Source organism: Vombatus ursinus, unplaced genomic scaffold (genome assembly GCF_900497805.2).
Source record: "Vombatus ursinus unplaced genomic scaffold, bare-nosed wombat genome assembly UNPS02015406.1, whole genome shotgun sequence".
Lineage (NCBI taxonomy): Eukaryota > Metazoa > Chordata > Mammalia > Diprotodontia > Vombatidae > Vombatus > Vombatus ursinus.
The window spans coordinates 228,022-300,110 of NW_020955184.1; the positions used below are offsets into that span (position 1 = coordinate 228,022).

The 72,089-nt window shown below is 37.4% G+C and overlaps 2 protein-coding genes across 2 annotated transcripts in view; both read right to left on the minus strand.

Moving 5' to 3' along the window:
- Positions 1-25,255: 25,255 nt before the first annotated feature.
- Positions 25,256-26,677, minus strand: SSTR1 (somatostatin receptor 1). The gene has a single exon (XM_027847454.1). It carries the CDS (start codon positions 26,423-26,425, stop codon positions 25,262-25,264), a length of 1,164 nt encoding a protein of 387 aa, XP_027703255.1. The 5' UTR covers positions 26,426-26,677; the 3' UTR covers positions 25,256-25,261.
- A 24,013-nt stretch (positions 26,678-50,690) lies between these two features.
- TTC6 (tetratricopeptide repeat domain 6) overlaps positions 50,691-72,089 on the minus strand; it is a 329,783-nt gene continuing 308,384 nt past the window's right edge. The window contains exons 22-26 of the mRNA XM_027847447.1: positions 68,901-69,111; positions 66,700-66,852; positions 59,437-59,607; positions 54,716-54,941; positions 50,691-52,606 (exon numbers count right to left, since the gene is read on the minus strand). Of these exons, the coding sequence (XP_027703248.1) occupies positions 52,473-52,606; positions 54,716-54,941; positions 59,437-59,607; positions 66,700-66,852; positions 68,901-69,111 (895 nt within the window). The 3' untranslated portion in view covers positions 50,691-52,472. The remainder of the gene's footprint in view (positions 52,607-54,715; positions 54,942-59,436; positions 59,608-66,699; positions 66,853-68,900; positions 69,112-72,089) is intronic.

Sequence of the window (72,089 nt, forward strand, 5' to 3'; positions counted from 1 at the left end):
ATGTTCTTTCTAGATCCAGACCACTGGGTCACAGCTGTCATGATTTCCCAGAAATTGGTGTAGATGAAGATCTTCTCTGCCCTTTTCCTCAAGGTTCCCTCACATGACAGCCATGCAGCCTAAATAAAGGTCAGCCCAATGGAAGAACTTGTCAGGACCTCCATTCCGTAGAGTATATCTTCTGTCACCAGATTAGTGTCGTCTAAACTCTAATTATGAAATCTCTCTTGTCATAGATGGAGGCATTGGTAAGACGGGCAAAACAGCCTTCCTCAGGAGCTAGGTTCTTACAGGTGAGGACCATTAGGTTAACAGATGAGGTAGGGTTCTAGGGCATAGACTAGAAGCCTCAGTCTCTTGCATAGTAGCCACCTGTTTGTGAAGGGCATTAGCATCAGAGGCATTCTGTGCCCTGCCAATTTTCTTAGGGAGACAGTTTGCATCATTCAATTCATAACAAGTAACTGAATGAAGGGTGATTGTATGACTCCATGCCACTTGTTCAATAGCAACCAAGATCTAGTAGCAGATGAGCAGTTGCTCTTCAAAAGTGGTATATAGTGAGTGACTGCTTTTGGGGGGAGCTTCCAGGTCAGTTAGCTTAGAGGTCAGTGATTCTGGCTATTTCTTGGTACCTCCAAAATCTCCATTCAGCCTGGTCTTTATGGATATAGTTAACATTTATCTAGTGCCTATGTGCTAAGTACTTTATAAATATTATGTCATTTGAGCTTTACAACAACCCTAGGAAGCAGGTTTTAGGATTATCCCCATTTTATAGATGAGGAAACTGAAGCAAACCAAAGTTAAGTGACTTGTCCAGGGTCACACAGTTCGTAAGTGTCTGAGATGGGATTTGAACCCAAATCTTCCTGACTTCATGACCACCACTCTATCCACTGCACCACTTTGTTGCTCCTCTAGAAATATGGGTCCTGCAGGATCATATGTGATCTAGGGAAGAGATTACTAGACAGTCTTTTTTAGATTTTCCTGTTCTGGACCTCACTGAAAGAGTAGACTTGGTAAATGGGGGTCATTGGAAACACTCAAAGGGGCAATGTGAATTCTCCAAAACTCAGAGTCCAATAAGGCTCTGCATCTAGATCCTAGGGAAGTGAGTGTTAATGGCTTATTTTGGATTATACTCAGAATCCTCTGTGTTTTCTCCACCCACAGTATTCTTTAAAATTTGACTGAGAAGGCTGGGCCATGGATTTTCTTAGGGTTGATTTTCTATCCCTTGTCTACCATCTGATGTATGGCTTCAGTCACTGTGGCCTCATCCAGGGTAGTCAACATTATATCCGCAATGAAGTAGAGTGCATCAATGCCCTCCAGAAGGGGAAAATGTAGCAGTCTGAGGAAGCATTCAGGTATTTCAAGGCAAAGATGACAAAAGCATATAGAACTCCTTCCTAGGTGAAGGAAAACTGCTCCTAATTCATCTCAGCCACAGGAATAGAGAAACAAGTGCTGGGAAGGGTACTGAGCGGGAGTCAATACTCTTGCACCACTTGACCTGGCCCTGGGCTTGCCTGGTCTACAATTTTGATGAGGTCAGAAACGCAGTAGTGATGGGCATGATGACTTTGTTCAGCTCCTGTAGTCCTCTGTAAGCTGCCAGGTGCCATCCTCCTTCCCTAGAGACCACTCAGTCTTGTTGTAAGAGTAGCTGGTATAATAAAGTACCCCAATTCCATCACTAGAGAAGAAATATCTTTTAACTCCCTTAGAACCTGATGTCATACAGTGTTAAACACATGGGATGACTTGGTCAAGGTTTTCCATTTGACTTTATTCACAATAACATGTGTAGAGGTTGATGAAAGGGATTCTATACATACTGACTCCCAAGAGCTAATGGTATCCCTTTCCTCTATGGTCTGTTCTCTATAATTTTTCCAGATGAACTAAATGAGGTCAAGGGTTTAGGCTTGGTGGTGCTGGGCCCCTATTGTCCTGGTATTGAATTTCCCTGTACAGTTTTACTAGTACTCCCATAGGTTGGCCATCAATTGCTTTCTTTCTTTTATGTAATCAATTTCATGTATTAGGAGCCACACCCAATGTTCCCTCAAGGAGAAGGTGTCATCACCTGTGGTGGCAGGCTCTGTGCTTCCTCATCCCATTCTCAGAGTACCTATTCACACTGACCAGGAACCATTCTCCTATTCAAATTTCACCAGTTCATTAGGGTCCCAGCCTGCATCAGACCCACCCCTAACATTTTGCATTGGGACAAAATGGCATTGTGGCTCATATTGTAGCTGAAGCGGGGGAAGGATGCTGCGGATATGTCCATGAGGTAATCTACTGAGTTTGAAAGATCTGGAGATTCAAGAGTATGGTGGTAGTAGTATCCATTAGAGCAATGGTTTGAGACAATTGCAGAGGCAGAAACAGTTGACCATGGAAATGGTTGAGTGTAAGGTTCAGAGAGGTTCCAGATGAGAGGGAAGTAACAATGCAGAGCCTACTCAGCAATCCCATAAAGTACTTTTTATTCAGATGAACAATGCTCTTAGCAGATTATACCAGTAATTATGTTGAGTTAACGAATCCTACTAATTTTTGCTTGTGAGTTCTTTCTGTTTAGCTTTTCCTGTGTGAGTAAGAAAAAATTACTTATACTCAATTTATATAATTCACTGAATTTCCTTTTTGCTTTCTCCCATTTTGGGGAACTCCTAGACTTGTGAGTCAAACCAGGAAGCTATAATAGGAAACTTAATAAGCCAATTAGTGTGAAAAAAGGAGGCCCCTCGTTGGAGGAAGGCCCTTTGGGATTGAACCTGGTCTTCACTGAATGCTTGGGTACAGAGAAGGAAGGTGGTGCAGTACTCCAGTCCTGGTGGGTCCCATCAGGTTAGACTATGAACAGGCAGGGGGGCATGAGATGGAATGCAGAGCTCTGGGAAGAGCAAGTAGACCAATTTGAATGGGATGGATAATATGTGAAGGGTCGTAATGTAAAATAATGCTGGAGAAGGTGACTGAAGTCAGAGAATGATAGACACACTCTCTTCTATGCTCAGATCTCCAGCTTTTTTTGTCCTGTCACTGATCATCTCTTGCCAAGCCCCAATCTTGGATGATATCCACCACCTTCCTGTTGAACACAGCAGCAGGAATTACAAAACTGTGCTGACTGGGTCCATTACAAATTTATTTTACAAGTCAATCCTTTTATACTTCCCTAATTCATTCATTATCCCACTTATCATAGTGATGATTCCAAACCTTTTCATCCCTTCCGAAGCCTCCTGTGGCACCCCTTTCCACACACACACACACACACACACACACTCTCCCACTCTCTCAGGTAAACTGACACCATTCACTCTGAGAGCTCCCTCTTAATCCCTTCCTGCCCATCTCATATCACTTAGATTATCTTCCTCCATGATTTTATCCCTCATACCTGTCTCACTTTAAGAGGTGGCATTTTTCCTTGTCAATGAAAATCTTACTATGTGCACAAATGATCCCATTTCATCCTGTCTTCTCCCACAGATTGCTCTCATTATCAACCCCATTCACTTGTGAATCTCTAATCTCTCCCTGTCTACTTGTTGCCTCTCTGCTGCCTACAAAACAGCCCATCTCCCCCCATCCTTAAACAAACAAACAAACCCTCACTTGATACCACCACTGCTGCTAGCTATTATCATATATTTCTCTCGTCCTTGGCTAAGCTTGAGAAAGCTGCTAATGATCAGTGCTTCCACTTTCTCTCTTCTCACTTGATTTGTCTGTCTCCCAACCTTATCATTCAGCTGAAAGTGTTCTTATCAAAGTTACCAGTGATCCTTTAATTGCTAAATTTAATGACCTGTTTATGTCCTCATCTTCATATTGACCTCTCTGTAGTTTTTGACACTATTAATCACCCTCTTCTCTAGGTTTTTGTGACACTGATCCCTCCACTTGTGTGACCACTCCTTCTCAGTATCCTTTGTAGGATCTTCCTCGAGGTCATTCACACTAACTTAATATCCCTCAAGGCTCTCTCCTTTGCCCTCTTCTCTTTACCATCTATTCTATTTCTCTTAGTGACCTCATCAGTTTCCATGGTTCTAATTATCAGATGATTCCCAGACCTATAGATCTACCACTACTTTTTCTCCTGTGCTGTAATCTTGTATCACCTTTTGGATATTTAGGACTGGATGTCTCAAAGATGTGTTAAACCCAACACGTCCAAAGCTGAACTCATTATCTTCTGCCTCCCCGCCAAAAAAAACCCTCTGCCCTCTTCTGAACTTTCCTATTACTGTTGAGGACACCACTATCCATCTAGTCACTCAGTCTTACAATTTGACTCCTCCCTCTCACTCACCTTGACTTTGTTGTCAAGTCTTGTAATTCCTACCTTTACAACATCTTACGTAGCCTTTTGTCTTCACTCACACAGCTGCTATCCTAGAGCAGACTTTCCTCATTTCTCACTTGCACTAATTAAATAGCCTTCTGGTTGGTTTTCCTGTCTCAACTCTCCCTATTCTCATCCATCCACTGATTGTATTGAGATATTAGGAGACACCCTGTTTTCCAGAGCTAAGACCCAGAAGCAAGTGGTGCCCTAAGCTTGGCATAGCAACAATCCTTTGCATTCACCCTCTGCATGATCTCACCCTCTGGCAAAATCATATAATTATTGTACTGCTTTGACCAGCACCAGGTATTCTCTGAGCTTGGACAAGCACTGGACAAATTTGGATAAATACCCACATTCTGGTCATGAAGCCCTTACGTTTTGTTTCAGGTTTTTAAAAAAATGTTGTTTGTGTTATTATTGTATTTCTAGATTCTCTAATATTGTGAAATTTAAGACTATTGTAATCAAAATTCTGTTAGACAAAACAACTTTTTAATCTGGATGCTGTTATACATGAATTCGGCTTTTAAAAGGATGTGATAAAAACAGATTTTTGAAAACTATTAAATATTTAGTGAGGTATATTTTGTTACAAAGCAGATAACAATATATAATAGTGAATTTTCATTTGAAATTTTTGGCTATTATGAAAAATGTATAGGATGAAGTTAAAGCTGTGGCTTCAACATATTGATTATGAGTAAACTATCAGGTATTTGCTATATGTCTGAATATATGATTAGTTTTAGAATATGATTAGTTTTAATTTATAAGTAAAGGGTTAATGAAATTTTAACTGTTAGGGAAACATCAGGAAAGCTATTCAAGCCCTAAGTTGTGGTTAATGAAATTTTGCTGTTTAAGGTAAAAATTCCTGGGATTGTAGTTTACTGTTGTTTTGAGCTTTGGTTACAGGGATAGTTGTCCGAATTGTCACAGAGCCAATAGTAGAAAGTGGTATGTGCTGTAGTCTGGCAACTGCTAAAGGTGGATATCTGTGCCTAAGAAAAGTTTTGGGGATGATCTTGGGATGGCCTAGGTAGGATCCTCCTGACTCTGTTTCCCCATTGTGCTATTTCATTTCTGAAAAGGAAATGTCCCCACCTGGTTAATTTTGAGCCTTGCTTTTGATAGACTGTCACTATATGATTGGCTATCAGATATGACTTATGCCTAGAATCAAACAAAGCTAAGGGATTTCCCCCTCTGTTATTATATGTGACATTGTTATAACTATTTCCCTCTTTTTCTTTTTATAGTATATTTCTGTAATCAAGAGGTTTTGTAAGTACAATACTAAATTTATTAAGTAATAAATTGAACCTGGAATATCTCTGAGTTACTATAATAGGATGCAAGTATGAATATCTTACAATTTTAACCTATATTTGTGATCAAATTATAATATAGGGATGATATCTTCCTAAGGGGGAAATGACTAGATAAGAATAAGACAAAGATGTAATGTAAAATATTTCTAAATAAATGGAATAGCAAATTTTGAGAAAGCAACAGGATTCTATGATTGGCTTCCAAATTTATTTTTGAGTATGTTATAGTATTTAGTAATAAATTCTCAAAATTAAGGATTTATTAATTAAGGATTAAGGAAGTTACACATAAATTATGTTGATAATGGTAAAGAGAGTGAAATAATTTTCCCATTATTAAAGTATCTGCTGATAATTTTAAGAGGCAGAAGAGCTCATTTTATGGTTGGACCTTCATAAATTTTTTAAAGATTCTTATGTCAGGTACAGGATTTAGGTAAGGATAGAAATAGCAAATGGCATATAAAATGAAATTCTCCGAAGTTTTAAGATTGGAGAACCAAATTTACTAAATTATATTAAATGATATTACTAGTGGAATTATCTAGGAACCTCTAGATTTGAAACCAGAGAAGCAGAGCCCCTTTCAGAGCTATCCTGAGAATAATCTTATTGTCCAAGAAAAAAAATCTAGGAACCATATGACTACATGAGACATCTGGGACTCAAAATGTGCTGGTTAAATAGATTTTGAGAAGGAAACTTGATTTTAGTTATGTTTAAGTTTTCTTGGTTACCTTAGTGACATGTAAATCTCCTTTCTCAGAACTAGTCCATTGCAAGCTCTCTAAGTAGTCTGATCTGTACCTGATTTAATGTAACTATGTAATTATGGGAATTGTGAGGAAGAAATTTATTGCATTGTTTGAATCTAGCCCTGTGTGACTGGAAAGTGGATCATCCCTTTGTGTTGTTTAAAGACTCTTAAATAAGGACCTGTGTTATGCTGACCAGAAACTCAGATCCAAAGATTGATACAAGGAGTTTTCTCACAATTGTCAACCAATATGTCTTCTAAGGGCTCCTACCGGGTCTTTCTGACTACCTCCCATAGCTGTCAACGTTGTGGATGTGGACTCCTGCATCATCTGAAGAAAGTCTCTGCTTTTGAGTGGATTGTAGAAACCTCCAGGGACCTAAAGGTCCATCTAGTATGGGCCAAGAAGCAGCTGACATCCAGATGAGATAGCTGTCCCAAGATTCTGGACATCACTACCAAGTATATACTCCAAGGGAAAGTACCCAAGTGTGTAAAAATATTTATAGTAACACTTTTTGGTGTGGCAAAGAATTGGAAATGGAGCGAATGCTAGAAATGACTGAACAAATGATGGTATATAAATGTAATGGAATATTATGGTCCCATAAAAAATGACTAAAAGGATGGATTCAGAGAAGCCTTGGAGACCTTGTATGAACTTACGAATAATGAAGGAAGCAGAACCAGGAGAACGATTTACAGAATGACTATAGTAATGTGAAGGAAAACAACTTGGAAAGTCTTAGGAACTCTGATCAATGCAATGACCAATCATGACTTCAGAAAGCTAATGAGGCATACTTCTATTCCTTGGCAGAGGAATGATGAATCAGAGGTGCAGGATGAGACATACATTTCCAGATATGGCCAATATGTGACTTCATTTTGCTTGAGTATACTTATTTGATACAGGAAAAGATTTTTTGCCAAGGGTAGGTGGGCAAAGAGATAGAGTTGTGGAGGAGAGTGGGTGGGTAGTGATAGTGAAACCAAAAAAAGCAGAGAAGAAAGAAAAGAGAGCTAATGAAACATTAAAAAATGCAAAGAGAGCAGAAGGAAATTCAGAAAGGAACACAGAGAAGCAGGAGAATTTTGTCATCACATTAAGCTTATTATACACTTATAAAACAAACCGTGCAACAGACTTACACAATTCCATATGTAATCCTCTTTTTCTATTCTTTTTTGTATATTGAAATGTTTGTGTTTTTTGACGTTTATAAAGTTCATAATACAAATGAATTTTTTTTAAAGAAATTTTCAGTAGCTATGTTTCCTAGGATAAGATATAAATTCCTCAGCTTGGCATTTAAAGTCCTTCACAGTCTGAATCCTGCCCACCTTTTTAGGCTTATTTCACACTTCTCCCCCTCAAGTACTCTATGTTCTAACCGAACTGGCCAATACAAAGTTTCCAGAACTTGGAATTCCATCTCCTGCTTCTCAGCCTTTGTTCAGGTTGGTCTCCCACCCCTGGAATGTAACTGCCTCAGCTGTACCTCTCTGAATTAACCCATCTTCTTTCAAGATAGCTTGAGTGACTGATCTTGCTAGAAGCCTTTCTAATCCCCCTACTTGTTAGTGCTGTGTTCCCCTCCTCAAACAATCATGTATGTACTTATCTCATTTCAAGTTATATCCCCCCAGTAGTCCTTGAGGACTTTTTATCCCCCGCACCTAACTTAGTGCTTTGCTCATTGTAAACTCTTAGTAAAGAACTCTTGTTGTTTTAGACTGTAAGTCCTCAGATGATTTGCAGGATTGAGCTCCTTGCACTTTCGACATTTGCCCTAGTGTCCTGGGGTCTCTCTCAACCCCTATCCCTTACACAACTGAAAGCAACTTTTCTGACCCTTGGCCCAGGTGCAAAAAAAAATCCTAGTTATAGTTTTGATAATAATTTTTAAACTTCAATTTCATACATAATTAGAGCCCTTTGTAAATATAGTGGTGGCACAATGAATAGAATACTGGGCCTGGAGTCAGGAAGACTCATCTTCTTGAGTTCAAATCTGGCCTCAGACACTGCTAGCTGTGTGACCCTGGGCAAGTCACTTAACCCTGTTTGCCTCAGTTTCCCCATGTGTAAAATAAGCTGGAGAAGAAAGGCAAAGCACTCCAGTATCTTTGCCAAGAAAACCTTAAATAGGATCACGAAAAGTCAGACACAACTGAAATAATCAAACAACAACAACAAGCAGATATAGTAGATGAGTCTTGTCTTTATTATAGAAAATCAAATATATTTGAGGAAATTTTATGTGTATAGATTCATACGTTTTTGACTGACACATTAAAATGTACAGTATTTGAGACTTACTAAATAATTATTCCTTAACATTTTTTTAATTGAATAAAGAGAATTAGTGACTGGCCTATGCTAGACAGCAAGGCAGCCCAAACTAGACCCTTCTAAGTCAGTTTTAACTAACTTCTTGTTTGGAATGTTTTTATTAGGCTACTATATGTTGCTTTGTCTGGGGCAGGCCTGCACAACCTGCAGCTTGGGGGCCATTTATGGCTGGTGGGCTGCTTATGGCACACCTCTACATACAAAGGATGTTTTCCTCTACATTTTTCTCAGGCCTCCTGAAATCCTTTGGTGTGCCACAAGTGGCCCGTGGGCCGAAGGTTTTGCAGGTCAGATCTAGGGCTTTCTCTTTTTGATTACAAACTATGAACTCCATGCACTTGATAATACAATACTCTATTACCTGATACCAAGTTAGTTCTCTCTTTTACATACTGTATTAATATTGCATGGTTCTGTGACAAATGTTCTTATGGGTGTTGTCAGTATCTACTCCTAGAGAATAACTTTGGGACAAAGATAAAGCATGGGAGAGGTTGGGAGACAACGTGAAATCTTGAGTGAAGGCAAAGGGAACATGGTCCTTCTTCCTTGTGGTTGTACATGAGTTTGAACTAAGGAGAAACTGCTGGTCCCCCATTCCATTTTTTCCATGAAGCGTAGAATAGAAAAGGGGAGAAGAGAGTTCTGGTCGCCACAGATGTCACTTGCATCTTGTGGGTGCAGAGGCTCTGAATGGGGAAAGTAAAGTGGGACAGATAACTAAGGAGCTATTGTTGTCCAAATCAGAAGACCTGGGCTGGAGATGAAAACAAAGTATTGTGGAGGCAAGACAAATCAGCACATAGAAGTTAGAGATGGAGCAGGACTAGAAAGACCTTTGCTGTGAAGCCTTAACCACTGGTGAGGTTAGGCTGTGAGACCCAATCACCCTTCTCCTTTCCCATATGCTACCAGTTGGGAGGAGATTTGGTTGGAGATGAGCAGGCTTGACAGTTCCTTTATAATTTTTTTTTGCGAGGCAATGGGGTGAAATGACTTGCCCAGGGTCACACAGCTAGTAAGTGTCAAGTGTCTGAGGCCAGATTTGAACTCTGGTCTTCCTGAATCTGGTACCAGTGCTCTATCGGCTGCACCATCTAGCTGCCCCCTCCTTTATCATTTTTAACCTGACTGTGTCTTAATAACTTAATAATAACTGTGTGACCACTAAGGACACTGTGAGTCTTCTGAATGAAGTCGATCAATAGAGGCAGGAAACTTCTTAGATAATCAGGGTGGTTGGGATGAGCGAAATGGAGATTTCCATAATTGTCATAATTCATGGCGATAAAGGGTAGTAGTCAAGGAGCTTGAGGATGAGCATCCCTCAGTGAGCAATGGGCATACTAGAAACCTTGGGAAAGTCAGCTCCGACACAACAGATAGAGCCACTCTAAGGCAGCTACTTGGCTCAATGGTAGCACCACCTGCTGGCCAAATTATGTACTACACCTTCCAGGTGGTTAATTCACTAATTCATCAACTGCTTCATTAAAATGAAAGCTTGTGTTTCTGTAGCCTTACTGAAGGCAGGACACAAACTTGTAATGGGTTGCTATTGTTAATGCATCACCTCCGGTGTCATCTGGAACACCCACCAAGTTCATAGGCTGCAGGGTGCTACCACCATACATTGGGTTTGTCATTTGAAATATTTTGGATTATGTATTTTTTTTCTCTAACTTTTCTGTTGTTGTTTCCTGTTTAGCAGGACTTATCTTGGTGACATAGGAGTCATGATTGAGGAAGCTCACCCTGGGATTTTTTTTTATGATTGTGAATTTTGAGCACAATTTTATTATGTATACCTGTTATATATATGTATTTCTATCTCTATTGCTATCTCTAACTCCCTTTTTCTCTTTCTTCCTCTCTCTCCCTTTCTCTTTTCCTCTCTATCTCTATCTCTAGCAGGCCTCAGGGAAAGGAGTAGGAACTGTGCAGGCCTCTGAACTGATGTGGGATGTAGCAAAGCCAAGCCCTTTGCGTAGTGTAATCTGGAACTAATGGATTTCCATCCATTCTAATGCCAGTATGATATCCAGAGGTCATAATCTAGCTATTTTCTAGGGAAAAAATTGGAGGACCAAAGGGTAGTATAGTTGGAAAGTAGCTTCCTTTTTGGCTAGAAGGACTCTACAATTTGCTAGGAGCAACATCCTAAGGTACTACTTTGGGTTTGACAATTTTTCCTTAAAGGTATCGAAATCATCTTCAAGGTTTAATTGGCTCAAGGGACTAAGGTTCTAGCTATTGATGTATCTACCTAGTGGCTAGGTACAAAAAAGCCAAGATGGGAGGAATTAGCAGCTCCTCACTCAGGCTTTAAACTAGAAGACAAAGGCAGGGAGTTGTGCCCAAATGAATCAATGCTGTATTGACTATCCATTTCCTCCTCTGAACATCCTTTACCTGCTCTGGCTAAATAATCCTTCTTTTGATAACTGTTAGATGGATTATAACTGTTTCAATATCAAATGTGAACTTCCAAATTGGCTTGAGTCAGACCTGGCCCATTACAAAGAAAAACTACCTCTTACTTGGGATGGCTATAAGAAAAAAAAAAAAAGATTTGTTTCTTTGTTGGATTGGTTTGATTGAATGTGACAACACTCTAAACCAGTAGAGTTAAAGTCATATTGAAAGGGATCCCTGAGGCCTGCATATTGCCTTGAAATACCAAAAATCAACATTATCTGTGTTGTACTATATTTTTATTTATTTTGATAAACATTTCTCTATTACATACTTGGTGGCTGCCAAAGGAGTTTTATAGGCTACAAACAACCAGGACATGCATTTGACACCTTTACTTTAAACAGTAGGTTCAGTGGAATATATTTTTTGTTTTAACAGAAAGAAAACATATGGATTCCTAAACTGGTGTTATTGTGGCAATTTTTAAATAGTTTATTTTGAATTGATATTTGCTAGTAAATAACCTTTTTAACTGTAGGGTTTTATTTTACCCTTATTCCTGTTAAAAATGGTTATACACAATACACTTTGAGGTTTTTTTTTACATAATTTAGGAAACAAGGAATTGGAAAGATGCATTTTTGTGGTCCAAAAAATGGAGTAGCCAAGATTTTTGTTTTTGTAATTACTACTTTAGTGATACCAGTTAAAGAGATCAGCCTTTATTATTTAGTTAATGCAAATAAGATTGCTTTGGGAATAGTAAAGGGGATTACACTGTTTTGAAAAATCCAGCAAATTGCAGTTATCTACATGGGCATATTAGATGATTTGTGAATATACTGAAGAACAAACCTGTGTGTTGTTTTGTTTTTACACTTACAATTAAGTAATACAATATGCCTTTTCTATGAAAGATTGCATTCTCCTGATATTTTACCAATAGAGTGTTTAATTTTGCCTTTATAGGGTAGCAAGGGATAACAGATGGATAGCATGTATGCTCCTTTGGTATCCATCCAAGAGATATAGAGGAAGTCACTGAGCATGTTGTGAGGATCCCCTGAGAAAGATTTATGGGAAGGCATGGATTAGACTGCAAACAACAAGAGTGTAGAGAGAGTACCCACTCTGATAAGATTACAGATCTGTTAACGTATCAGACTATTAAAGAAATATAGATACAAACTGAAACTATAGTGATTGTTTCTGTTCACTGGTGACTTACGCAAAAATAAAATGACTTCCAAAGTTTTTATAATTGATGTTCATGTGGTGCATTAAGTATGGCGTAGTAGAAAGCACACTGGAGCAGGTTATGGCTGAATCCCAGCTCTGTCACTATCTTACTCACTATCCTTTGACAATTGACTTTATATCCCTGGCTTCCATTTCTTCATCTATAAAATGGAGAGTACATTCATCCTATTTCCCTTACAGGGTTGTATGGATCTAAAGATAGATATAGCATTTCTTAAGTACTTGTTATGTGCCAGGCATTGTACTAAGATAGGAAAGTGTTTTGAAAAGCATAAACCACCACAGAAATGTAAGTTTCACATTGCTGACAAAAAAGGAGTGATTTCAATATGAGTGATTTAAGGGTTCAATAAAAGCAATTTTTAATAATGAGAAGTGTCAAAAAATGTCTACCTTATGAAATACTGTTTCCCACAAAGGGAACAAGTGTTCACTTGGAATGTTCAAAGAGAGGTTATATAAACATTTCTCAGGGGTGCCCCTTATTCATGAATGAGGTAATTCAAAAATTCTATATATAATCCTTCTTTATATAATTGTTCTATAATCCTGGACCAAAGTTCCTTTAATATTTGTGTAGCACCCCCTCTAGGCTCACTTTCCCAACACCCACTCTCGCTGGCAAGTCGGGTCTGCAGAGAGCAGTTACCTACTTCTCCCTTCAAGGTTTTAGGTGTAACACTAGAGGAATGACATATTCCAATGCTACCATTCATGAGCCCCCATCTGATATGTCTCCAATATCAATTGACTGTGTTTTTGCTCAGTTTTTTTTTTAAGTCACGTTCAACTCTTCGTAACTCCATTTTGGGGTATTCTTGGCAAAGCTACTGGAATTGTTTGCCATTTTCCTTCTCTAGCTCATTTTACAGATGAGGAACTGAAACAAACAGGGTTAAATGACTTGCCCAGGGTCCCATAGCTAGTAAGTGTTTGAGGCCAGATGTCTTCCTGACTCCAGGCCTAACACTCTATCTGCTGTGCTACCTACATCAATTAGCCCTTACAAAGGGATGTTAACTGAGAAAGTATAGTAAGGACTGAAGTACAAAAACACTCCCCCAAATCAAGAGAGGGCATACTTCGTGAAAGCAGGCTAAAACCTAAAGTAGTTGGTATAAAACATTCTCATCCGCTTTCCCCTCCTTTCCATCTACGGACACACTCTCCCTTCTGAACACAGCCCCTGTGGAGAGTGGGCTGGGACTTGAAGCACAAAAGTACTGAAACACACTTGTAGGGAAACCATGGTGCCAAGGCAGACCTTAAGACTCCTGACCACAGGAGTCCTTTTCTATCTTCAAGGAGTCCCTACTAAGTTCTCTTCAGGCTGAGACACTTCCTGAGCTGGGCTGGCTCCTTCTATGTTGCAGTGTCTTGCTTAATGGCCAATCCACTTCTAGGATGGTGTGCTAAGTAACTAGGCTGCTGCAGAGGCTCCTCACCCAACTCAACTGCTATAATTACTAGCAGATTCTGCTATTGAGTACAGCAATTGGACATCTCATTGCTCTTCTGATTGAAGCTCAAAAGATTACAGCCTAGTTAATTCCATCTCCAAATATCTAACCACCTAAAATTAGGAAAGAATAAGTACAAGAGAGAAAAGAAGATGGTGGGTCCTCTACCCTGTAGATCACAGCAAGTAGTCTTCCTTACTCAAGAGCTTCTAGGGAAGAAAGCAAGAGATCTTCTGCTAGAACCTTTTATATGCACACTCAGTTTTAGCTCAGCCTCTACTGAGTCATTAGTGCCTTCATCTATTTAGCTAAATAGAAAATTTATCAAAAATCACAAAATCACTCACAGTCAATCAGCCACTTGGGGCTAGGAACTGTCACCCCAGAATTTGAGGTATTGGATTGACAGCTGGCAGAAAATACTGGACATGCCCTGTATAACGGGAAGAACAAATACCCACATGCTCTGAGAACTAAGCCAATATCAGCTAGTTACCCATTACATTTATAAATTATTTTCAGTTTTTAAAATGAAAATGCAATGTTAGTTTTCATTATTATAAAAAATTCCATTTGTATGGAAAAGTAATTTCAAAAGACTAATTCCATTATTTTCTTAGAGATAAACCATATATGAAAGTGAACTGAGATTTGAGACAAAATCTTTGTAATTCAAACAAAACATTTGGCTTATTAGGTAGGTTTTTTTTTTAAACACTTGAATTTTCTTCTAATTCAGCAAACATTTATTGCCTCAGTTCTCATTTCACTTTGCTGGCATAGACACAGAGACAACTCTTAGGAATGACTTTTAGGGCAAAAGTCTCCACACTTTTTGATCACCTCCCTTTTCACCAAAAAGTTTTTGAGCCCATACCCTCAATATATAAATATATTTATCTATTAACTATATGATATACTACTGTATGTGATTCTACGGTTGTTTATTTCAATATTTGGTTTAATAGCTAACAGAGCTTAAAATATGTCTCACATGACTACATAGATCCAAATGGAAGAAGTGCTTCATTGGCTGCATTTACTAAATTCTAACACTTATTTTTTAATTCAATTTTATTTTTAGTTCTGAATTCTCTCTTTTCTTCCTCCCTCTCCCACCCTTGAAGAAAAACAAAGAAAACAAGAAAAACAAAACTCATTACAAATATCATGCAAAAGCAAATTCTCATATTATTCTCACAGAAATTCTCATGCAATGCTATGTCCAAAAAATATAAATGTTTCAATCTGCTCTCTGAGTCTATCATCTCTCTATCCAGAGGTAGAAAGCATGTTTCATCATGATTCCTCTGAAACTGACGACACTTATTTTTCAATCTCAGACAGCAAGTATGCAAAGCTTTGATTGAAATTTGGCTCCCATATTTTCATCTTCGCTGATGACAATCAGCTGTTCTTACAAACTAATCAGAAGGTGTTTTTTTTTATGTGTTTAATGTATCAGTTCAAAACCTACTGAAATTCTTTATTAGAAGATTTTTAAACAGGTTGAAACATTCTACTTCCAAGTTTTTAAAGTATTACAGACATGAAAATCTTTACAGGTTACACAAATATAATTTTTGGCAACAAAATCAAATACTGATGCAACCATTTCCAAATATCCCTTTTCATTTCTTCAAAGCATATATTTCTTTTAATAAACAGTTACTTTCTCATCCATTGAAAAAAGGCACTTTAACCTTGAAAGGAGAGATTGTGTGTTTATTTTTTTAAATATCAAGTTAAAATTAAATTAAAAATATCACAGCAATGTAAAGGAAGGTGGATGAGCAATACCAGATCTCAAACTGTATTACAAAGTAGTAATCATCAAAACAATCTCACACTGGCTAAGAAATAGAATGGTAGATTAGTGAAATAGATTAGATACACAATATAGTAAATGACCACAGTAATATAATGTTCGATGAACCCCAAAATCCAAGGTTTTACAGAAAAAACTCACCATCTGACAAAAATTTCTGAGAAAATTGGAAAAAAATCTGGCAGAAACTAGGTATAGACATCTCACACTGCATGCCAAGACAAGATCAAAATGGGTAGATGATTTAGACATAAGGGGTGATATAAGTAAGTTAGGGGAGAGGGGACAACTGTCAAAGCTATGGATAAGGGAAGAGTTTATGGCCAAAGAAGAGCTAGTGAGGATCATAGGAGGTAAAATGGATAATGCTGATTACATGAAATTAAAAAGTTTTGCACAAACAAAATCAGTGTAGTCAAAATTAGAAGGAAAGCAAGAAATTGGTTAAGAAAATTTACAGTAAATTTCTCTGATACAGGTCTAATTTCCCAAATAGATAGGAAACTCAGCCAAATTTACAAAAATAAGAGCCATTCTCTAACTGATAAATGCTCAAAGGATATGAACAGGGAGTTTTCAGAAGAATTAATCAAAGTTATCAATAGTCATATAAAATTATCTAAATCACTAATAATTAGAGAAATGCAAATTAAAGCAACTCTGAAGTACTATTTCATACCTATCAGATTGGCTAATCTGATAGAAAAAAAATGCTGGAGGGAATGTGGAAAAATAGGTATACTGTTCTACAACAACACATTGTTGATGGAGTTGTGAACTAATCTAACCATTCTGGAGAATGATTTGGAACTATGCTGTAAAACTAAGGCTATACAACTGTGTATACCCTTTGATCCAGCAATACCAGAACTAGATCTGTATCCTCAGGATATCAAAGAAAAATTAAAAGGACCTATATATACAAAAATATTTACAGCAGCTTTTTTTGTGATGGCAGAGAATTGGAAATTGAGGGGATGTCCATCAGTTGGGGAATGGCTCAATAAAGTGTGGTATATGATTGTGATGGAATACTCTTATGCTATAAGAAATGATGAGGGGAATGGTTTCAGAAGAAACTGGGAAGACATATGTATTGATGCAAAGTGAAACAAATAGGAACAGAAGAATATTGTACACAGTAAAAATATATAGTGTAAAGATGATTAACAGTGAAAGATTTAACTACTCTGATAAATGTAATGATCCAAGACAATTCCAAAGGATTCATGATGAAAAATGCTATCTTATCTCCAGAGAGAGAACTGATGAACTCCAAGAGCAAATTGAAGCATATTGTTTTTTCCACTTTATTTTTATTGCCTTTTTATTTTTGGCAACATGGCTAATATGGAAATATGTTTTTCAAGACTTCACAATGTATAGTGGGTAACATATTGCTTCCTTTCTCAATGGATAGGGCAGGGGCTGGAAGAAGGGATAAAAATTGTAACTCAAAATTTAAAAAAAATTAATACAAAATACACATATAAATTTTAAAAGTTCCTTGAAGGTAAGGATTGTCCTTTTTCTTATTTGTGTCTCCAGCACTTAGCACAATATCTGGTACCTAATAGATACTTAATAAATGTTTATCATATAGTAGCGGAGAGAAAAGAAATGAGATAATAAATGTTTTTTGAATTACTTGATAACTCATGTATTGAGTTTTGTCTTTTTTTTTTTTAGACAGCACCATTAGCAATAATTACCTGACATACCACATAAATGTAAAGGGTTTTGCTTGAATTACAAAGATTTTGTTTCTAATCTTTACTTTGAGTATACATTTATCACTAAAAATTAATAAAAATTAGTCTTTGAAAGTCATTTTAAGGTTTTTAGAATAATAAATGAAAACAATACTCATTTTTTTCAGTTGAGAAACTCAAAATGATTTATGAGGTAATTTGGAATAGGATGAATTTCAAGCATGCTGAGAAGTCCCACTCATTGATTCCCTCACCTGAGCACAAATGCCTAAACCTCATAATTATTATTCAATGTCTATCATGGTGCCTGTCACATAGTGGGCACTTAATAAGTATTTTTCTATTGATTGACAGACATATTTTTCTAAAGATAAGTCTTTTATTTTGCCAATAGCTTGCTTATACTCCCAATGGCAGGACCACTCTGTCTGAGTGTTAACTCTTGTAACTTTTTGGTCGTAATGTTGCATGGCTTAAAACTTTTTTTATTTTGAATTTAAATATAAAAAATCAAGCATTTCCATATGCAGAGTAGAAGACAAACCACGAATCTCCATTTTATACCATTTTTAAAATATAAAATAAATTTGACATGTTCTAAAACTGTCCACCTATCTGTGCTTCCTTTTGAACTTTCTGAACTTTTCTATGTATTTAAAAAAAAAAAGGTTCCCATGGCCCTCTTTTTTTTTTTTTGGAGGGGGAGGCATCAGAATCATTAGCCTTTCCTTTCCGTAATCCCTTCTCTCATTAAGACAAGAGGGTAAAATCCTCCTTGTAGCAAATAGACACAATGACAACATGCAGAATTTTTTTCCTTTTACACCTTAAGTCCATCACCAGTCTGTCAAGATGTGGATAACATGCTTCATCTTAGGTACTCTTGAGATATGCTTGGTATTTGCTTTGGAGTTCTTAAGTCTTCCAAAGTTGTTTTTCTTTACATTGTTGTTGTCCTTGTATAAATAATTCTCCTCTTCACTTCAATCTGCATCAGTTCATATATACTACTCAGGATTCTCTGAAGTAGCCTTTCATATTTAAAAAAAATTACACAATGACATTCTATTGCATTTATATGCCATAATTTGTTTAGCCGTTCCCTAATTGATGGGCAAGCCCTTTGTTTTTAGTTTTATTTCTTTCTTTTTCCCCCCCTTTTAATTCTCCTGCCCTGCTCAGGATCAGGGAGTTGTTTTGCTTGTGACTCATCCTTCCCTAATATGATATTCCTTCTTAATAAAGCTTACCATCCCCACTTGTTTGCCTATTGCGATTGTATGTATTGCTGTACCAAACTGTGTATATTTATTCGAACATCTTTTGTTCATTTTACATAAGAGTGAAGTTCATCTGATACCTGCTTCCCTCACCCTTTTATCCATGTTTGCATATTATTCTTACATACCACATTTATGAAAAATGGTGGAGTTCCACCTTTTTTACTCCTTTTTACACCTTTATCCCTTTTGCTCTTTCTTCTCTTTCTCCTTTTAAAACTCTCAGAAAAAAACCAATCCAGCCCCTTCCCCATCCCTCCCTCATCCTAGGACTTCTGTTTTTCTTACTTGACTTCCTCAATACCCTTTGAAAACATTAAGGTTCTGAAATGATTCTTATTTCTTCTACCCCATTAGAATGTTAGCACTACATCATAATAATAGCTTCTTTTGATTTCTCAAATAAATTTCCCTTTCTAGATTATTCTTCACTCTTGTGTTTGCATTTCAAAGTTCTAGTTTTTTTATTAGTAATTCCTGAAAGTCCTCTATTCTATTAAAAATCCATTTTTTTTGTCCCATAGGATTATACTCAGCTTTGCAGGGTAAATTATTCTTGGTTATAAGCCCATATCTTTTGCCTTTTAGAATATTGTATTTAAGGTAGAAGCTCCCAGGTCTTTGGTGATCCTGACTGTTTTTCCTTGGTACTTGAACTTCTTTCTGGATTACTGCTATGTATTTTTTCACATGGGAGCTCCAAATTTTGGCTATGATATTCCTGGAACTTTTCATTTTTGGATCTCTTTCAGGAAGTCACTTTGTCCTCTGGTTCTAATAGATCTAAGAAATTTTCTTGTGTGATTTCTTGCAATACAGAATCTAGAATTTTTAAAAAAATCATAGTTTTCAGGAAATCCAATGATTCTTAAAAGATACCTCCTTGACTGCTTTTAAACTTAGCTGTTTTTTATATTCAATATCTTACATTATTGTGATTTCATTCTAACATTTCTAGCTGTTTTGTAGATTAATTGATTTTTATTTGGTTTATTTTCATTTTCAGGTGTTTCACTTGGGTAAGATTTTCCTTATGTGCTTTTATTTGATTTTGGAAAAAATCAATAACTTCAATTCTTTTAGTTTTTTTAAAATGTAGTTCTTTTGGAAAATCCACTTTTTCTTTGAGTCTTGGCTAGAAGATTTTATGGAATTATTTCCTTCATTATGGGGATCTCTAAACTTATAATGCTTTTTATACTGGTTGGTATTTTATTTGGTTTATTCATATCTCTAACTTTAGTTTCTGGATTGGGGCTTCATGCCAGGGCCAGGTGTTTCCAGCTGTTGCACTCCAGAGTGGGGTGGTTGGCCTTACTTAATCTTGCCTTGGGTCCTTTGGGTTCCTACATTGATCTTTATGCCCTAAGGCTAGGCCAGTGTCTTTGGGTTTCAGAGCACTCAATTGCATCACAGGGCAGAATTCTAGGGATCTGAGAGTCTCTGGGTTTAGTATTGCTTCATGGTACTGGTTGTTGCTACTCCCTGGGCTTCCAAGGTCTGGTTTCCTGTCCTGTGACTTTCTCATGGGGGTTCTCTATTCTGATGAGCGTGGAGCCTTGTGAGTGCCACATGTATCTGCTACTGGCTTGTTTGCCTATGTAGGCAGTGGCTTTGCTGGTACTGCCCTTTCTTATTGTTCTTGGGCTCCTGGCTAAATTTTTTTTGTCAGATTCTGAAGTAGAAGAAATCACTGTAGATTCTCATTGGGTTTCTTGATCATTACTTTGTCTGGGGAGAATTTTAGGTTTTTGCTGCAGTCAGAACTAGGCAGACTGGAAATGTCTTATATATTCTTTTCAATAGAGTTTAACCCACAGATAGCATAAACAGTCATACCATATCCCAATATCCTAAATTGATTAGTCTGAACCTACCAGTTACTTCTATGTATGTCTCTTTCTAATGTTCCCTGGTTCAGTGGAAAATACTAATCTAATAAAAAGGAAGACTTCTTTTCCTTCCTACCATGGTATGCTAGAATTCAGAAGCTATGTCATATCTTTAAATTCATAAAAATCCACCTGATGATATGTATGCTGACATTAAATGTCACAAAACATAATGAATTATTACCACAGTATTAATGAAAGTCTGTCATGTTGAAGGAGGAAATGCTTTGTTCTGGTTGGCCCCAGAAGGAAGAACTAGGAGCCTGAATTACCACTTGTCAGGTATACTGGAGAGAGGATGCTTCTTTTCAGGTATCAATTGACTTAGATGTTTGCGTAGGTTCCTATCAAATCTTAAATTGTGTGATTTGTGTGGTCCTTGGGGAATTACACCTTAATGTTTGCTCTATGTGACTTCCTTTAAAGCCAGATTGGCTAGAATTTGAGGCAGCTAACTGGTGCTGTGGGAAGCATGCTGGACTTAGATTCAGGAAGACCTGAGTTTAAAATCCTGCCTCATACACTTACTAGCTGTATGTGATATAAACTCTTTCAATCTCAGTTTCCTTATCAACAAAATGAAGATCATAGTAGCAGGTACCATAAAAGGTTGTTGTGAGGATCAAATGAGGTAATATGTGTAAAATACTTCACAAACCTTAAAGCACTGTATAAATGCTAGCTATTAATATAGAATGAGATACTCACGTGAATAAGAATAAAATGTTGTCTTTAACTACAAAGGTGTCCAGTTTAGTGGGGGACCAAATAATATTCTGTAATGCTGTAGGCATAGTGTGTATTTTAAAGTCCCATGATCAAATGGGCAGACAGCATACATTTTAGTCCATACCAGCTCTGTTCTGATTCAAATTAGGTCCATGAGATTATTATTATTTTTTTTTTGGAAATTAATCATCAAGGTGTCAGTCTAATAATATTGTTATTTATCGGCCTCATTATCTTCACCACTCTGTAAAAAGGTATTTATGTGAAAGATTGAGCAAAATAAAAGTTATATTGCTAATATTCATTATTTAAAAGTTATTTGACATTTTCTCCCATATCTTCAACAACAGACCAGGAGAATCTGGTCTCTCTTAGGTTATAACCATCCCATAAGCAAGTTACAATGTTCTGGTCTCAAAGTGGAAGGGACGAGGGGATGAGGCCATAGAAATATCCCTTAGGTAAATAGGGGAATGCAAGGACAAGGCTAGAAACTACTTTGACCCTCAAGGGTACTTTTAAAAGGAAATTTAAAAAATGAAGAAAAATATGGGTACTTATACTCCACTTATTCTGAGATACTTTTATAAAGCAGTAGGCAGTCACTTTTCTCCCACAACCTTTTCTGCCTTTTCCCTGTGTATGTGAATCAGCAGTTATTTGTCTTCACTACAAGGTCTAGCACCAGAAGCTTGATTTCTAATTTAATCTGTAAGGCAAAGCCAGGGCTTCTAGTTAGTTTGGTAATGACAATAGGGAATAAGAATACTACTAATAAAAAGTAAATATCTCACATGAATAATCATTTAATAATTTTTGGAAACCTTAAAGGATTCTTTTTCTATTGGTAAAGTAATGGAGTGTATTTCTGGTGGTAATTCATCTGATTAAAACCCAAGCTAATTTCTGTAGCCTATGGGGTATATGCTTCTGAGTGGTTGATTACAGCAATCAACTTAATATTGCAAAATTACACATATTCAATCCAATCTGACAAACATTTATTAAATACCTACTATGTACAAGGCACTGTGCTAGGCACTAGAGACACAAAGACTGAAACAGTCCTTGCCCTCAAGAAGCTTACATTTACTGGGGATATACAACACATAAACAGATTAGTATACAATAATATGCCTTTTGTTAAGCTAACATCACAGTTATATTGACTAGAATGACAGAATGAGAAGACCAAATTGGTATCTTAAGATAATTACGATCAAGATTTTTTTATATGTAAACTTCACTGTTTTTAACAATTCAATTCTATTTAACAAGTAAAGATAATTTGGGCCAAATTTTATCTTAATTACAACCAAAAGCAACACTATTCATTTTTTAAATGGGTCTTTTTTTAAAGTTGCTATTTTAAAAGCAAAATTTTTCCTAAGGAAAGCTAACTATTCTTGAAACATTAATTTTTTTTCACATAGTGGTTAGAATTTCTGTTTTGCTTCATCTGTTATCAATGGAAGAACATTAGGGTTTGTTTTCTGTATTTCTTTATTTAATATTTATACCTGCTTACTTTCAAAAATGATTTGTGGTTGAGAATTTCTAATCATCTGACTTTGTAACAAGGCTCCATCTTACCACTCATTAATCTAGATGCATATAATGCTTACTATGAGCTCAACTGAGTTTTTCTAGCTCTAATTTAGTTAGGGAGACATGCAATGTATATTAGCTACTCTTCCCATGTTCCCCAAGGAGCTAAGACCTCATGATAAGATAACTTCTGCTTGAACTAAGTCAAAGCCCAGGAAACACAGAGTTAAATGTTCCTTGGTCCTACAGTACTTAGTGTTTTACATGTTTCTGAGCTTTTAGCTTGAGTCCTTTTTAGTGGTATACTCTAGAAAGTGATTCACTAAAAAGGTTTCCTGTTAGCTGTATTTGGCATTGTTTCACTGGCACAGAAATATATATGTATATATGCATATGTATACATGTATACACACTATATGTATACACATACATACATATATTTAAATCTTCTCAAATATGGCACACTATCATGCTTGAAGTGTGAAGAACTGGGACCTCTCACTGTATATTGTAGGGCACTGATTGTTGTTAATATAATTTGTCATATTACAAACAGGAGACCTTAATAAGAAATGTATGAAAAACATCTAAAAAGTTTACTAGGTACACACTAAAATATGGAAAGAGAGAGGAAGGAAAAGAGAAAAAAAGGGGGGGAAAAGAAGACCCTGAAAGGGTGAAGAATATGAGAAGGAGCCTTCTAGACTAGATCATCTTCTCTCTACCAGATTCTCCTGAGTACAATTCAAAGACCTTGTATTTAGACTGGGGAGGGTAGGGAAGATAATTTTCAAATACAGTCAGTGAGTGAATAAATGAATAAATAAATGAATGAATGAATGCACACACACATGCAGCTAAGATAGGAGGACTCATTAGGCATACTATTATAAAAATGGCAACCCTTAAAAGGTAAACTGCAGGGATCCTGATGGGTAGGGTAGGATCGGAGGTGTGGCATGGAAGAGGGTAAGTAGGTAAACATTGGAGCAGCCCTAGCAGCCACAGATTCATGAAAATCTTTCATCTGCTCTGGTCTGGCCCCACTTAATATCCCACAAGTGGACTGGTTTTACTTAACTCTTTGCACCCCATGGTTGGATTTTAGAAGTAGGAGCTGGGAGGTAATGTGGAGGAGGTGATGGAGATTATCAGGGAGTGAACACTTATAAAATCAAACCTGATTTTAACCTGGTAATTACACTCTCTCTGCCTAAATTTTCTTGATCTATGATGTTAGCTGAATGGAGTGACAGGAAAAAGGAACCGTTAGAAACCAGTGCTAGGTAGTTGGAGGTGATAAGTAGAAGAAAAAGGAGGGAATCACCCCAACCTTGGGATTTTAGGCTCTTGGATGACTAAGCGAATGCTGGTGCTGTGTGTCATAAGTAAATTCCCATTGTTCTAAGCACCCAGCTCCCTCTGGGTGAGGGAGAAGGTAAATGTAGGACTGGGAATGGATAATTTCTCCCAGTATTCTCCCAGGAAAGTTTTCTTCTTTTGTTTGGGAGAGTAAATTTGCTCTCTATGATCTTGAACTCGGGGTAAAGGTCCCCTATTATTCCCATATCTTTCTACAGAGTCCCTAAAAACCCCCCAAACAGATGATAGGAAGGAGAGAAGACTTTTCTGAGGGTCCTCCAGTGTTTCTCCTTCTTCAAGACAAGTGAACTAGTGTCTGGATATGGCAGCAGAGGATGAGAGTCCTAGGCTCAGCTACCTGCCCCTGCCTAGGTGAGTCCAGAGGAAGGCAAGATGGTGAGATGGAGAAGAAATACAAAAGGAAAATGACGGCATTAACAATGGAATTTACCAGCTCCCCTTATTGGACCAAACAAAGAAAGGTGGAGTAGCTGAACAGAAGGACTGAAGGTCCACTCAGAGGTTAAATAAGGTAACAACAACAAATCATTAGCTAGAAACTGACAGAACGAGCCAGAGAGAAATTTTGAGAGGGGTTCGAAGGGTGGGAGAGAGATGGTAGGGATAGGGACACTATAGAAAGGAAGAAGATTGGAGAAAGCATAGTATGCAGTCCTGGACTCCATCCCAGTTTCATTGCCCTTGCTCAGTTCAGCTCCTTATTCCTTTCTTTCAAAATTACAGTAGTCCCATCTTTTCCTTATATTCGCTTGGCCAACTTTCTGGTATGCCCCTTTCCCCTTCAATTCGACCTGCACTCTACGGCATGCTTCATTGTATCGTCCCAGTCTTGTGATATCCCCTTCCGTCCATTCGAACAGCACCCCCCTCCCCCCCACCATCCCTGAGCCCAATTCACCACCTAGCATTGCTTCCCCAATAGTCCTTCAAAGGGTGCTAATCCTGGAGGTGCAGGTTCCGTTGCCATAGACGCCTCTGGATTCCACGTTATCTGGTTGGTAGTCCTCCACGCTGTACCCCCGACTTTTGAGGGCGGTGGCGTAGTAGTCAAGCGGTTCCTCTGTGTTTTCCATCCAGCTAAGGCAGAGGATGCGCTGGAAGGAGCGCTTGAAGTTGTCCGAGAGGAAGCCGTAGAGAATAGGGTTGGCACAGCTGTTAGCATAGCCCAAGATGACTGAGAGCTGGCTCACAGTGGCATCGTCCTGTTCAGCAAAGACATTAACCAGTTGCACCACATAGAAAGGCATCCAGCAGATGACAAAGACCATCACCACCATCATCACCATCAGGGTAATTTTGCGCTCTGAGCGCTTGCGTTGTTGCCAGCCGGCTTTGAGGGCTACCATACGTATCTTGGCAATGATGAGCACATAGCACAAACAGATGGCCCCGACTGGGAGAAGAAAGCCCATGAGGAAAGTATACAGGACGAAACCTACCAGCCAGCTCTGAGCTGGCTCTGGCATAAGCATATTGCAGGCCACCGTGCCATCGCTATTGGCAGCTGTGCGGGAGAAGACGATAATAGGCAGGATGACCACTAGCGAGAGCACCCACACCCCCAGGTTCACTACCTTGGCCACGGTGGGCCGACGGTAGCGGGCCGCCTTGATAGGGTGCACCACAGCCACATAGCGGTCCACGCTGAGCACAGTTAGGCAGTAGATACTAGTGAACATGTTGACTGCGTCCACACTGAGCACCAGGCGGCAGAGCAGCGCGCCGAAGGGCCAGTGGTGCAGCAGCGTGGAGGTGACTAGGAACGGGACGCTCAGCATGAGCAGCTCATCTGCGATGGCCAGGTTAAGGATGTAGATGTTGGTGGCAGTCTTCATTTTGGCGTAGCGCAGGATCACATAGATAACCATGGAGTTGCCGCAAAGCCCCACGAGACAAACCACGGAATAGATAAAGGAAATGAGGATGGCGCTCCCTTGCCCCTCGCTCAAGGTCCCATTCTGACTAGCGTTGCGCCCTGGCTCCTCTGTGCTCTCGGGGGCTATGGACCCTGGGCTGGGGCCGCCGCTGCTACTGCTGGGGCTGCTGCTAGAAGAGGAGGAAGGAAACGAGGCAGTCTCGTTGGGAAACATTCCGGCCTGGGTGGCAGGCGGGGTCTGAGACGCGCTCTCTAGCTCTGATCCTCCCCTCGTGCTCCGCAGTCTGTCCCGTTGCTCTTGGGAGCTCCCACTTCCAAACTGGTCCTTCACCTCTTTCAGGTTACCGCTGTAGGGCACAGTGCGAGAGACTGCGGCTCGGAATGCTGCTCAGGCTCGGGAGGACGGCTGGGTGCATTGCCGGAGTCTTGTCTGAGCGCCGCTGCTTGATTTTCTGGGGCTCCGGGGAGCAGAATAGCTTGAGGAGGGGAAAGAAGGCTGGCTGAAGGACCAAGCTGCAGAAGATTAATTGGCGCGGCTCTGGTGCTGGTGAATGATTAATAAGCTCTAGCACGTCAGCAGCTACGAAGAGGAAAAAAAAAAAGAGGGTGGAGGTCGATATAGTTATATCCCGTTCCCACTCCAGTTTCTCCGTTTTTCCCCCTTTATTTTTTCTTCCCAGGCCCAGAGACGGATTACATGAAGTGAGACCTTGTTCCTGTTATTGTCCCACGGAGGGATGGAGCCTGGCTAAACCCAATTCTATCTTCACTTCACTCTTCCCAATCTCTAATCGAAATTGGGACGTTTCCCTACATTGTTGGAGGGCTACCGATAGAAAGAAGCACTGCAAGACCTGAAACCTAGCTCCTGTGCCAAGGGCGCTTGTGACAGCCAAAGTTCCCAGGGACAGATCTCTAGAGCCCCACCAAATCTACCTAGGTTTTTTTCCCCTCAGGTTCTGGTGATAGTCTTTAGTTTGCCCCTCCTCATTGCCCCCTCTCTACTTATTTTTCTCTGCGAACCTCACTTACGCTAAGAGCAACATGCCAGTCCCCCTTACCTCCTTAAGCGCTGCTGGGATACAGACGCTCAGGTGATCAGTTCAAAACGCATGTGCTGCCTTTAAGCTCTTTCACATCCATAGTACTACACAGGCTAAACCTACCCATTTCCCCTTTCCCCCACCTCCTCTTCCCTCCATGCAATTCTTATGCAGTTTGGCAGGCCCCTACTGGCACACACACACACACACACACACACACACACACACACACACACACAAACCACAAAATTTGCATAAGATCCAGCGTTATGTAAAGTTATGTAAATTATTTTGGAATTGAATTGTTTTTTAAAGAAGAAAAATTTTCAATAATAGGAATCAGCTATCTGGCCACATATTTAGGAATAAATAAATAAATCAATAAAATCAATAAAATATGGCAAATAAAATGACAAAAAAACCTGTTTGTCCAAATCACTGTAAGTCCCCAAGACGTTTATGGCTGAAATAGGACCTAGGGCTCCCTCTGGAGTATGCTGGGTACTACTGGAAATCCGTCCTGGTTTTTAATGAAAACGTAGAGGGGTCATGCTGCTGTGCCCTGACTACTTTGTTGCACAATAAAGACTATGGACTTCAACTCAGTTCAAGAAACATTTATTAACCTCATACTTTGGACTTGGTTTTGTGCATCCAAACCGTAAAACAAAGTAGTTTCTGCTCTTAAGAGGCTTACGTTCTACTAGATAGATACAAAATGCACACAAGTTAATTTGAAGATCTGGAGAGCACTTATAATTTCACGTAGAAGGTGGTCCCTGGGATGAATGTGTGTAGGGTTATTAGTGTAAAGACAGACAAAAAAAAAGAAATTGTTCTATAGTATGAAGTGGAGGGTGACAGGAGAGTTGTGAAAGTCTTAAGAATAGTTTCATGCAACATTTTCTGAGTATATTTTATGACTACATTTCACGAATGCATATCATGAAGCTCTGGAATCTCAGACTTTCATGTATTTGGGGGGAGAAAGAGTTTGCTCTTTATTAATGCTCCCATATAAACTTGGGGCAAAACCAAGAGGTGGAAACACTAGGCAGGGAACTTTGCTGCTGCTGTTGCTAATAATGATGAGGACATTCTGATAAAGTGCTTTGCATACATTGTTACATAAATTAATCACATTTGATCAAGGGTACAGAAGTCTCAGTGAAGTTCCAGACTAAATTTGTATTCAGACAGCTCTTTGTGGAAGAACGATTATACATATAGCAGAGGCAGTGTGGTGCAGTGTAAAGTGTGATGAACTTTGGAGTGCTGAACTTGGAGTCAGTGATCTGACTTGGATCTGAATTCAAATCCCAGCTCAACCATTTAATCCTGTGTGATCTTGGGCAAGCCACTTAACATTTACTGTCCTTAGGTTCCTCATCTGTAACATGAGGGGACTGGGCTATATGACTTCTAAGTTCTCTTCCAACTCTATTGTGTCCCCAAAATTTTAAGACACCCTGCATACGGACCTGCAATCCTATGAACACCTAAATGAATAAAAAGGGACCCCTGAATGTTTTCAGCCTCATCTGTCTCAAATTTACCTAGTTTTCTTCCAATGGCTAATGGCAAAGGGAGGTTCAAACTCTTCTAGTTGTCCTGTTTCTTGTAAATTATAACTTTTACAACACTCCAATATCTTTACCACAAAGACTTTCAATACGGACAGGCTCTGCTAAGTCTTTTTACTTGATTTTTTTTTTCTCTCCTTCTGGCAGTCATTGAGACATAGCCCTCCAGCTTCCAGTACTTTCTTGGGCCTTCTCTCCTGTACTATTCTCTCTCTTTTGTCAAATCTGAAAAGAAAAGAATAAAGAGTTAACTCTTAACAAAGCTGTTAACTCTGAAAATACCAAGGAGCTCACAACCACAGTTAACTCTAAGAAATAAAATAAAATAAAACCAAACCAAATAAATAAGAAATAAATAAACCAAATAAGAAATAGAATAAAATAAAACCAAATTGCTAACGGTGGTCATACGGCAAAAAGCTTTATTCTGTCGGGAGAGGGAAACTAGACACATGTGCTGGGGCCTTCTGTAGGAGGAGACCCCCTTTAGTGAGGCCAAATCCTTATTACATATAGCAATGACTACGCAGTGAGCTGTAGCCTTGACAAAGGTAACAGCAACAATGAGACAAGTTTGATCCATAGCAGGGCTTCATGACCAGAACACGGTTCTTGCAGGTGTTTTGTCTGAGCTTAGAGACCACTTAGGGCTGGTGTGAAACAATTCTAGAATTTGCTATGGCAGAGTTCATCTAGAGGGTGAGTGCAAAGGATTGTTGTTACGCCAAACTCAGGGCAGAGCTTGCTTTCTGGGCCTTAGCTCCAGAAAGCAGGGTGTCTCCCTAATAATAAAAAAGAGAGGAGTAAAAAAGAGTCTTGGCATAGGGATCCTGACACTCTTTTTTCCCCCATCTTGACCTTTTGGTGAAATAGTTCAACTCTGCATTATCCTCTTTTCTTGAGTCCCTAGCCCCCTTATCATATCGTTGATTGTACCCTGCCAAGCCTCAGCCTTGGATTGTCCCTACAATCTGCTGCCTTCACTCCTAGCACACATATTGCTGAACAAAGGTGGAGCAAATCACACAACTGTTCTGACTGAGTCCGCTACAAATTTTTTACCCAACTTCAACTTGCTCCTCACTGCTGCTAGGGAATCTTTCTATACCTTTGTTATGAACTCATTATCCCGTAATTCATGATGGTTCTTCCAAATATTTTTATCTCTCCTCAAAACTCCCATGGGTTCCCCCCCTCCCATGGGTTCTCAGCTAAGAAAATCTTGTATTTTACAGAAAAAATTTAAGCCATTTGTTGTAAGCTCCCTCTTCTCTCGTACTCCTTATCTTTTAATACCCAGATGCCTTCTGCCACTATTTCCTCCCCCTATCTCCACTGAAGAGGTCAGCCTACTCCTTTCTCAAGATAAACCCTACACAAGGATTACATTCCAGCCCACCTCCTCCAACAGATTGCCTGTCATCCCTACTGTTCTCACTTATCTTCAATCTCATCCTGTTTACTGGCTTTCCCCCTACTGCTCACAAATATGTCCACGTCTCTAACTTCAAAATACCTTCACTTGATCCTTCCATCTCTGCTAACTATTATCTAATTATCTCTTCTGCGCTTTGTGGCTTGAAAAGGCCATCTACAATAGGCGCCTCTACTTTCTTTCCTCTCATTTTCTTCTTGACCTTCCACAATCTAGCTACTGACTTCATTATTCCATAGATTCTTCTATCTCCAAAGTTACCAATGATCTCTTAACTTCCAAATCCAATGGCTTTTTCTCAATTCTCATTCTCCTTGACACTGCTGATCACCCTCTTCTTTCGGAATTTTTTGGGGCACCAATCTCTCCTGGTTTTTCTTTAACCTTTTTGGAGTATGGGCTTAATAATGGAATCTCTGTGTTAAAGAGTATGGATATTTTAGTCATTTTTAAAAGCATAATTCCAAATTCTTTTCCAGAATGATTGGAAGAATTATCTCCATCAACAGCAGAATTGTTTATAATTCTTCTTTAGAGAACTGTTTGTTTAAATTATTTGGACACTTACTTATTGGAGAATGTCTTTAGGCATTATATATATATATATATATATATGTAATATATGTAGGCATTAGTTCTCTATACATCTTGGGTATCAGACCCTTACCAGAGATATCAAATGCAAAGATTTTTCACCCTCAACCATTTAACTATCATGAGGACAGACCTCAAACAGTCTAATCACATGCCTTCTTCAACAGACTTCTTTCAAACCACTGATATTCTGCCAGTCAAGGTGGTGAACTTTCCAGTAATTCTGAACCCCTTGCTATTGATATGCAAATCTGTGCCCCATTCCCAACTCCCCACTCCATTGCTCACATCTACCTTCAACCCTATTCTCCCAATGTCCCACTCCAGATCAGCCCACCCCTCCCACTGTTGCTCTCTCTAATGCTTGCTCCATAATCAACTTTCTCCTTAGAATTCTTACTTTCTTAGTGTTTCCATTTTCTTTTTACTTTTAATTTTGCATTTGCAGTTATCTTTTTTATTTCTCCATGGGGGTGCATTCTAGTAAGAGAAAATTCCAAAGGGAGGGTTTCTCTGATTCCATCCATTATACCACGTGACCAAACACTGCTGCCTCCATGATATTTGAGCATCAACACGATTGACTTTCCTAATTATACCTTAGTAGTCCCTGTGTGTGATCTCATCAATGTGGATACCACTATCAAGAGTGCAGATTGCAACCCATTCTTGCACTCTTTCATTGTACTTGATTCTTGACCATGTATTCCTATAAATCTTACAGAGGAGAGCAATCCAACTTGTTAGAAGGCTTTTAATAAATCTTTGACTATTGTGTAGGTAGCAGATTAAGATTGTCCTCTTTTTGTCCCCTTATTACATATTTGACCTACTCTTTTTTTTTCCTGTTTTGATACTATCTTTTTTTGGATGATATATTTTATTCTACTTCTTGTAAGTCACCATTATTTGGTTGCAACTTGCTTGTAACTATATGAGTCTCATCATTGCCTCAGGTCCTTTGGTTTAGTTCTACCTTTTCTTTCTTTCTTTTCCTTTCCCTTTTTTTTTTTTTTTTTTAGCAAGGCAATCGGGGTTAAGTGACTTGCCCTGGGTCACACATCTAGTGTGTGTCATGTGTCTGAGGCCAGATTTGAACTTAGGTCTTCCTGACTCCAGGGCCAGTGCTCTATCCACTTTGTCACCTAGCTGCCCCAATTTTTCTTCTTTAAGGATTGTGTTCAATTATTCATGGCCATATACACTTTTTTGGGAGAGTATTGTTAAAAAGTTTTGTGGTTTGTTTTCCTTTTTTGTGGAGCAGTTTGAGATTTTGGAAACTGCTGTGTAATTTCTTAAATGCAATTCAGTTTAATTTCTTCAATTCCATTCTGAATTAAACTTATAGTATATCTACAAAATGCAGCTAGATGGCACAATGAATAGAGCACTGGGCTTGGAATCAGGAAGACATCTTCATGAGTTGAAATCTGGCCTCAGACACTTACTAGCTGTGTGACCCGGCCAAGTCACTCAACCCTGCTTACCACAGTTTCCTCATCTGTAAAATGAACTGGAGAAGGAAATGGCAAACCACTCCAATATCTTTGCCAGGAATACACCAAATGGGGTCACAAAGAGTTGGACAGGACTGAAAAAAAACTGAGCAACAATATCTACAAAACCAATCAAGCTCATGTTAATAGACTAACCCCATGGACTGCACATCCAGCCACATATCTTAGTCTTCATTCACTTGGTTTTCCCTATGTAAATTATTAGGCTAATCTCTTTTGAATGGCCATGGATGTTACTGAGGAGAACCTGCAGTATTTTAGGCTTGATGTTATCAGTACAATGTCATTTGTAAATAAGAGAATCTAGAGGATCCCATCACCTAGGTACATCCAGGAGAGCATCTAGAAGACCTCATTTCATTTTTGTCCTCTTTCCCATTTGTCCTCTTCACCAGACATCCTCCATGATAGTGACCAGTAACCATTAGTAAGCATTGCTTTTTAGCATTGCTTTTATTGATAATCAAAAGCTATCTGTGATTGTTATCTATCAAGCTATCTTAAGTGATCATAATAGAGGTGTGCAGATGCTCTGGGCAAATCCTTACACTCAGACTTAGTCTCACATTCTGGGTTCTAGGGAGGGAAAAGAGATGTGGCATGGTGGTGACTTAAGGGGACTTAGGGGTTATCTTTCTAATCCTATAGCTCATGAGCAGTAGGGGGAAAGCCAGTAAACAGGATGAGATTGAAGATAAGTGAGAACAGTAGGGATGACAGGCAATCTGTTGGAGGAGGTGGGCTGGAATGTGATCCTTGTGTAGGGTTTATCTTGAGAAAGGAGTAGGCTGACCTCTTCAGTGGAGATAGGGGGAGGAAATAGTGGCAGAAGACATCTGGGTATTAAAAGATAAGGAGTAGGAGAGAAGAGGGAGCTTAGGAAAGTGTACTTTCCCTTCATGATTATCAGTTGATATCAATTAGTCAGTCAGATTTACTTAGCTTTTAGAAAGGAATATTTACCAAAGTGGTGTAATATAAACAGCTGGTACAAAACAATCCCCTAAAAGGCCTATGATTCACTCTTCCTTGAGCACATATAGAATCCAGGGAGAAGTCAGTTTGTTGGAGATAGCTCTAAAGTTCAGATTTAGTGCTGGAAGGGAATGAGTCACTTGTGAATCTTTAAATACTTAATGTAGTATGGTTTACTTTGCTTCAATACAACAAGAATATGTAATATTGTAGATAGAGCAACACTTAGCCTCTCTGGACATGACCCCCTTTGTCTCCATATGAAAAATTGTAGGGTCCCCAGAGCAGGGTGAGGTGACTTCTGTGATCTTAGGCACTCATCGGGTCTGAAAGGCCTAGAGTCCACATGGCTGGGGCTTTTTAGGCCAGGAATTTGCCTCAGGGAAATACTGATCTTATCACAGGGCTCAAGTCTAGAGAATACATTCAGTCAAAGGAATAATTCATAGCTCCTGGTTGTTGGAAGTCCTTTTTCCTCCATCATGGGGTATCCAGGAAGCTCCCCTAAGGCATGTTGAAACTTTTTGCTAGACTCCATCAGAAGTCTTGAAGCTGTGTTTTCTAGGTGAGTTTAGTTTATTCTCCTCTCCCAAGGTAGACACTATCAACAGCTGTTGCTGATCTAGGCACACTGCTAGAATTGGGATGCCAATGAATCAATCCTTTGAAGTTCACAAGGTCTTCCTCCAGTCAAGATGAGTGTGGAGGAGAGGGGAAGAAGAGACCAATACTGAAGGTGAGGTAAAGATTAGGGTTTTGTTCCTTTCCCTCCCTGAAGCCATCTTCTCAAGAGCTAGGCCCTCATTCCTCTCTACTGCCAGATACTCAAATCTTGGATCTCCAGTTTTTTATAAATAACTATCAGGGTGTAGCAAATTTCTTTAACCAATTAAAATATACTTCCTGTGCATCATTACTCCAGTTCATTGAATAGCTTTCAAGGACATCTAAAAAAGCTTTTTTCACCCCTGCACTTTGTCAAAAATCAGTGATTGATTGATATATTAAAAAAAGTTCTCACCTGGTTGAGGTATCAGAATATAGCTTGTTGCCAATTTTGTTAGCCACTTTTCATTTCTGGCTCTGATTGTAATTCTCTAGACTTTGCCACCATGCCACATCTGCCTTCTTGTCCTGGAACATCCCTCTGCTGCTATGTGGCTTCCTTCTTCCAATGGTGAGTTTCTCCTGAAACCTCTCTTGTGAGGAAGGGACTAGGTGAGTCATCTCTCATCCTTTTCCTGGCTTTCCTTCCAACTATCTGGGCTTCACCATCATTGGTACCTTCCCTCTCCTCTGATTTTCAACTCCCTTTTATGTATTACCTTTTCCCGTTAGAATGTATGCTCTTTGAGGACAGGCTATCTTTATTTTTGGTTGCATTTGTATCCCCCAGCACTAAGCACAGTGCTTGGCACATAATAAACATTTAATAAAAGCTCGTTGACTTGATTTGATTGCATATGGGGAAAGGTAATTTTATTGACTCAGTTGAGTCTTACCTTATACATGCAAGAGAGATCTTTCAAAGAAAATCTTCAAGGCTGCATTTTGTTCTAAGAAATGTTTTTTTTTTTAAATCAATACATGATGTAGGAAATGATATAATATATTCTCTATGTCTCTCAATCAATTTTGTGACTGCAAAGAGGTGGTCAACTATAGAAAATTGCAAAAGCCTGCCAGTTCTATTCTTATATTTTCATTGAAGATTCATTCAATGTATGTATAGATCATTCTCATAAGAATCATTAGAGATGAGAAAATAATGTTTGGTAACAGTTAATTTTCTCATGATTGCCTTTCTTTGAGTAATAATACCATTTGTGCTTTTTCCCAATCAAGTGATATCTTAATTTTTTTCATTTAAACATATCTTAAAGTGAATCTCAGTGTTTTTGAAATTCTCTCACTTCCAGCATTGATGCCACATGAGAACTGGTTGAAGGAACTAGGGATGTTTACCCCATAAACAAGAAGACTTAGTGGAAACATGATAGCTGGCTTCAAAGTATCTGAGGGGTTGTCAAATGGGAGGATTAGAATTGTTCCATTTGTCCTTAAAGAGCAGAACCTGGGATGATGGATAGAAGTTGCGAAGAGGCAAAATTAGGCTTTATGTCAGGGTAAATTTCCTCATAATTCTGCCCCAGAATGATATGGGTTGCCTCAGGAAATAGTGGGTCCATATTTCCACCCCTTCTACTGGAAGCTTTTAACACAGGCAGGATGACTACTTACCCAGTATGTTACAGCAGGGATTCCTTTTGAGATGAGTAGAACTAGGTGGCTGCTGAAGTCGCTTCCAACTCTAAAGTTCTGTGATCCTATGATTCTGATTGGTTGTTCTTCAGAACTTAATTTTCTTAAGGGTCCTGGTTGTGTATGGATGTATGACATACATGTATATATACATATGCATATATATGTCATCTATACATAGCATATTGATTACTGAGGTATTAAATCAGTGATGAGAATAGATTATTCTAGAAATGCTGGCAAATAGATGATATTTTCTGTCTAATTGTTTTCATCTTTCCAGTTCAAAGTTCTTTAAATGATTTGGCTTATCCATAAAAATGATCATTTCTCATCTTGTTTCAAAGGTAACTCATCTTGGATTCTTAAAGGCTATGTCAGCAGAATTCAAATGCTAGCAGTTTCTGTGAAGCTGGTAAAGCTTTGAATATGATCTCAGTAACCATTTGTATCTATGGTCTGAGTGATGGGGTGCTTGGGTACCTCTGCTTGGACCCCAATTTCTCCCTAGCCTCAGGAACACTATCCCTTGAAGTTCCTCCCAGCCCAAGGACATTGTGCCTAGTAATTACTCATGAGTGGGCCCCAGCAAGACACTTACCTCTCTCCCAGGTGTAGTTACACAAAGCTGGGTGAGGGAGCGATGGACTGCTCAGGCCCCAGCCCTAAGATCATGTCTCTGGAAGCCTCTCAATTTCTTAGTGGGCTCCTGTCCTGTGAGAAAATTTTCTCTTGTTGCAGAATTCATTTTCTTATTAGGACAGAGAGAGGGGTGCCTGGCCCAAGGATTTTTGTACCTGGCCGACCCAAGGACTCTTCCTCCTACACTTTCCCAAAGACACCTAGACCTTTAGACTACCTAATTAGTATCCCTGGCATTCCTTTCCCGTGCCCCTTTTTCATATAAACCCCAGAACCATCCTGAGTCTCTCGAAGGTTCCTTAAGAATCCTTGCCCGCTGAAAAGCGTAACAATAAATCTTTGCCAACTAGACTTAAAGAATGCTTGAGTCTGTGAAATCATTCCAGATGACCTCATCCCATACTCTGATCTTTGAGGGATCTCAACCTCTCAGATGGCAGCATGAGGACCAGTCTAATAAGCTTGAAGAGGCTCATCACTAGTGAATGGTTTTGACTACAATGTGATAAATTCATAAGTCATGGCAAACCATGAAATAATCCTTTCCTATGAATGTATCAAAAACTCCCCTACTAATATTTGGCTCTCATATATGATTACTCCCACATTCCATTTTTTAAAGTGGCACTTATAGAAACCTTTAGTCTCCATTTTGTAGCAGATAAAAAAATGTAAATCCAAAGCAAAGAAAGAAATAGAGGTTCATAAGGGACAGGGAAAAAGTACAAATAAACAATATGTATTTAAGAGAGAAAAAAATAGAAAAAGTGAGTAAATAACAGTATATTATAATGGAAAGAATGCTGCGTTCGCAGTCAGAAGACCAGGATTTTTATCCTGCATCTAGTACTTAAGCTTTTGCCCACTTGTGGTCCTCAGAAAAAAAATATTCATTCTATTACTGGGTACCTACTCAAAGTCTTTTCAACATGGTAGGACCTGCCAGAAGTTATACTCACCTGACACAGCTCTTCAGAACCCAAGGTCACCTCCATGTTACAATGAGGTGTGGTTGTGGTTTGTCCTTCATTCTCCATGACATCAGGGAGATGATGACATGATTTGCAATTAACTTTGATTTATGTGAGGGAGGGCTGTGCAAAGTCACTTTCTTCTCTAGAGCCATCTGGGTCCTGAGGCCAGATATGGATCAGGACAACTGGAGATGGCCCAGGATGCAGTGAGAGACCTTGGCCCTTTTAAGCTAAGGTCTTTTCAGGTCCTCACTTTGAGTGAGGCAATGATCATTCAGTGAATTAGGCCTCTTTAAGAAGTGAGTCAAGGGATGGCTCCTTTAATAAAAAAAATCAAACTGGGAGGGGAAGACCCTCAGGGTTGCTGGCCAAAAGAGAAACAATTACTATTTATATTCACTTTGAGCCTGGAGGGCTCAAATAATAATCAAAATAACCAAATATAACCTGAGCCTAGAGGGCTCAAATAATAACCAAAATAATCAAATAAATCAATCAATAACCATTAAGTGGTGCTTGGGCAGGGACCTGGTGTTGTTCAATCCAAGAGATCCAGAGTGAATTGGGTTTAAGGCTTGGTCTTTGAGAAAGAAATCTAGCCAGTACACCCCAAGTTAACTAGGTAGCTTTTGGCCATCAAAATTTACCCTCCTTTGAGCAGAACACCCTCAGGTGAGGAGAAAGAGAGAGACAAGAGAAAGGGAAGTAGAAAGAGAAGGGGGAGGGAGAGGGGGCAGGGCAGGGGAGGAGAGGAGAGGAGGAGCTGAGCTGTTCAACTGGAACTGGCCAGCTGGGTCCACATTCAGGCAGCTCGCCTTACAAGAGGAATCTAGCAAACTAAGTTCAGTTGGTACCTTCTAGGCAGTAGACCCAGAGATTCTTTTGCTTCATAAATCTTCACACTTCACACACGTAAAAATATCCCTGTATCTCCAGAGAGAAATCTAAACTTCAAAATCAAACTAGTTTCCCAAAGATTCTCTAGACCTAGGAGGTTAACTTGGGATGAGTCCAAATTTCAGAGGAAAACTAGCAACAATGTGGAGCTATCAAACCTGTTAGGTTTCTAACTTAAACCTGCTATATTACAAAATAAAACAAGACTCTAGATCATTCTTCAAGATAGCATAAAAGAGCATCTTAGCAAAGTAACAGGGTTGTCATGGTCATGTCAGCTACCTGAGTAATAGTATTTATTATATTGAACTTACTTTTGGTCAGAGATTGGAAAGGATGAATGGTTTATTACTTTCAGACCTGAAAAAGGCAAAAAATAATTTGGAAACCTCTTATGGTATTGGGATTACATCATTAAAATATTTTTTAAATGCACATTTTAAATTTATTTTGTACTTCTTGCTTTAACTATGGTTACAGCAGATACAAAATAGTTGAGAGGGAGTTTTGAGGGATTGGGGAGAATATTGTAGGGAGTATCATGTACAGTATATGAAAATCCTTCATGTTCCATGCACTATATGGGAGTCATTACATTAAGCTAGATTTAAACTTGAGATAATAAAATTGGCTACTTTCTCTTAGACTCAACATACTCAAAATTCTGTGCCTCACAGTTCTTCCTTTGACCTAAGATATAAAAAATTCTCCCAGACTACATGTAGGAAACAGGTAACTTTTAGTAGTAAATTTAAAAGTAAAGTGCAAGGATTGGAGAGTGAAAAGAAAACAAAATCTACACAAAGAAGCATTGAGAAGGTTAACAAAAGGTGGTTAACAAAAGGTGGTTTATGAAAGTCTGATGGACTATGATGAATCAATTTTCAACTTATAAAACTACTTATGGTAAATAGTATCGAAATTATCAGACACTTCTGGTTTTTGAATGTAGGCCTGAGCATTGACTGAGTCAATCTATGTAGTTATCCTTCCTCACTTAACATCTCCAGTCCTTTGAGTGTTCTCCACAGAGCTAGAGTAAAAAGGTATCAGAGCTCTGGGGAGCCTGCCTGCTACTTGGAGTGAAGTTTGGGAGAGAAAATTCAGATTTATGTGTTACAAGTAGAAAGTAGAGTGGGGAAAGAGACAAGATTGCAAAGTGAGTGGATATGTTGGGGCTCAGCTCCTTCACATCACCTCAAAAGTAGGAACATGTGCCAATGTAAAAAACAACCAAATGAAAAGTGGCAACCCTAATAAAGAAAGTCACCTTACCAAAAAGAAAAGCAATCAATAAAAGAAATAAGTGGACCAAAACAATCTCTTTTCCCTCAATTAAAATGAACAAAATAAAACAAACAAACAAAAAAAAAAACCCTAACAAATCTAGGACTCCAACACAATGGATAAGCAGGGATAAAAGAAATGAGCAGTGGATACCAGAAGGTAAAACTAAGTCTCATAAGGGAATGTGTGTGTGTGTGTGTGTATCCATACACATACGTATATAATATTAATATGTTCTTGTCAGAGTGGCTAATAAGCTTAATAAAATAAATTAAGGAAGATCTGGCATCTACACAGAGAGAATTAAAATCAATCAAGAAGAGCAAAGACAGGTGAGATTCAACAGTCTGGAAATTTCTGTGAAGATTCTGAAAACCCTCCCAACAAAATTTGTGAAGAATAGAAAAGCTCTGTGGGGCAAAAATGCAGACTCAGAAAAAAACTTAGTAAATAAAATCAAAGAACAATACAGTTAGAAGATTTTTTGAATGTTATAGGTGAAAGTAGATAGGGAGTAATGGTTGGAGATACAAGTATAGAACTATTGTTTTCCTTTCCTATTTTTTCAGTTAAAATTTTTATTTTCTCTTCCCTTATGAGTGGAAAAAGAAAAAAAAAAAAGAAAAACAAACCCTTGTGATAAATCTGCACAGTTGAACAAAACAAATTCCCAGATTGGTCAGGTTCAAAAATCTGTCTCGTTCTGCATTTTGAGTTCATAACCTTTCTTCCAGGAGTGGAGTGGGTGGCATGATTGATTTACTGTCAGTCCTCTGAAATCATGGTTAGTCATTGCAGAGTCCTGAAGTCTTTCAAAGTTATTTTTATTTTCAATGTTGTAGTCGCTGTTTTAATTGTTCTTCTGGTTTGGTTCACTTCACTGTGCATCAATTCATACAAATCTTCCCAGAATTCTCTGAAACTATCCCTTATGTCATATCTTGAACAAAATAGTATTCCATTACATCAAACTGTTATTTCTTCAGTGATCCACTAAATGATGGGCATCCCCCTAGTTTCTAGTTCTTTGCTATTACAAAAAGTGCTAATATAAATATTTTTGCACATCTAATCTTTTGGGGAAATATACCTTGTAGTGGTATTACTGGATGAAAGGGTATACATAATTTAATGAGTAGGGCAGGGGGGCTTCATTCCAGATTGTCTTCCTAAATGATTAGAGTAATTCATATTTCTACCAAAACTTAATATGAATTAATGTGTCTGTTTTCCCACAGCCTCTCTAATATTTTTCATTTTCTTTTTTTGTCATCTTTGTCAACTTGATGTGTGAGGTGCTTTAATTTACATTTTCCTTAATTATTAGTGATCTAGAGCACATTTTTCCACATTTGTTGAAAGACTGATTTCTTCAAGAACTTCCTGTTCATATTCTTTGATCAATTGGATAATGTCTGTCATTCTTAATTAAAATCAATTCTTTATATATGTTGGAAAGGAGAACTTTATGAGGAAAATTGCTACAAGGATTTTTTTTCTCACTTAACTCACTTCTGATTTTAGCTGAATTGATTTTTGGTTTTTCAAAACTTTAATTTTATGTAATCAAAATTTTCCATTTTATCTTCTGTGATCCTTTCTGTCCTTTGGTTATGAGCTCTCCCTCTATGCACATATATACATACATACACATATATGAAAAGTAAGTTCTTCTTTGTTCCTTTAATTTCTTTATGTTGTGACATTTTATATATATGCCATGTATCCATCTAGAGCTAATCTCAGTGTATGATGAGATGTGTTGGTCTAAAATTATTTTCTGCCAGACTGCTTTCTAGTTTTCCCAGGATTTTTTTTTAAATAGGGATTTCATACCCCAGTATCTGGGGTTTACCTAAGCTTCTGTGTTTGTTTGCTTTTGTATGTTGTGTGTCTAATCTATTCCACTAATCCACCTATTTGTTTTTAACTTGTACAAAACTGTTTTTTATTATTGCTCCTTTGTAACATGGAAGAATTTATACCTTGACTAAAACATTGTAAAGGGGGAAAAAACCTCAAAAGACTTAAGAAGTTTGATTAATTCAATAACCAGTCATAACTCCAGAAGACTTGCGATAAAGTGTACTTCCCACCTTTTGATGGAGAATTGAAGTTCTGCTTCTGGGAGCCAAGATGGTGGAGTAAGAAGTAAGTCACTTTCACCCTCCCCAGGCAAAATGCCTGGAACAGTTGAACTAGTCAAAAGATGAGGTGCAGCAGTCTTGTAACCCCGGAAACTTGGGAAATTAACAGGAAAGGCCCCTCTCGCTCTGGGGGAGGGGAAGTGGTACAGAATGGGAGGTATCCTAGCAAGCCAGTGGAAAACCCCACTTCAGCATACTTGGGGAGATCCTGAACCCCAGGGTGGTAGAGCAGGCAAGCACCAACACCAGGACTCCCAAGTGCCTTAGTATGGGCAGGGGAACTAGTGGAAACTGGCTTGGAAAACCACCACGTGCCACAGTGTTCTCTGGCAGCCAAGTCTCCTGGTGCCTCAGCAAAACTCTAGGAAGCACAACTCCAAGAGGTAAAGTTCCAGGGGGAGAGACATCCTGCAGCAGCAAAACATCCCTGTGCAAGGCCTGGGTGAGCAGGAGCCAAAGAAAGGAGTGCAAGGCCTGGGTGATCAGGCATTCTCCAGGGGCCAGATTCCCTACCCCTACCCCTAGAACTCCAGTGTTGCTGGTTCCAGCCCAATACCAGGTAAGCTGCCAGAACCCTACAGACTCCAACTGCTAGCACTTGAGGCCCCAGCACACAAAGCCAGTGACCAGGCCCAGGGCTCCCAGCACAAGAAGCTTGGGTCAGTGCCCCCTGCTCCCCAGCAGGAGAGCTCAATTTTATTTAAAGGTCAGGAAATAAGCAAACACCACACCATGAGCAAAAAGAAATGTACAATGACCATAGATTCTTATTATGGGGACAGGGAAGATCAAAGCAGAAATTCAGAAGAGGGCAACATTTGGAAACCTCAAAAGGGAATATGAACTGGTCTGAAGCCCAAAAAACCTTCTTGGAAAAGCTCAAGAAGGATTTTAAAAGTCACATAAGAGAGGCAGAAGAAAAACTGGGAAAAGAAGTGGGAGGTATGAGGGAGAGAGTCAATAGCTTGGAAAAGGAAGGGCAAAAATTAACTGTAGAAAACAAGTTCTTAAAAATACAATTGGCCAAATGGAAAAAAAGTATGCTGAAGAAAACAAGTCCCTAAAAAATACAATTGGCCAACTGGAAAAAAAAAAAGTACACTGATGGAGATCTATAGAATGTAGGTATAGAATGAGACACACATTTCCAGTCACCCAATGTATCCTAAATTTTTTTTGCTTGACAATTATGGCAATATTCTAAATTCACTTTCTTTTTTTATTATAAACTTAATTACAGAATAAGAAAATAAAAAAAACATTGCCATATGTATAGCAGAACATAAGAGAGAATTCAAAATATTATGGAAACAAATGGAAATAAATTTCCATTTCAAGAAAGCCTATATAATAAATACTACTCATTATGTTTCAGAGCTGTCCACTTTTCTTTGCTTCCTTCTAAGTTTTCTTTTGTTCTCTGCTGCACAGTTTTTACTTTGATACAAAATGTCCCCCTAAGTCTGTATAGTGTTTTACAGTGACACACTGTACAACAAGTATTTACAGTCCAGGGGAAAACGGCCTCAAGCTTTGAAAGCAAATATGACAGAAGAAAAACTCCTAAGTCATGGTTCTTGGAAGTTCTCTTCTCTCATGCATGAGGTGCTCAAAAAATTCCTTTAGGCATGGTGCAATTTCTTTACAGGGCTTCTTGCTAAGTCCGTCTGTCTTTGGCTTCTAGGGTAGACATCACTTACCAGGTGCTGCTCCCCTAGGTAGAAGATACAATGCTAAGATACAGATAGGAAGATGGGGAGTTTAAAATGTTTCAGACTCTTTGAAGCATACAAGGTTCTCCTCTGATGGGAGGGGAATGAAGGGGACTTCTCCTTTCCCTCCTCACTTCCCCTCTTTAGGGATATGCTAGGAAGACACATTTGTTCCAGTTTTTGGAATTTCATCCCTTCTCAACTTGCTTAGTAGCTTATAAACCCGGGTCGTGGCCAAGTTTTCCTTGTCTAAACATGATTCTTCAGCAGCATTATTACAATTCCAGTTTGAAAACTTTTTGTTACTTAGTCTAAGTGCATGACTGATTGACTCAAATATGTTCTTAGCTTTACACTGCATTTATTCCTGTTATTGTTAAAAACAATAAAAAAAATTACACTGCATTTATTCCTAGAGAAGTCCATTATGGAGGTAGTTTTCTGGATGAAAGTACAGTGTAGTAATAGTGATTTAAAAAAGAAAGAAAAGAGCATAAATGAAGTATATTAACAATTATACAGAAGAGAGCATAAGGACATTCACAAAGAGACGAGGGCAAAAAAAAAGCAGTATTGGCACTACCAGTTAATTTTTATTTATTTTTTTCTTTATAACTTTATAACTATAAGTGATGGCCAAGAAAGCTGTTTCTGCCAGTTCATTTTTGTAGGATTAAGGATATGTTCTCCATAATAGAACAACAATCTTCTTTTGCTATCAAAATTTTTTTTAAAACAAATCATAAGGACCTATAAACGTGGTTCTTTTGCTATCCACTATCCAATGTCTAATTCAGTGTAGCCATAGGTGTTTTCAGTCATGCTTTTTATAGATACAAACACATTTCCACATACCAACAGGTAAAGATAACAATCTTTGTCACAAACCCTTGCCACTGATAATAATTAGTAAATAAATAAAAATTACTATTATACATGTATATATATTTTTCCTACAACTGTGAGTTTTCTAGGCTGGGAAAGTATAAACATCTGCATTTCCTACTTTGAGAGAGCTGAGGAGTCAGGTTGCACATTCTGAAGACCTCCACATCAGTCAAAGTTTCAGAAAAAAAGTCCAGGTTTGGGTACCCTAAAATATGGTAGTACTATGACATGGATTTTTCTACCTCTACTCTGACCTTGGTGTTCATTTGCATCCCTTTCTCATGCTTAGTTTCTATGTTTTTTTTCCTTTGTTCTATTTTTGTATCACCACTAACTACCTAAATTCCTAACCTTGCCTTATTTCAATTTTCCAACTAGAATAGAGAAGCTAGGCCCGAACTTCTATAGGAGAATTTCTGTTTAGGACAGGGGTGGGGAACCTACATTCTCAAGGCCACATGTGGCTGAATCCAAACTTCACAGAATATTCAAAGGACCACACTTGAGGACCTGTAGGGCAACATGTGGCCTTGAGACCACAGGTTACCCACTCATGGTCTAGGAGTACAAGGAAGTCAGAGGTACCTAGTAGCTAGAATAAATCTTTGGGTTTTCATCACCTTCATCTAAAATACTACTATTCCATGAGGGGTTAGGCCAGTTGTCTCATAGCAGATCAGAGTGAATTCTAATTTTCAGACTCCAAGTACTTTTAAATGCATGGCAGCTAAATTTTTTCAGCCCTACATAATCAAATCCTCCTTACTCCAAAGAAGCTTATACCAATAAGAATCCAGTTATTCCACAGAGCTGGAGAATAGTTTTCAATACAAATTAAATAAGCAAAATTACAAGCATTTGAAATGTGTGTATGTGTGTTTGCTGAGGACTTAGATCTTTGGAATCTCTTGAGAAGGTTTCTCGGCATATTGGGTTTGCAATGCTGAATATTTAACTTGAAGTCTTCAGTGCTCACACCTTCCAGTTTTTTTTCCTTTGACATAGCCTGGATTGAGACGCTGTTGTATGTTAAAGCACAATTTCTTTTGTTGATGGGAAATATAACTAGAGACCTCTCCAATGAATGCCATTGCAAGGGCACTGGCTATGCTGGCAATTGTCCTAGTTTCTCTCATTCCAGTTCCAGGTTCATCATTGCTATCATATCTGTCATCGCCTTTGCCCTGATCAGGTTTGTAGCCACTTCCTATTATCCATCTTCCACCAGATTTTATATTGAACCTACCACCACCACTGATTCCATCATTTCCATCATCCAAAACATAAGCCAAGTCAAAATCAGGAAATTCAGAGTGTGTTTTCTTTGGAGAAGGTTTAGTGGTTGTCTGAGATCTAAGGCATCTCCCAAGAAAAATCTGGAATAGGATTTCCATTAGGCTTGCCACTTTGTGTTTGAATTGTTCAATTTGCTCACACAAGGAATCAGTCTAGTGAAATCTTAAATTTTTGGCAACTTCTCTGCCGATGACTAGCTGAGTGATCACGGATAAGCCACTTCCTTCTCTGAAACTCCAAAATCATTTGCCACTATAATAGAGATCCAGCACAGAGTGAACGTCAAGGAAGGATTCCTTGTGGATGGTGAATTCCTCCAGATGCTCATCCATGCAGCAGGAGTGCCAAGGTGAAAGCTAGAGCTAGGAAGCACATTGAGCCCCTGTGGAGCACTGTGGGAGAGCAAGTGGTGAGGAGGTGGGGTCCCCAGGGGACCCTCTCTCTTTCTTGTTTTATACATTGTATATTTTCAATACAATCAACCTTTTCTGTCCTTTATACATGGAAATGTTTATGATTTATTGGTAGATGTTATTTTCATAATAAAATTGTTTTTTCAACAAGAATAACCAAAAGGTGGAGTAAGCAATAAAGAGAAATACTATCTTAGACATATTGGGAGGAGCTTGTTGGAGTTGGGCAGCTGGGTGGTACAGTGGCTAGAGCACTTGGCCTGGAATCAAGAAGTCTTCCTGAGCTTAAGTCTGGCCTCAAGTCACTTAACTCTGTTTGCCTCAGTTTCTTCAACTGTAAAATAAGCTGGAGAAGGAAATGGCAAACCGTAGGGTCATGAAGAATAGGACATGACTGAACAACAACAAAAGTTGTTGAAGTAGAAGTGATGAGAACTTTGGGAAAAAATGACCACTGCATATTAGGTGCTGTGATAGGCAAGGAGGGAAACGAGCATTTCTTAAGTGACTTCTCTGTGCCAGGCATCATGGAAAGCTCTTTACAGATATTGTCTCATTCAGAAGTAGGTGCTATTGTTATTATCCCTACTTTATAGTTGAAGAAACTAAGGCTCAGAGAGGGTAAGTGATTAGGCCACCGCCACATAACTGGTAAGTGTCTGAGGATGGATTTGAACTCAGGTCTTCCTAATTCCAGGGCCAGTGCTCTATCCCCTGTGCCACCTAGGAACAGGACGGGGAAAATGGGCATAGTCTGATGAGTACCACAAATTTCTGAAGAGTGGATTTTAAAGAATTCGAAGAATAGATAGGATCCCATGGCCAGTATTTTGTAGAAGAGAAATGGGAAGCTCCCAAGAATACAGAAACACAAAAAATTCCAATGAAGAAGAAAGGGCTGTCTAAAACGATGGTTCTGAATGTGCAGGTAACTGTGTCAAATCCTTTTGCATCACATTGAAAAGGTCTTCATCCTCTCAGAAGTTTCTTTCTGAGCTCATAGTGCTTATTTTTGAATACTCTAGGAGAGCCATTAGTAAAACAAAGCTGGCATCTTTTAATATGTTTAATATGTTTAATATCATATGTACATGATTCTTCATGACCCCATGTCCTCTGTCCATGAGGTTTTCTTGGCAAAGATACTAGAGTGGTTTGCCATTTCCTTCTCCAGTGGATCCCCAGTCCATAGGCAAACAGCGGTTAAGTGACTTGGCCAAGTTTCTGAAGCTGGATTTGAATTTAAGTCTTCCTGACCCCAAGCCCAGCTGTTTTCATAGGCATCTTTTAAACATTCCTACAAATATATACATGTGGCCATGGAATACTGTTAATTGTTTTTGTCAAAGGAATTTTTGTCTTTCTTCACTAATAGTTTTTTTCTCTACTTTTCCAAAAGGGGAAATAAAGTTTAAAGATATTGTTAGTTATTTTCCAGCTCTTCTATTTTTAGAAGTACCATGAATGTTAAAAACAACCTCAAATCTAATCAGATAAATGGTCAAAGGAGATAGAAAACAGTATAGCAAGTTTGTGCAGTGGATAAAGTGCTGGCCCTGGAGTTAGGAAGGTTTCTTTCCCTAGGCAAGTCACTTAACCCTGTTTGTCTTAGTAAAATGAGATGTAGAAGGAAATGGCAAACCACTCTAGTCTTTGCTGAGAAAACCCCAAATGTAGTCACAAAGAGTCAGACGCTACTGAATAACAGATACATAGAGAGGGAAACAAGGACAGCAACTTATTTCTTGGAAAATTGTATTGTTTCACAAGTAATTAAAATTAAATAAATTCAAAATGAATACCATGAACCTTATTAATATCCCATTCTGATATTTCATTATAAGATGGATTCAAACCTGAGTTCTCAAAAGCTATGGTAATGGAACCCCAAATCTGGTAGACTCCAGCAAGCTAGAAAGACTTAAGTACTTGCCTGGTAACAGATTATTATATGAAGACAAACCTGTATAAGTTCAAGGAGGATTGCTGGAAGATTGGCACTCAGTTGATGAATTTTTTTTTCTGGGCAAAGCAACTCGTGAAGACATTTATTGAGGCTTGTAAATCTGTATTGTTTATTTTTACTATTCAGACAAATGATGTAATGGGGGTGGCCAAGATGATGCAGTGGAGTTAGGCCTGGGTCAGGAAAATGAGTCTTCCTGAGTTCAAATCTGGCTTCAGATACTAGCTGTGTGACCCTAGGACAGTCACTTAACCCCGTTTGCCTCAGTTTCCTCATCTGTAAAATGAACTGAAGAAGGAAATGGCAAACCACTCCAGTATCTTTGCTAAGAAAACTCCAAATGAGGTCACAGAGTCGGACATGCCTGAAAAAATGACTGAACAGCAAAAAATGAAATGAAGGAAACAAACTAAATGCAGTTATCATGGGAAGAAAAAGTAGCAGTACAACCTTTTCCCCAACACCCTGGAACATACTCTCTTGTGGCCACACAGACCACCCATGGGAAGAATAAACCCACTTAGGAAAAAAGTAATGATGGGGCAAACATGGAGGGAATGTGTATGGAAGGGAAACACTTATGATACCATAGATCTAATGATGTTTTCTGGTGATGTTATCATGGTGTTTTTCATTGGTCTAGCACAGTGTGCTCTTTCTGCCAGGTCTGTGTGGTCTGTGAGGACATGGCAATAATGATGTGCTGTCTCTGCCAGGTATGGTTTCTTGTTGGTTTTGAGTAGATACTGCTTGTTTGTGGACTTCTGTTGTGTTATTTCTGCTGGTCATTTTGAGGTAAGGCACCAATAGGCATGAAATTGTAGAGCTTCCTTCCTTCCTTCCTTTCTTTTCTTTTGCTTCTGCCATCTTCAGTTGGTGAGGTGTGTGTAGCTTCCTCTTCCTCAAGAAGAAAAGGAATAAGCTCTGCCATTTCTGTTTTATCTTAAAGCTAATTGGACCAAGTAAGCTTCAGCTCTTTTCAAAGACAGGGTGCTCACATATCCAGTTATCAACTAAGGAAAAATCCTTAGCTGCTTTTGTCTAATGGAAAACAGCAGAACACAAGACAATGTGTACACACAGATTAAAAAATGTAAAATAGGGCAGTCTATCAGTTTTCAGAGTTTTGGTTATGCTAGACTTTTACTCTTTAAAAGAACTTTGCCTCCAGAGGGCAAGTAATGACCATAGCCAGTAAGTTTATTTTTAAAACCTCAACTACCTATCTAGTTTAGGATTAGAAAGTCCTTATGATACCCACTAAATTGCCCACTAAATGTTAAACTGCACCCATTCAAAATCATTTTATGGGCTTTGCTTTCAATAAAATATCAAGGGCTGTCTGAGTCTGAGGCCACCCAGTTTTCTCAACCATAAGATTCTTTTACATTGCCCATGCAAATGAACGGAGTAGGGGTGAGGGGGAGCGAGACCAAAGAAGTTAAAAATGTCTAGATGGGGATGCTTCAAGACATCATTTTTCACTTCTATCACTTCATTCTTTTGTTCCAAATTCCTGCCTTTAGTATGTATATGTTTATTAATAAGTTGTTGCACCAAGACACCTTTAGGGAAAGATAAAAGGCACTATGAGTCAGGTAAGTTAAACTACTGCCAGTATGCCAACCACCACCTCCCCTCAGACCTCAATTGAGTCAGCCCAGGTCCCTGAGCCCAAGTGCCCTAGAAATAGCAATGCCCCTCACACCACAGGCCCTACTTCTGTTCTGGCCATTGCAGGCATCATCAAAGAGAACAAAGCCTGTGGATATATCCAGGGCCCACCATCCTACCCACCATCAACCTCAACTTCATATGTGGCACTGCCAAACGGTTCAACATCAGAAGCAGACGTGATTTTATCAGATTTTATACCCTAAGAACTATGGGTCCTTTCCATCTTATTTGCAGCTGAAACATCCTTTATATTTATCTTTCCCATTAGAATATGAGCTCCTTGAGAGCAAGGATTGTCTTTTCTATTTGTATCCCAAGTATTTAGCACAGAGTCTGGCACATAATTAGCACTTAGCAAAATAAATGATGAAACCTCATGTTGGTGGAATGTAGGGAAACATACACTTTACTAATTGCATTGTTATTTGGTTCAGTCTTTCTATAGAATTATCTGGCAATATGTAAAAGAACTACGAATTCCACTTTGAGGATATATTCCCTGAACAACTGAAACAAAAAACAATGTAATTTCTATAAATATTTTCATAGTACCGTTTATAACAATTACAAATTGGAAATGATCCAAATGCCCTACAATAGGTAAAGGGTCAAGAAAGCTATGATGTTATACAGTTATTATAATTATATCTTAACATTATGATAAACCCATTAAAAATGAAAAAATATGTGGGCTTTAAAAAATCAATACTTCAAAAAATCAGATTTCATCACTGTGGTACTCCCTTAAAAAAAAAACCCAAATTATTTTGTCTGCCATAGTGGATGGGTTTTCATGAATTTCTGTGGCTGACAAAATTCCATTTTCTCATGGCCAACTTGTTCATATTGAGCCTATATATGCTTAGTGAGGCAGGTGCTAGGTCAGCAGACACAGAGTCTATTGCTGAACTTTTACCTGAAGTCCTTGCCAGAGTCTGTGCTCAGCCAGCATAGCTTTCAAGGTCACCTACATGCAACAATGAGACATCAACATAGGACATGATTTGGACTATAAGAAACATGGAAATTTTTTATAATAAATGAAGTTAACAGAAAATAGCAGAACACAAGATTATTTGTACAGACATTTTAAAAATGTAAAATTGCATTATATGCATTAAGAAAGACTACAAGAGAATATGAATGTTGAAAATAGAGTTTAATGCTTATTATTTGCTCTTTTCTGGGGAGTGGTTTAAATTTACACATTTTAAAAACTCCATCAGGAAAAGAAAAAAAAGTGATCTTTCTTTTGCTAGTTCATTGGGATTACAGCTATTGAACAAAACTTTTGCTTTTCCTAACTTTTCCATTAAATTTGTAATCCTAACATGACATTAAAATAGTTGATTTGAATTAATTTGGGTTCCAATGCTCAAGTTTATAACTGTGAAGGCAAAAATAATGTGCGGGTTTGAAATCCAAATGCCCAGACAAATTTAGCTAGTATCTCAACAAATAGATGACAAATCTGAAACCATTTAGGGAGTCATTAAAGTGGATGTTGAAGGTCACAGGGAAGGGGTAGGATCTGCTGGCTACCACTGAGACAGACATTAGGTATCTATTTCCTAAAGAAGCCATAATTGGATATTTTCTTATAGCTTGAACACTCTTCTTTTACAACATAACTTGAGTCATAATCATTATCTTTCAGCAGTTAAAGCAAAAGTTATACTATTTGCAAATAACAATTGCTTATCTTTATGTAATGCCTTGCCAACTAAATCAACTGTCAAATCACACTCCTGGAAATCAGCAGTTAAGTAATGGAGTTGACTCATTCCTGCTAGCAAGAAATGGAAAACCTGTTACTGGTTTGATAAGAAATACTAAGACAAGAAACTTAATCAAGAAGTATCTCCACAAAGAAGAAAAATTAAAATTTATTTTCTCATGTTACCACCTGGTATGATTGGCTAATTAGCATGGGAGGTGGGTGAACATCATTTACTTTAAGAATGTTGATGAGTTCAAGTGAGATCAGGCACTTGAGGTGGGGAGGATATAAGCCACTAGAAATGAAAGTGGGAGGTAGAAAAGGAATTCTAACATTTGTCTCCATCCTTCGTTGACCCCGTGAGGGTTGAAGTAATACTTATTGTAATAGTAGCAAATCTGTCACCATCAGAAAGGAAGCAAGTTCCTAGAAGACTTTGGGGAAATTCTCAGGGACTCATTACAGAAAGGATCTGCTCAGTGAAAGAAATGGATCACTGTTGAGAAGGGCTTGTTCTGATGCAAATATGTATACTTTAGGCAGGGAGATAAGAGTATTGATGTTGACTACATTTATATGATATATCTCATGGCACTAGGATGTCTGAAAAAAATAAGGTATATGCACCCTTAAAAAGCATATGTTGATTAAGAGAATGCCTCCACAAATTACTATGTTCAAGGAAAAATTTGTTTACAGCAGTACATTTAGAGAATACATATGTCATTGAAAGAATGCATATAATAATGCACATTATTGTGGGCAATAAGAAAAAAAAGTAATTTCCCAAAACTCACACTTCTTTTTTCAGTCAGGAAGATCATTTTTCTTAAAAAAAAATTGAACTCTACTGCAAACATTACTATTTGGCTCTTTAAGATATGACACTTTTTTCTTGTATACACATGGTAGGTATTACTACCTCAAAAAGAAATTCTTAATTTAAAGAGACTACTTCAATAATTTTAGTATTCTTTAAGGGACAGTAGCAATTAAATGCCACCAAGAAATTCAATTATTTGGGCTGGCCAAATATAAGCAGCTGATAATCTAGTAATTTAAAAATCACAAGATGGAATAAATATTAAGCTGTTAATTGTTTTGATAATTATACAAAAGTTTAAAGATCATTCAGCAGTGATACTAATTCATTCTTTTCAAAAATAGATTTCATTTTAGAGAAGAAAGGCTATTGTTTCTCTGCAATACTTTGCACTGCCTGTCTAATCTAATCTAAACTTTAGCAAATTCTTGAAGGTCGAGTGACTGGTTATAGTCCTTCAGAGCTTCTTCAATCAAACCCATTTTTCCACGAACATCTGCTCTGAGTTTATATGCCAGATGATTATTAGGTTGTAATGATAAGGCTGCAAAAGACAATAATACATTTCAAGATTTATTTTATTCCATTAATTTAAAATTGTTTCATTTTAGGGGGTTATAAATTACTTTAAAACTTAAATATCACTAATATTGAAATCACATTCCAACAAATCATCTATGGTGTCAAATTTATTTTACTATGTTACCATATGTGCATTCTTTCTAATATACCTTAATTGGCAAAATTAGAGTTTATAAACTTTTAAAACTTAACATTTGATTTAGGATGAAGATACTTGATTCTTGAGCAAATGAGTAAACTTTAAGGAGATGTTCTTTGAGGGATAAAAAATATGGAGAGGTTTAAAAAACAACTTAAAGGATAAAGCATGCTTCTCTCTGAATTCGTCTTAATTATTATTATGTAAATTGTATTATTATTTAATGTTGATATTTAATATCAATAAAATGGCTATTAATATCAACATATTAAATTATATATAATATATAAAATTATATTAAGTAATATATGTAAATAAATTATATACTTAAAAATTAAGTTTATATTGAAGTTAAGCACTCTATATTTAGTGTTATTTCTCAGTGAATACTTAGACATTATTTTATTTTCAAAAAGATATTATTTTTTAGAGGGATGGCCTATACTAGATCTAAAATGGGCCCAGTATAGGATCCTATGCAATTTGCTAATGGAGGGTATGGTGACGTGGCTAATCTGAAAATCATTTACATTTGCTTTAGAATTTTTTCCTAGTTAAACTTGAATATTGGTGTATCTAATATTTTGGAAATTCACAATAGTTCAAAATAAATACTTAAAAATACTGTGAAGATCCCTTCTTATGTATGTTTCTGTTACTGTTCATTTAACATAAAAAGCTACCTCAGGAGAAAACCAGAAAAATTTTTTTAGGTTCCCCAGTTCTCCTCATCCTATCCCTTCTCAGAATTTCCCTATTTCTAAATCCACTGGTTCTCAACAAATAAAAGGTATCAATCTAAGTAGAGTTACTCTCTGAGTTTGCTGATTTGTTTAAGTCTTCCCAAAGCTAATGGGGATGCATTAATTATTCTGGCTTAAAATGTCTTTCCTTCTAAGTCCTAGGAAAGCTGCGTGTGGAAATAAGAACCAATCATAATGTCAAAAGAAGGTATTAAGTACACAAGGGGTAATGGCATCAATAGATTTTTAGAAAAAAAAAGATAAATTCTTTATATCATTTCTATACTTCCTCATTCTCTATAATATAAATGCTGATGCATAAGCTGCCATTAAGTTGGTGTGTAATTGCCATTTCCGTGGCAGTCTTCTTGCAAACTGCTTATCATGAATAATACAAGATGGTGAATTGTTCAATGAAATAATATTTCTTTATGTTTTGTAATATCATTATACCACTTCCTTTCTTTGCTTATTTCCAGGGAGAACCTCTGATACCTCCTATTTAGCTACCATTTTATTTTGTTTTTTGGTTTCACTTGTAGTGGGAATGCCAAAATTTATAACCTGTTCTTCCAGTACTATTTCTGGTCTTTGCTTACTAGACAAGGATCTAATATTTAGCTCTTACTGATAGTTTCAAGAAAATGATTCTTTGCCCCATTTGCCCTCCTTTCTGTCACTTTGACATAACCAATTCAGAAGCAAAATAGGAACACAAAAGTCTGAGGGCACTTTTGTATTTTCAGTGGAGTGTCATTACCATAGAATTTCATCACCAAGTTGCCAGCCTATTAGAGATGAGTATTTGCACATTCAGTGATTCTAGTCTTTGGGAAGCATACTTAGGACTGCAGTCATAGCTTTTCTCACATGATAGAACTAACAGAGCTTGGGCTTTGTTGCCATATACTTTGAGAACCCAAAGTTACCACAAAACCATGATGAGACATCAAAGTAAGAATTTATGGAGGCTTAATTATTAAAAATACTATAAATGTTTCATCATATTGACTCTTTGAATTATGAAGTTAACACAAAAGAGATCTGTTGATGTAATTATAGAATTTATACTATGTACTATTATACTTTAAATTTTATTTTTGTTTCCTTGGGTAATTTTTTTCTTGTTTTTAACCTAATTTCAATGTATCAATCACCTCAATTTCACCAGGAAATAAAAAAATTATACCTGTACTAAGATCCTTTTCAGCTGTTTCATATTGTTGTAAATTGTAGTGTAAGTGTGCCTTGTTATAATATACTGCAGCCCAAAAAGGACAGAGATGAATTGCCTTTATAAAATCTTCTTTTGCTTCTTCAAATTTCTGTAATATTATATTTGTGATACCTCGATTCAAGATGGCAGAATCATTTAGTGGGTCAAATTCCAATGCCTTAGAATAGAAGTCATTAGCCTGCAAAATACACAGATAATAAAGGTTATGTAGCATTTTCTGTCTTAAGGAGAGAGAACTTCCAGAAAGTAAGGGGAAAAAAACTTTTGCATATGAAGACAATTTCAAACTGAGAGAAAAAAATTCCAAATTAGGTTCTAAACCACATGAGTAGGTATAACTCAGCTATATTTTGCAATGACAAACACATAAGAAAAGAATAAAAATGCTGAGGAAGCTCACATTTCTGAAATATTCAGAATCACAGAACTTTAGAGTTGCAAAGCATCTTAGAAAGTTTTTCCACATAAATATAATAAGAACATGATTAAGGAACCCCTGATCAGTTGAGTTCTCCCAAGCCACATGATGAAATTACAGGAAGAAAAGGGAGCAGGAAACGGAAACAATCAACGGTTAAGATTTTGTCCATTTCAGATGTTGAGTGGCTGTATTCTCAGCTTGTTAATTGTATGAAACCTGTGTTATTGAATTGTATTCAATGTACTTGAATTGCAGATTCATAAAGAAGGAAAGAGAAGGGAAAAAGCATTTATTAAGTGCTTTGTAAATATTATCTTATTTGATCTTCACAGTAACCCTTGTAGGTAGGTGCTATTTTGACCCCCATTTTATAGTTGAGGACACTGAAGCAGAATGAATTGTCTTGCCCAAGGTCGCACAACTAGTATGTAAGTGTCTGAGGCTGGATTTGAACTCAGGTCATCCTGACCTCAGGCACAGAATTTTCTCCATTATGCCACTTATCTAAAAGGACCCAGCACTTCTTACAAGAACTGAATTTTTTCTTCAATGACCAAAAATCTATTTTTTCTCCCTCCCATCTCATCTTCCCATAAGAAAAAAAGAAAAAGAACAAATAGACATAATTTCATTGTCTATGCTTATTTCTTCAATTTCTTTTTCTTGTCTTATAGCTATGGCTAGCATTTCTAGTATGATATTGAATATTTTTTTTTACTTGCCCAGGGTCACGCATCTAGTGGGCATCATGTGTCTGAGGTAAGATTTGAACTCAGGACCTCCTGACTCCAAGGCCGGAGCTCCATCCACTGTGCCACCTAGCTGCCCCTGATATTGAATATTAATGGTGATAATGCACATCCTTTCTTCACTCCTAATCTTATTGATAAGACTTATAGCTTGAATCCATTACAGATAATGCTGGCACTTGGTTTTATATATATAAATATATGTATACACACACACACATATCTCACTATCATTTTAAGGAAAACTTTGTTTATTCCTATGCTTCCTATTTTTTTTAATTGGAATGAATGTTATATTTTGTCAGAAACTTTTTTCTGCATCTATTGAAAAATCATGTGATTTTTGTTTTTGTTTTTGATGTGGTTAATTATACTTATAGTTTTCCTTATATTGAATCAGCTCTGCATTCTTGGCATAAAATCCATTCTGGTCATAGTGTATGATCTTTGTGATATATTGCTGTAATCTCTTTGCTAGTATATGTTAATTATTCTTTAAAAATTCCTGTTTTTTTTTCCTTTGAGAGTTCATTTATTTGTTCAATTTATTTTTCACAAATAAGGTTATTTAAGTATAATATTTCTTGTTCCTTTAATCTGGGCAATTTATGTTTTTATAAATCTTCATTCATTTCATGCATATTGTCAGTTTTATTAGTATATAGTTGGTAAAATCACTCCTAATAATTGTTTTTATTTCTTCGTTGGTTGTGAAGTCACCTTTTCATTTTTGATACTGGTAATTTAGTTTCCTTCTTTAAAAAAAAAAGCAAATTAGCCGATGGCTTATCCATTTTATTGTTTTTTGTTTTTTTAAAAAAAACAACTCAGCTCCTAGTTTTTTATGTTCAACAGCTTTTTTAAGTTTCAATTTTGTTCATCTCTCCTTTGATTTTCAGTATTTCTATTATGGTGTTTAATTGTTGTTAATTATTATAGTGTTTAATTGTTGACTTTCTGGTATTTTTTTAGTTGCATGCCCAATTTATTGATATGTACTTACTCTCTTTTATTGATATATGTACCTGGAGATACACATTTCTCCCAAAGTGCTTCTGTGCCTGCATCCCAGAAATTTTGGTATGTTGTCATCGTCTTTGATGAAATTATTGACTATTTCTATGATTTATTCTTTGACCCACCCATTCTTTAGGATTAACTTATTTAGTTTCCAATTAATTTTTTATATACTTCAAAGGCCCTTTATTCCAATTAATTTTTATGTATTATGGTAAGAAAAAGATGCATTTACTATTTCTGCTTTTCTGCATTTGTGAGATTTTTATTGTTTAACACAAGGTCAATTTTTATGAAGGTGAAGCACAGCTGAGAAAAGGTATGCTTCTTTCTATTTTCACCAATATTCTCCAGAGGTCTATTATATCTAACTTTTCTAAAATTCTATTCATCTCCTTAATTTCTTTCTTGTTTATTTTGTACATGCATAACCTATATAAAATTTCTTTCCTTCTCAATGAGGGGTGAAAAGAGGGAGGGAGAGAATTTGGAACTCAAAATTTTAAAAAAATGTTAAAAATTATTTTCACATGTAAAATAAAATATTAAATATATATATTTTTTAAAAATGATCCAGAAGCACTGGAGTCAGAAGAAAAAGAATTAAATTGATAAAATTCTCAGATGATTTCCAGAAACACCAGCACAGTATAATACCAAAATACATCCAGAGAAACTCCAGATACTATATATCCAGATTGCCAAGATCCAAAACAAAGTTGAGATTTAGACAATTGGAATCTGTTTCTTTGTTTGTGGTTGGACTAAAAAAATGATGGTAGTACCTAAATAAATTTATAGTGGACTCCCTGCTTTTCTGTCTGTTTGTCTGACATCCCTTGAATCCTCCAGGAATAGCTTTCTAGGAAGGATGGAATGGTTTTAGACTACACAACCAGTTCTGGAGCTGTTTGCTTATTCTTTAGGTGAAATATGTTTAGCTTTAGGATGAAGTTCAGTACTAACAAAATGCCTTGAAGATAGAGATTTAATGCACATAATTAACAGCACACATCTGTGAAAGGATGATACGCAGGAGATCTAACTATTCTTTGCCATTCCTACCTAGCTCCTCCTTGACCTTGCTCTTGGTCTTTGCAAATAATCTTTGTGTAATTGCAAGATTATGTAACAACATTTCCTTCTCTCTTTTTATGAAGCTCACATAAACTCAAGAGGAGCTCCATCCCAATTCCCACAGAGGAATTTCAAATCCTAGAGCAAGGTTACACCTCTTCAGAAGGGTACTCCTAGAGTAGTTTAGGAGAGTTTATATGTCTTCAGGAGAATACTTAGGGGGTACCCTTAAGTATTCTCTAATGCCATTGGCTTGACTCCATATTGATGTGCCTCAAGATGATCAGTTAAGTGTCATTTTAGTTATCAGTTAATCCCAAGTAGTTTTTAGAGAAGTATCCACTGTGGTAGTACAGTAAGAACATTTGGTACAAAACATTCTTCCGAAAGTCTGTGATCCATTTTCCCATAAGTAAGCATATATAGAGTCCAGGAGAACATTGACTTAAGTTAAGACACCATTTGTGCCAAACAGATAATTCATGGCTTCTGGTTACTACAAGTTCTACCCATTTGTGGTATGCTCATTAAGTTTCCATTAGGCATGCTGTAGATTTTTTTTTTTTGCTGGTTTTCTTGTGGAGCAGTGGATCGATATTCAGTCTGTCCTTGGCTCCCATGCAGACTTTGCAGTCTGATGATTTGGAAATGCCACTAGGACACTGATGGGAAGAGAGCAAGTCTAGCATCCTCTCTGTCTTTCAAAGCTTGTAAAGTCTTTCTCTGGCCAGAAAAGAGTGGGATGAAGACCTAAACCAAGACTAAAGACCAAGCTTATCCTTTCCTTCCCTGCCCCCCACCCCTACCCCAAGAAATTCTTCCTCATGGGTTTGCTGGAATGCTCTCTCCTGGCTTGCCACTTGCTTGAACTCCTGATTCCATCTAACTTGATGCTTTTATACTGGACCCAGAGAACATGATGAAATCCCTCAGAATTCTGGTCTGGCATCATATCATTTCATTTCATTAATTGATTTGCAAAGACTTTATACACATACTCTAAGATTTATGAGTGAGATTGGACATATTATCACTTATTTTAAATGGGGTGGGTTGAGTAAATCAATCAACCTCATCCTTACATTTAAATATTTAAGATAATGTAGATAAGACAGACCAGTGAGGAAACACTGGCTGGCTTACCACAGGATAAGTCTCCTGGGCTAACAGAATGATTAAGAAAGAAATGTTATCATTAACAGAAATATAGAAGTCAGTGTATGAAAAAAATGGAACACCCACCCTTATCAAATAGGTTCTTGTCTTTGTCTTATAAAAATTCTCTGCCTTTGGAAGAGTGTCATGTGAAATAACATTGAAAAAGTGGATTGGCTAAGGAGTGAATCCATCTCTGATAAGAAAATAGTTGTTTTGGGGGTATGGGGGTGGTGAGGTAATGACCATCTTACCTGGGAAAATTGCCTGTGGTGTAAATAAATATTTCCTGCATTAAAGTAAGCCAGAGAATACTTAGAGTTTATAGAAAGTGCAGCCTGATAGTCCTTCATGGCAATATGCCGTTCACCCATAAATTCGTGAATCACACCACGATTTGTTAAAAATTCTGCAGAAGTAGTGATCTGAAAGACAACAGTAGGAGTATTTCACATTAAAGAATGACATTTTCACCCTTTCAACCTTTCATCCTTCGTGAAAACAATCCCTGGGAGAGAGTAAAAAAAAAAGATGACTAAGCAGTAAAATTATAGGAAATAGGCAGTAAAATTGTAGGAACAAGTGTTCTAGCATTTATTCAAAGAATTCTAGTGAGGGGGAACTGATGACCACCTGAGCTAGTCAATTCCACTTTTGAAGAGCTCTCTTAAGAAGTTTCCCCTCACATTAAGCTTAAATTCGCCTTCAAAATTTCTGCTCACTCCTCTTGGTTCTACTCTCTGGTGTCAAGTCAAATGGCACCACATATCTTTGAAGACAGGTATCATCTTTCCCCTAAATCTTCTCTTTTCTGAGCTAAAATACCCTCACATTGTTCATAATGCCTTTTCTGGATGTTCTCCTGTTTGTTTTTCTGAAAAAGTGGTGCCTGGAATAGAACCTTCAGATTTGGTCTGACTAGGGCAGAGCGCAATGGGACTATTATTACCTCCTCTTTATGAAAGCTAAACCTCTTTTATTGGAATCTAACACTATATCCAATCCAATAAACATTTATCAAATACCTGCTATGTGCCAGGCACTGTGCTAAGCACTGGGGATACAATTAATAAAGAGAAAGTCTCTACCTTCAATGAGCTTACAATCTAAAGGGGGAGACAACACACCAAAGGAGGTGGGTTGGGGTGGGGAGGGGAACAGGACACCAGGGGGTAACCAATATAGGGGCATCTTGTTCCATTTAGACCAGGCAGGGCAGCAGATGCAGAGTGGAGTGAGGTGAGAGTCCAGTTTATGCCCTCTGTAGAGAAAGGCATTGGGAAGAGTTTGTTATTCCACCCTCCAGTCCTCTAATCAGAGAGGAGAGGAGGCTGAGGGAGGTGGTGTCCATCAAGGCTACAGTTAGCAGCATGCTGGTGAGTTTAGAAGTGATGAACTTATTCTAGGAGGAGCATCTTATTCCCTGGAGTTGAAACCAGGCAGGGCAACAGAAGCAAAGTGGATTAGCCTTCCAAGTTGCCAAATCCTACTACTGACTCAAACTAAGCTTGCAGTTCATTAAAATCTTCAGATCTTTTTCAGATGAGCTGCTGGCCAGCCAGAACTCTACACCTAATTATATACTATAGACAATAGTTTAGTCCATATCTCTCCATCTTGTTCAGATAAATGATGTGAGAGGTTTTGTTGAATATTTCAAATTTATCTGAATAACCATTTTTATCTGAGTATTTCACCAAATTTATCTGAGTAATTCCATATAAAAAAAGAAGTTAGTCTGGGATGACCAATTCTTAGTGGAATACACACACACACATACACATGTACATATGTGTGTTTATATGTATATAGATATAGAAATATATGTGTAGATATATAGATATAGCTATAGATATAAATTTTCCTTTCCAAGATCTTCACTAACTACCCTTTAATAATATATAATAGGGACAGCTAGGTAGCTCAGTGGATAGAGCACCATCCCTGGAGTCAGGAGGACCTGAGTTCAAATCCTGCCTCAGACTCTTGATGTCACTTGTGTGACCCTGGGAAAGTGACTTAAGCCAGATTGCCTTGCCAAATAAATAAATATGTATATTAGAATTTTGCCAGGAGTCAAGGTCAAGATCATTGTCCTATATTTTGAGGACATCATTTCCTTTTTGGGGAAAATTGCTACTACATTTTCTATTTCTCAATATTGCTACTATTTCTCAAAGATCACCAACAGTGGCATAATAATTATAGAATTATTTTAGAACCCTGGGATGTAGACTCAGGGGTGTGCTGGAGCCAGAGAACTAACTGTTAAATTTTTAGTGTGAACATTTACACCTTGGAAATCAGCAAATGCCACAAATCAGGGCTTTATTTGTTTTGTTGATTGCCTGGACTTAAAGTGATGAAGAAAAGATTAACAATGCAGAAAGTATGTCAGTCCTCGGTACATTTTCCCCCCCACTTCGACGTTAAATATTTATCTGCACAACCCGGGATGTTGTTCGAGTTGCTCTGGTAATTTGAATTCATCAGGGGCAGCTAAGTTCTACCTTGCTAGCTTGCTTGCCCTTTTTCTTGGGTTTCACTTCCACATTTATAATTTTTGTTCTGTTCTTTCCACTCCAAAGATCATTCTATGTGGCAGAGAGAAAATGAAGTTAAAAGCTGATGTTCAGCTTCATCTTCTCTGTCATCATCCCATCCACCCCAAGTAATGGTCCTAATTTTATCCTCCTATTTTCCCCAACATAGTACTTAAAAAAACAAAACAAAACAAACAACCCCCCCAAACCCTTTTGTTGTTACTGCTAGCTGTCCTCATTAGCTTCAGTTCATTCCATGTTATATTTCCTCATAATACCATTTTTACGGGATTGTAATGTTTTATTCTCTTTTACCATCCCTTCTTTCATCTTATGTACATGTCTTTTTAAAATCCAAGCTGGTCTGGAGTCTCTGTGCATCCATATAGGTGTCTTTAGACAAGGGGTCTCCTCAGTTTTCTCTTCATGTGTGTTATTTTTCTTCGTGTCTTTAGAAACTCATTCTTGAAAGGTTCACATTCCGAATTGACTAACTTCATTGCAATTTAGTCCGTGGTACCTACCATGCCCTACATGTGAATCCTTTCATGACTGCATTTCCCAATCTAGAGTACATGTTAGTGTAACCAGAAGGTGTCACTGTGGAGCAAAATTGGCTTGGCACTCTCTTCTTAATCCTAGTTTGCCTTTCCTGGTTTAGTACAGTGCCTCACGCATAGCAGATACTTAATAAATGTGGACCGATTCCTTCCTTTTATAAGAATTTGAGGAGATGATTCATCCCAGATCACACTTTTCTCTGCTTACTAGGTGTACCTGGGGGCATGCGCTTCCTTATGGTTCCCCTCAAACTCTCTCTGTCTCATGGTATCAGAGGTTGGAGATTTGTTTAATGCACCTATAATCTGAGCAGCCTCATCCGGCTAAAACAATAACTTGCTCATTAGCCTAGGACTTCAATGGACCAATTCAGAGAGTTTAAAGATACAATTTATTAATAAAAAGAATCACTACAAAATCCTCTCATGAATATAGTTCTATAGTTTCCAGGTCAGAAACAGATTCTGGTTCTCATTTTCTGACCTATTTTTAAAATTCTATGTAGCCCAGTTAGTCACTGACATCCATTTCCCCTTTTATCACATAGAAAAAAAATATACAGACATGCAGTACATGATCACGATTCATGATCAGTCATGGATTTTATACTAAACAGAATAGGTTAAATAGTTTAAAGGAATACTGAGAAAAGTAACATAAAAGCACAGGAATGGGGAGGAGAGAATTGGAGAGAATAAAACCTTTCCCACAGCTTTCCTCAGTTCTAAAATGACAATCGCCCCCCTCCAAAGGTTCAGTCTGAGCTGATACATAAAGGAGAATCTTGCTGTGAGGTGACCCTGTTACCCTTAAGTCTCTACACAGACTGCCTTCCTCATCTGCAGACAAGTTCAAAGTTTCTAGTTACTATGGGAAGTCCACTTCTCCCAACTCCAAGACTGGTAATTCCAGTCCCTCTTTGGATAGGCAGAAAATGTTCTTTCTTCCCTTCTTCTCTTCCTTCCCTCTCCCTCTTATCTCAATTTCCTTTCTCTCTCCAAATCCCAGAATTCCAGTCAGATTTCAATCCTTATCTCACCTGCTAAGCAATAAACTCAAACACTACTTTACACCCACTTACATCAGAACTAGGTGTGAACAAGACCCTTACCAAAAGCCTTTGATTTATTTCAGGGGGCAGGGGTGTGCTGGGACCAGCTCATATCTACTCTAATTGTTAAACTTTCAGTGTGAGCATTTATACCTTGGAAAATCAAGACTTGGCTTATTTTTGCTGATTTTATAGATAAGAAGTGATGGAGAAAAGTGTTAATGAAGATTAAACTTAAAAATGTAAAATGTAAGAACATTTTTTTTTGGAGAACCAGTTGTTAAATATTTACCAGCACACCACTGTATACAGGCCTTGTTCACACTTAATTCTTTTCCCCCCTTGGACAATTAAATTCTATATTTATTTATATGATATATATATGTATACATTTACATACACATATGTATATATAATTTCAGTTTTGCCAAATACATGTAAAGACAATTTTTAACACTCATTTAAATTTTTTTGAGTTCCAAATTTCCTTCTTCCTATCCTCACCTCCCACTTCCCTAAGGCAGTAAGCAATTTTATATAGGTTATATATGTACAACCATGTAAAACATATTTCCATATTAGTCATGTTGTGAATGAAGAAACAGACTAAAAGAAAAAAAAACTGTGAAAAAAGTAAAGTGAAAAATAGTATGCCTCGATCTGCATTCAGACTCTGTTAGTTCTTTCTCTGGAAGTGGATAACATTTTTCATCAGGAGTCCACACTTGGTTCTGATTGATTGATTCCATTAAGAAGGATTCTAACCTAAAAGTTTTTAATAAGGGTTTTTATTTTTAAATAGAAGTGAGATGAAGTTGGTCAATGGAGCCTCACCTTTACATAAGCTAGGGATTCTAACAAGGGGAGGTGAGAAGAGAATGCTAGGTTAGGGCTTCTCACTGAAGCAACTGGCATGAGGGCTGCTCGAGTTTGAGGAATTTGAAAAGAAAAAGAGGACACTTAATCTGTTTTGCTCTTCCCATTTTATTTTATTTTTTTCATTTGGTGGCAAATGCCTCTCTAAACATAAAATATGGTAACCTTGCATCAACATGGGGGTAAGGAAAAGGAGATCCACGTATAAGACTTACTTGTCCAAAGGCGATTTATTTAAGGTATTCTTTATAGTTAGCTAGAGATGGGAGTTGGTTACCATGGGTTTCAAAATTTATATTTAAATTGGGGTGAGGATGTGGGAGCTCCAGTGATAGATTCTTAGCTTTCTATTTTTGTATAGGAAAACCCCATCTCTGATATTTGTTAGAGATGCTCTCTTTTTTGGGAGGATTCCAGGATGGTGATCAGTATTGTCTGTTACCTCTGCTTCAAAACATACAATTTGGGATCTTAGAGTGTTGATTGGTTGGGTTGGGAAAAGCGGAGAGCAGATAATAGTATGGCACTGTAATGTTCTTTGATAACTCTTGGCTAACTAATGAGAGAAACATGGAGAGTCTTTTCTATCATACAAGGAACTATGGGACAGACAACTTGGGCCCAGTGGAAAATTTATTTATGAGGTTATTATTGAGCAAAGAGGGAGAGATAGCTTGTTTTATGGGGTGAAAGCAGTAAGAAAGGGCAATAACATAAGGGATAGTCAGTCCTAGTCAATAAACATTTATTAATCACCTAATATGTGTCAGACACTGTGTTAAACTCTGGGAATCCAAAAAAGAGGCAAAAGACAGTCTCTGCCCTCAAGAAGCTCACAATTTAATGGGGGAGACAAGACAAAACAAATATGTAAGAAACAAGCTATATACAGGATAAATGGGAATGAGAAAAGAGAGGGAAGGCACTAAAATTAAGAGGGGTTGGGAAAGGCTTCCTGTAAAAGATGGGATTTTAGTTAGTTAAAGGAAGTTGGTGGAGATGAGGAGGGAGAAAATTCAAGGTATAAGAGACAATCAGAGAAAATGCTGAGAATCAAGAGATGCAGTGTCTTGTTCATTGAATAGCCAGGAGGCCAGTGTCTGTACTGAAGAGAAGAGTGTGTGGTGGAAAGTAAGGTGTAAGAAGACAGGAAAGGTAGGAGAGGGCTAGGTTATACAGGACTTTGACACCAAATGGAAGATTTTGTATTTGATCTTGGAGGTGGTAGAGACTGGAGTTTATTGAGTAGGGGTGGGTGGGTGACATGGTTGGAATTTGGGAAAATCACTTTAGTGGCTGAATGGAGGGTGGATTGGAGTGGGGAGAGACTTGAGGCAGGCAGACCCACCAGCAGGCATGCAATAGTTCAGGCATGAGGTAATGAAAACCTGCACCAAAGTGGTGGCAATGTCCGAGGAAGAAGAAGGCTTGTTGGAGGGATGCTGCAAAGATGAAATCAATAAGCTTTCGTAACAAATTAGATATAGGGAGGTGAGAGATAGTGAGGTGTTGAGAATGACTCCTAGGTTGTGAGCCTGAGGGACTGGGAAGATGGTGTTGCCTTCCAGGATATATACCAATTATCAACAAGTACCAGGAGAATGGCTTTGAGGAACCAAAGGTCTTATGAAGGTCTTTATGTTTTTTTTTTCCCTTGGTATTTTTCATGTGAAATACTAAACTAGATTCCATAGGGATGAGTGAATAAACTTCTAACTCACAACAAGTCTATTAATGGGGAAAGGTCTTATTTATTAATATGGCTATATATTCTACAACAGGCAATATTAATTCAAAGGGAGAAAGGATAGTATTCACAGTTATAAAATCCTAAAAAGCAAAACCACATCCTCTTACACATAAGAAGGGGTCATAGAAACTACAGAGAATGTTTGGTTGGTTGTTTTTCATTCTCAAAGAGGACCAAAATGACATCATGGGAAAGCATCATAGTAGTTAAAAATTTGTTGGTCCTGGCACAAAATTATGATTATTATTATATCTACACACAGGTATAGCGGCTTGTGAAGGAATGATGTAGTATGGAAATAGCAAATAGGCCAGTTTGGCTGGGATATAGCATGAATGAAAAAAGTGATTAAAAAAAGTCTGAAAAATAGCCTGATTGCGAAGGATTTTAGTTACTCAGTTGAAACATCTATGTTTTATCTTAGAAGCAGTAGGGATCTAGATCATATTCTTGAGCAGGGTAATGACAAAGTAAGACAGGTCTGTGTTTTGGGAAGATTATTTTGGCAGCTTTGGAGAGAGTGGATTGCAGAGGGGAGAGACTGGAAACGAGGAGAATAATTAGAAAGCTATTACAGTAGTCCAGATGAGAGGTGATTAGAGCCCAAACTAGGGTGGTGATTATGTGAGAACAGAAACATGAAAGTTCTTCTGCTTAAACCCTTTCCCCACTATTTCTGTCACCCAACCTTGTCCCCTCAAATCTACACTAATGCATTTTTGTGTTCTTATTTTACCTTTAGAGCAGAATTTAAATCTTGAATAGCAGCAAAATTATCTCCCATCTGAAGACAGACTATTCCTCTCCCTTCATATGCCTGGCAGTTTCTTGGATCGATATCCACACAAATGGTAAAGTGATTCCAAGCTTTTTGGAATTTTCCTCGAGCCTGGAATGATATGTCATACAAATATGCTGAGAAATAGTCCTTAATAAGAAAACAAACCAAATATTCTAGTATAAATGATTATAATTCTACCTTAATCAAATAAAAATTTTAACAAATAAGATGTATATATATACATATATATATATATAAATTGAAGATATTTGGGGTATAATTTTACCCTATCTTTTTAGACGAGACTAAACAATTCAAAGAATAAGTGAATTAAATTGACTGATCACATCTGAAAATGTGTTAAAATTTGAATCAATTAAAATAAATTTTGTTGTATAATTTCCATTTACACAAATGCCTTTGGATAATATTTTAAAATCCCAGACACTAGGTGAAGAAAAAACCCTTCAATATTATTACTGGGATAATAACACAATGTTTCAAATGTATGCTTTGAAAGAAAAAAGTTGAAGAGAAGAAAAATGATGATAAAATTATACATCTACACATAGCTTGAAGAGTGCCCTTCTTCCTCAAACTACCTTGTATTAATTTTATATATATTCTGTATATACTTGTAAGTTTACATGCTATTTCATCCATAGATTGTAAGCTTCTTGAGGGCAGATACAGTTTCACCTTTGTTATTGTTAACTGTCAGCTCCTAACAGTGCTTTACATATAGTGAGCACTTAATAAATGCTTCTTGATTGCTTCTTCTGGCTGCCATATCAGAATATTAACAATGAAAACTCCATATAAACTCAGAGATTTTTCAGGTGAACTCTCCAGCCCTGACTCTTCTTGTCTTGGGGGAACGGGGCTGATTTTTTTTTCTTTTTAACTGCAACATAACAATCTCTATTAACTTTCATCTTATTCCATAGTTCTAGCTTTTCAAGTTCTTTTTGGACCCTGATTCTATCATGCAAAATGTTAAATATTGCAGATTTACACATAAGTATACATTTAATATAATAATAAAATATATAAATAAATATGTATTGCAGATTTATAATCTGCAAATTTGATAAGTATGCCAACTTATCAGTGATTTTTTTTCTGACCAAAATCCATATATAAACTATAACGCATAAAACTGTTAACCAAGTGGGTAGACTGGCAACCTCAGTAAAGCCAGCAATAAAAAAAAAGGGGACTCTTCTTATTTTTTCCCCTTTTTTATTAATTTAATTTATTAATTTAACAGTAACAGCCACATTGTGTGATGACTAATATTGACAGACTTAACCCTTCTCAGCAATACAAGAATCTAAGACAATTCCAAAGACCTCATGATGGAAAATGCTACCCACTTCCAGAGAAAGTACTATGGAGTTTGAATGCAGATTGAAGCATACTATTTGCTATTTTTTTCTTCTGTTGTGTTTTGTTTCCTCTTTCTGGTAATTCCACCTAATTCTTACTTTAAACATCACTAATGTGAAAATATGTTTAATAGGAATGTATATACATGGCCAATATCAGATTGTGCGCAGTCTTGGGGAGGAAGGGGGAGAAAAATTTAAAACTCAAAAGCCTATCAGTGATTTTAAAAAATACTGAACAGCTCCAGGTTAAACACAAGTTCCTGGGACACTCCATTAGAGATCCCCTTTCCAATTGATATTAAAACATTAAAATTCTAGTCTGATTTAACCTGTAGAAGCAAGGGCTTAGAAAATGAAAATTATCAAGCTTCTTTTATATGACATAAATATCCTTTGTTTGTAGGGATAAAAGGGCTGACTTAAAAAAGAAACTAAACAACAACAAAGAACTGAAAAAGCCAAGGAAAGAAAATTCAGTTTCATGAGAACCAGGCTTGAATTTAAGGCAACTGGTTCTGAGGCTACTGGTTCTTAGGTGCCATGAGAATACTAAGCCACTAATTTATGATCCTTTACTATCAATATACATACATACATATATATATATATATATGTGTGTGTGTGTGTGTGTGTGTGTGTGTGTGTGTGTGTGTGTTAAGGAAATGGTAAGTCTTTCATAACCAAAGAAAAAACATTTACTATACATTGTTTGTAGTCATATACAGTGAAAAAGTTTAATGAATAAGTATCCTTTGGTGTAATTACCTGTAAATTATATCCAAAGCTAATTCTGGCTTTTGGGTATGCTGGATTAAAGTGTAAGGCTTTTATAAAGTCCTTTTGTGCTTGTTTCTCAGCTGCTTCATGACCATATTCCATATAAGAATTTCCCCGACCAACATATGCATCCACAAAAAAAGGATTGAGTTCAATGACACGAGTGAATGAATACACAGCTTCTTCAAACTCTCCCAGTCTGAAAATAAATTTGTAGCATGGACATTTTATTTTTCAGTCTCTTTCTACGCTCCCCCCGCCCCAGAACCACACCATTTTGACACTGTTATTTGTTGGCCTTTTAAAATACCCTTCATTTAAAAAAAATTGATACGAATCTTAGGAGGTAAATTACTATTCTAATCCATTTTTTTTTAACAGACAGGGCCTCCTAATTCCCTTTCAGTTTCCTAGGTAGTTTGATGGATTTCAGTGTGGCTGTTACCTGAAATTACTCTTATCTCTACTACACTCCTCATATTGGTACCTTATTTGTGTTGTTGTTGTTGTTTGGCCTTCATTCTTGAAGAGGACCATGACATCACGGAGGTGATTCTGTGACATGCAAGTGAATTGGATTTAAGTGAAAGTCAGTGGCAGAGGAGTTAGTAGATGTTGGTACTTCACATTATGGCATTTTTTCATGTCATGGCACAATGGAGTACAAATTCCTATAATTATCACCACATTCCCAGTGTCTCCCTGAAAGAAAATTTTGAGTGATGCCTAAGTGATAGGTATGGTAGTCCCTGATGGGAAAACTTTTGACTAGTCCCAATTAGAAGATCAAGTGCATTGCAAAAAGGTCACACAGGAAGTCAATTGCAAAGTCACAATTAATATAACTTGTCCCTTGAGATTTCAGATTGGCAGCATCTGACACATGTGTTGAATTCTGGTTGTGGGCAAGGGACAAAGAACAGGCATGACCAGTACTGTCATGCAGCTTAAAATCATGCTCACCTTCCATACACAATTTGGCATTATTTGAGAAACAGCAGTCCACAATGCATCTTATAATTTCACTTTATTATTATTATTGCAGAAAAAAATCTCAAGGCATAATTTGAAGAATTCTTTATAAAACATACTCTTTATGTTTTCCTTTTAGAAATGTGCTTATGGGTCAGATCTTTGTACTTACTGTAACTAGTTCTATCAATAAGTAAAGAACTGCTAACCACAATCTTGTTTTCTGTCTGGTATATCACAGAAAAATGGCAAGCTGAAGCACAGTTAGTTCCTATTAAACTGATTACTTACTGGAGTCAGTAGTATTTATTGAGCACCTATTATGTGAAGAATATATTGAACAAATCTTTATTTAGAGAATTTTAGAATTGGACAGAATCTTGGGGAGCATTTATCACAACCTATTTATTTTAGGGATGAAATAAATTGAACCTAGAGAGGATAACTGCCTTGTCACAAAGCTAGTTAGTGGCATAGTCAAAACTAGAACTAAGATTTCATGGTCATCAGTTCAGTATTCCTTCTTTTGTATCACATTATTTCTTTGTAACAAAAAGTAGAGATGGACTCGGGGCGTGAGTGAAGAGAACAGTGTTACAGATCATTGATACTAACAATTATCAAATACTTTTTGTAAAATTTTCAAAAATGGATTTTTACCTGAATTTCAATCCATCAATCAATTAGCATTTATTAAGCACCCATCATGTACCAGACACCATGCTAAATTTAGGAATTTAGAATACCTTATTTTTAATGATGGAGAATCTAGACTAGCAATTGCAAAGCAACACCAGCTTCAAGACATTTTATTATATGGCTGTAACTACATTTCAGTAAAAAAGAGTCTGGTCAGATCTATACAAAAAATCTCCAGATCAAAACAGCTGCTAAATATGAGAAAGGGTTTTTGAAAGAGGAATCGTCAGGTCTCCCCTTTTTGACAACGTAGTCGCTTCAGTCACTTTAGCTTCCTCTATATATAGATCCCAAACTGAATTCTGTGCTCATGATTGCAGCTGTATTTAACAATACCCAGTTTTGAGTTTTATAATGGTAAAGATTACACAAAGATGATTAGAAAGCAATATAGTTGATTGCGGGAAAAAGGGAAATGGAGATGACTCATTTCACTTGGGGTAGAAGAACTCACCAGTAACATTCACTAATTATCAAGTTAAAAGTTTATCCCCCAATCCCAAACTATTCCTGGATGAATTAACATGCAAACCAGTGATGGCGTGACGCTGGGCGAATTGCAACTTCTCTGGGTCTCAGTTTTCTCATCTAAAAAATGAGAGAATTGAACTAGATATCTTTTAAGGTCCCTTTCAGTTCTAAATCTACTACCCCTAAAGCTTTTGAAGCCCTTATTTTGATATCATTTTTTAAAGTGTGTTTTCCCCCTAATACTTTATGCTCAAATGTTTATAAAACCACAGATTTGCATAAACTAACTCAACCTAAATGATATATATTATATTAGTGTATAGCCAAAATGAGTAAGGAACCATGCAGAAAATGTTATACTTCCACCCCAGACTCTTACTAGCCATGTGACCTTTGGGCAAGTTACTTAACTTCTGTCTGCTTTCAGTATCCTCAATGGAAAGTGGGTATAATAATAGTACCTTCCTCGCAGAGTTGTTGTGAGAATCAAATGAGAAAATATTTATAAAGTGCTTAACACACTGCCTAGCTATGCCTAGGCATATAATAAATGCTGTTTCTTTTTTTCCATAGTTAAGGGAATTAAATGCTTTTGGAGGCTCCTTTCAGGAAAAAAAAGAAAACCTTTGCAGACTCTATTAATATCTATGGTCAGGATAGAAGACCTCACTCAAGCAAACCATTGGCCTGTTAGAACAAAGATCTCATTGTACACTTTACTTGTTCATTCCATTTCCTTATCCTCTTCCACCACTTGAAATGTATAACAGAAAAATAAGAAGGCTCTGGAAACACTGGCCTTACTGAAATTTGGAGATATAAACCGGAATGTGTTCATTCTTTAAATAAAACAAAAATGTGGTATCCTAGGAACTCTAAACTTTGTAAAATGAACATTTGTTTTCACTTTAAAATAAAAAAAAGAATATTGTTAAGAAATCACAAATTTGTTTAACTCTCATGTATCTAATATTTTGAAACAGATTTAGTCATATAACAAAGAGCAACCTTAACCTCTTATTTAAAAAGGTATTT

Excerpts from the sequence above, each read along its gene's own strand:
- SSTR1 (XM_027847454.1), bottom strand. The coding sequence starts at position 26,425 with ATGTTTCCCAACGAGACTGCCTCGTTTCCTTCCTCCTCTTCTAGCAGC.